The 72,089-nt window shown below is 37.0% G+C and overlaps 3 protein-coding genes across 3 annotated transcripts in view; 1 reads left to right on the forward strand and 2 right to left on the reverse strand.

Annotated features, from left to right (window-relative positions):
• Positions 1-13,911: 13,911 nt before the first annotated feature.
• LOC105389208 (leucine-rich repeat-containing protein 24-like) lies at positions 13,912-38,218 on the reverse strand. Its single transcript, XM_011560289.3, has 2 exons — positions 38,077-38,218; positions 13,912-16,911 (listed from the first exon to the last, which is right to left on the reverse strand). Exon 2 carries the CDS (start codon positions 16,894-16,896, stop codon positions 15,142-15,144), a length of 1,755 nt encoding a protein of 584 aa, XP_011558591.3. The 5' UTR covers positions 16,897-16,911; positions 38,077-38,218; the 3' UTR covers positions 13,912-15,141.
• Positions 38,219-43,344: 5,126 nt separating this feature from the next.
• On the reverse strand, positions 43,345-47,338 carry LOC105389207. Its single transcript, XM_038120623.2, has 4 exons — positions 47,162-47,338; positions 46,271-46,428; positions 43,708-43,833; positions 43,345-43,459 (listed from the first exon to the last, which is right to left on the reverse strand). The coding sequence occupies exons 1-4, from the start codon at positions 47,241-47,243 to the stop codon at positions 43,358-43,360; spliced, it is 468 nt and encodes a 155-aa protein (XP_037976551.2). The 5' UTR covers positions 47,244-47,338; the 3' UTR covers positions 43,345-43,357.
• An 18,689-nt stretch (positions 47,339-66,027) lies between these two features.
• The window catches only part of LOC125489544, a 7,837-nt gene continuing 1,775 nt past the window's right edge, over positions 66,028-72,089 (forward strand). The window contains exon 1 of the mRNA XM_048625578.1: positions 66,028-66,076. Coding sequence (XP_048481535.1) covers positions 66,028-66,076 — 49 coding nt within the window. The remainder of the gene's footprint in view (positions 66,077-72,089) is intronic.

Raw genomic sequence — 72,089 nt, forward strand, 5'->3', positions numbered from 1 at the left:
GGCTGCTCTGGCGGGTCATGGGGCCATAGCGATTGGCCATTCTCCTTTTTAGGTAATTTTTCCACCAATATCATGATGATGATGATGATGATAAACCTGCATTCTCTTCGGTCACTGATAAAATTCTATCCCGTATGTAACTCTGATCCCTGCTCCGGTGTTCCTTGATGGCCTAATTCCGTTTTTTCCCGTGATGAAGATAAAGTTAAATTGTTGTAAACTTTCTTCATTGAAGTTGTTCCCCAAGTCTCGGGCTACGGCCCCGCTGTGCTACGATTTACATCATAGTGGCTCTTACAAACACTAACACATAAATAAATATACGTATATTGTGTATGTAGTTTATAAATATACCTTGCTTATAAATATCCCTTCTTCGTATCTACCTACCTATATTTTTAAGGCCGTCGATTGTGCATTTTTTACCCGTCTACAGCCGAAGTGAAAATGAGGGTTATGTATTTGACCGGTATGTATGTATGTATGTGTTATATACACATACATAATTATGTTCATCTGTTCCCTGAAGCGAAGTAAAACTTTTAAGTTTGAAGAGTTTCTCCACTAGAATGTCGTCATCGCCATTTGTAAAGAATTTATTGGTAAATACCAGACTCTGCCCACGACCTTTCCTTTAATAACCTCAAGAATATCCACGATATTGCCTGTAGTATATAAATAAATATTTTCAAAAGAAAACACATTTTAATATATAAGTTTTATCTTCATTTTCTTTCAAAAGAGTATTTTAATTACACTCGTAACCCAAACAGACTTATTTGCTTCATTCAAAATATTTTAATACGATCTAAATGGAGCATCAGTGCAAAAGAAACTTGTCGACAAATAACACCTCCTTCTTCCTCAAATTTTTAATTCTTTCAGTTAGAAGGTTTGTGACTTTATTTATTGGTACAATGGTTGTCATTAGGTTGAACTTAAATCGGTTTGACAGTAACCAAATGAGAACAGTTTTTAACTTTGTTCTTGTATGTGATACTAAATGTTATATCTAGTCCGTATATCGTTCATCTAAGGCTTCGTCAAAGTAAGAGCGAGTCTTCATAACTAGCTCCGCGTAGGAGATGACAAACCGTAAACATCATTATGTTATATGATATTTGCGATAAAATCGGTAAATATACCTTACATCTTCAATATGTCTCTTTATTACTGCGTCGAAATCCTAACTTTTCTTGACATATCTACCAGTGTCACTGGAGTTTCAACTCTAAACACTGAAGTTTTAGGCTTCAATTTCGTAAAGCAACTGATATTTTGGAGAATGTCGCTGTAACACATGTTACGAGCAAAGTTCGAAAGTGAGCAATACGTAGATGAACCGGGAAAATACATTTTCGACCAGATTACACGGGTATCGGAATTTACATAGGTTGTAATGTAGCTTGACTTAGTGAGTTCTAGGAACTTTTCAAATTGATGTTTATCTACTAACAGTTATTCTCATACATTGTGTTATTGTTATGAGAGCACTTTTTTGTTTGTAATACATATATTTTCCTTAACCGTAAGAGGTTTTTTCTGACAAATTCATTGGTACCTACATGGCAGATTCGAACCCACGGCTTTAGGATTGAGACCTTATCCGTCACGCAAAACCACGACTCCAATCTTAATTGGAATAGCTTTTGTACCTATTTATGTAAATGTATGTGATTCTGTTGTATTTGATGGTAAAGTGACGTCGCCTGCTTAAGTATGTTATGCTTGTTGTAAGCATTCTAAGTAATCATTTTGGAATAAAGAACCACAATTGAAAGTAATTCCCTGGTCCATGTCAGGATTCACACCCATAACATGGAAAACCTCCGTTCGCACTGTTTACAATCACCGTCAAAATTCACAGAACTAATTTCCGAAACAAAGCAACCCTTATTTACCGAACGATTTGCACGCCCGCAACCGACCAATCAGAGAAGAAAACGGATGCCCAATTCTGGCAATACCAATTTTATATCTAATTCGGGCAATTCATATTTTTTTAGGTTTGCTATTGTTTTACGAAAATTCTGTTCAGTGTCGGATTTTGAAATGGCCCCTGAAGGAAGAATAAAAACGTCATTTGTAGTTAGTTTTAACTCACTTGCGTACATAATAAAAAAAAATACATTACCAATTTATAAGTAAGTACGTATCGTTTAAGATTATTATTCAGGATAAAAATTGCCGAAATTGAATCGAGATTTATCTCCGGAGTCGCCAGAATTGAGCCCCGGACTATCGTGAACTCGATTATTGGACACACAAACCGTTCTCAATGAACAATAGGCCAACTTGTGACCGGGTCATTTACGTATCTAGGAAGGATACACACACATACACACATACCTACGCAGTTAGGAAACTCCGAAACATAATGGAAATACTCCAAGGATTCAAGGGTTTTGTCATGTAGGTACATTTTGGCGGTTTCCTATGGGTTTTCGATATAAACAAATATTGAACTTGATAAAACATAAATACTCTAGGCAATTATTACACAGTATCTTCCAAGTCAAAATTTTGTAAGGACATCACGAAATTTAAGACAATCAACAACATAATAATATTGATAGTCGGCCATTATACATTTTTATAAAAATATAGACATGGGTCCGATTCTTGAATAATTATGATACTGGTGTGACCTAAGGAATAATATTTTTTTTTATCATAATTGTTATATTCTATGACATGATAAATGAAAATATGAAAAATGAAACATGTATAATATGTAAGTAATTTTGTAACCAGACATTTCGCGAATGTACCTTGTGGCGCGGTTGCCCCGCAACGCATGCATATTGAATGCGCTATTTCATGTCGCAGGTAAAGACGCCCGTAAATATTCACGATGAAAGTCCTTAATTTCCGAAAAGGAATTCGGGTTTTATAACCAATAACGAAACTGGATGCTGATGGCATTTCGCCTGACGTATATTTATTTATTGTCGTTTAAAAATTTAAACGATGGCATTTTCTTTTGAATATTTTATGAGATTATTTATCATTGTCATATTCGTTATAGGTACTGGATAGAATATAGTGGAATTTTGTAATGCCACCCCATATAATACACATGTCCGCCGTTGTTTCTTTATTTGATCATGTTACAAATAATTAAGGATATGTTGTGGAGGAATTCAGGATATCGGTTGACTATTGATACATCAAAATAAGCAAAGTATTGAGAGCCAAACTTTTTGATCCATTTTTTTATGAATCAATTAACGGCTACAGAATTATAATGTATTGTAACAAAAGTTACAAAAGTATATTCATATTTATAGACTCAACAGTTCCAACAACTCAAAATAAATATACCGGAACCGTGGCGGATATAATCGAAAATCATAAAACACTTTTCAACCATTCGAGTATGATTCAAAGAACAATTGGAAGCAATTTTTTATTTTAAACTTTTAAATCTGCAAAGCGCTCCCCTGCCTGTCGTAACACATACCTCCTTAGAGAAAGAACTTTAGCAGCCTTAGGAGGCATTTTATCATACGACTCATACAAACTTATGAATGGCTCCTTAAGGAACGGTTAAGGCTGATGCATGGGCGGAGTGGCCAGAGAATGTTGGTTGGAAATATAACTTGGTAGGTCTATGCATTTTTGTATTACACACTCAAGCAATGGAATAGTTCCACTTACAAAATGTCAACACTACAATTACTCAAAATTTTTAAAACATTTAATTTAGAATTTGATCATTTTGATCTACGTTTTTAGTTAGTTAGTTGGTAATTTTTTGACGCGCTGTTAAAATCTCAACATTGCAGACGGTGTCATTAAACTGGTTTTTCTGTTTAGGAGAAAATTTAAAGTCACTTGAGTTTTTTAATTGCTCGTGAGTGTAGTTTTTTTGTTAATATTGCTTTTTAGTCCCATACCTTGGAACTCTCGTTTTGATTTTTGCGTAAAGTAATCTAAATATTTTGAACGGGTGAATTTATTTTCATAAGTCCAGGAGGCATTTTGTCTACAGAAACATAAGACAAAGTAATTATCAAACCCGGACTTTTCGTGGAAGGATTTAAATATTTAATACTTATATTTTTTCACATTCTAGATTAACAATTGAAAATCCTTTCACTAGGTTTTTATGTTTCAATGAGAACTATTCTGTTCGCCGTGTTGATTTTTCAGTTCGAATGAAAACTGCAATTTTAAATTGAGAAGTTATTTTCATAGACTGATTTTGAATCCGGTGAATTTTTCGGCCATAGAGAGAGTTTTTAAAGCTAAGCTTCGTTTTTAGTTTTTATGTGTTATGAATGAACAGCGTTTTTTGACATCATCATCATCGCGACCCATCACGACCCCACTGCTGAGGCACGGGTCTCCTTCCAATGAAGGAAGGGCTTTTTGTTGCTGGTCACGTTAATGCATGGCTGTGATAAGTAGTAAGCTCTGCTCATATTATTATAATAATTATTATTAAGCTTATAAGGGAGTCTTGCACAACGAAGTTAAATAAAATTAAATAGTTTCTCTCTTGCTCTGACAGTATAATGTCAGAGCAAGAGGTCATAGATTTAATTTTATTTAACTTTGTTGTGCAAGACGCCCTATGTATTGTATAGTTACCAACTAGTTTTAAGTCTTTTTTTGAAAAGATGGCTCAGGAGTTTCTTGCCTCCGTTCTTCTCCTAAGACAGAAAGAGCCCCCCTTATCCGAACGGAGAGTAGTTTGTAAAAATTGACGTTAATCAGAAAATTTTATATACGATGAATAAAAAATATTTGACTTTGACTTCACAAAATAGTCCTTACCTTATCTTTCGGCTGTCCCATTTTAAAACACAGTAACAGCCATGAGACAAAATGTTCAGGAGAGCCAAAAAACATTTTTGTCCCTTCATTTCAATGCCCTGGTAAAACTATGACAGATATCTGAACAAATGTAAGCTTAAAAGAAGCGGCAGAACCTAGGCTTTACATACAATACTATTTCATTTAAATATAACTAAAATTGTTGCTGTAATGCACAAAAGAAAACACTTACTAGGTTTTATATGGTTTTCTCACCCTAAAACCGCCCTCACTGACCATTTCAAAACCTAGTAAGAGCCATTATTGTGTAATTTAAGACAAGTTAAGTATATTGAAATTGCAATAATTGCGTAATAATTTCATTTTTTATATGTTTGGGATCCTTCACATATTATAAATCCAATTTTGCAGCACTTTTACACAACGGCACTATAAGTAATAGCTGAAATACGGGCATATTTTTATGTTATTTTTTTGTTTTATGTAAATGAATTAAATAGCCATATTAAGAAGGCTCTAACATGAAAATTATTTATGGCTGCCTTCAATTAGACAATATTTCCTAAATTTCTATCTAAAAATCAGTTTTCTCTTATTTATAACTTGTTTTTTTTTGGTTTATGCAAAATAGGGCTAGTAGAAAGGTTCTGACGAGAAAGCGGCTGTCCCATTTCAAAACACAGTAACCGCCAACTTAAAAAAAAAACGGGTCTTTGATTTATACATTATTTTAGGCGATTCCGCACAAAACTGCATTGTCAGAATATCAAAAAACCGCTTAAAAACGAAAATAAAATTTCTAAAAACCTAGTAACTCCACCCTGCGAAATCAAAAATGCCACGAAAACCATTTCAAAACATAGTAAGAGCCACCAACCATTTTAAAACACAGTAAGTGAAAATGACTTACTAGGTTTTAAAATGGTCAATGGCGCTTACTAGGTTTTGAAATGGTCAGCAAAGGACAATTTTCGTCCGTTAATTTTAGTAAGTCACAAATGGCATACATTATTACTAACACTTTTTTCGAACAAAATATCAGACATTTCAGAACCTGTATCTTTGCACCAATGAAACCTAGAGAGTTGAATTAAAAGTAGAACATAAGTAAATTTTGTCTTCTTTATAAAAGCTATAGAGACCTTTCTCGTTAGAACCTTTCTACTAGCCCTATTTTGCATAAACAAAAACAAAAAACAAGTTATAAAACTGATTTTTAGATAGAAATTTAGGAAATATTGTCTAATTGAAGGCAGCCATAAATAATTTTCATGTTAGAGCCTTCTGAATATGGCTATTTAATTCATTTACATAAAACAAAAAAACAAACATAAAAATATGCCCGTATTTCAGCTATTACTTATAGTGCCGTCGTGTAAAAGTGCTGCAAAATTGGATTTATAATATGTGAAGGATCCCAAACATATAAAAAATGAAATTATTACGCAATTATTGCAATTTCAATATACTTAACTTGTCTTAAATGACACAATAATGGCCCTTACTAGGTTATGAAATGGTCAGTGAGGGCGGTTTTAGGGTGAGAAAACCATATAAAACCTAGTAAGTGTTTTCTTTTGTGCATTACAGCAACAATTTTAGTCATATTTAAATGAAATAGTATTGTATAAAGAGCCTAGGTTCTGCCGCTTCTTTTAACCTTACATTTGTTCAGATATCTATATCAGATATCTATCATAGTTTTACCAGGGCATTGAAATGAAGGTACAAAAACGTTTTTTGGCTCTCCTGAACATTTTGTCTCATGGCTGTTACTGTGTTTTAAAATGGGACAGCCGCTTTGTCCCGCTAATTCTGAGCGAATTGTTAAAAGAAATCGCTTACTAACTTCTCAGTTCTTAAGTCTTAATTAAGTTGTTTATCTGACTGCGCAGTTCTGGGAGAGAAAGTTACATTTTTGTTTACTTAAAAAGTTTCTGGGTCGTTTTCCTTTTTTATTAAATAAAATACTTACGAAAATTTTAAGTTGCACCGAATTTAAGTAACTTAACGTATTTAATTGCAGTAAGTATTTAGCCTGAAACGTATACTTAGTGCCCGAAAAGAGACTACCTGGGTGACCTATCAATTACTGTATGTAGTCCTATAAAATGACAGTAGTAATAATAATATTCATTTTGACATGGTACAGTGTAACTATGTTTATACCAATGACTGTACACAGTGTGGAACAAACTTATGTGACCGTATCACCCGGTATGAATATTTATGTGCATTTTGCACAAGTTTGCAGAAACGCAGATACCAACAGTTGGATTGGTCTATTTAAACTGGCTTGGACTGACGGGAGTTTTGTGTACGCGCCCTTAGGGCTACCCAGAAATGCAATTTATCTGTGCATCCATGCATGTGAGTTGTGGTGGTGTAACGGGTAAGGTCACGGGTCATTCATGAGGCCGTGGGTTCGAATCCTGCCATGTACGGTCGCCTGCGCCTAAAAGTATACAGGCGGAGTTTTTAAAATAGCGATCTCAAGCTCACATGCTGCTCAAGCACATTCACATAAACACCACTGCTACACACATCACACACAACACGTCCCCGGACTTATAACAGATATAGCTGGTCCCTTCATCATCAGGGATCGCTATTTTAAAAACTCCGCCTGTATACTTTTAGGCGGGGGCGACCGTACCAATTAATTCTACCACGTACTCTTACGGTGAAGGAAAACATCGTGAGGAAACCTGGATATCTAGATTCTAGATGTGTACTAGAAGTGTATTCTACTCATTCCAAAACGGCGATAAGGCACGCGACTTATCACGTGAGTTTGAGTGTACATCGAATAGTGGGTGGCTCACTTTTGAGTCACCTCTGACTACCCCTTCAGGGATTACCGCCAGGTAAAGATTATGCTATTTAATAGACGCCATTGAGTTTAAAACTCCGGACTATTTATAATTGATGACAATAAAGAAACAAATTGCTAAGGGCTGATTTTTCAAGGGTCAGATAAGTGTTATCTGAAGATTAAAATTGTTGTTGTCTTTGTCAATTGTCAATTGTCAATTGTCAATTGTCATTGTCTAATACAAACACCTAGATGTGACAGCAACAATTTTATTCTTCAGATAACACTTATCTGAAATATTGAAAAATCAGCCCTAAATAAAATTAATTTGATGAAACATAAATTGTTATTAATAAAACCTGTTTCAGATCTACCTACTTATTACACCTTAATTAATTAGAGTTACAATTAAACATCAGAATTTTTCAGAAAAATTATTGAAATCTGCACTCAATGTCTATAAATAATTGAGCAAGTTTGTCGAAAACTGTCCAGCAATACGGCTCCTGCAACGAGTGGCGGCAAGGCCAATCGGATTACTTATCAGCTGATTCGTAAGTTTGTTATTGTGACTCGTAGTACAGGTCAACGCCGTGGGGTGGTGGCGCTAGTTGTGTTAAGACAAAACATATTTTCCATCCTATCCTGTTATAAAGAGAATAATTGGAAGAATTGGATGGATGGAGACTTCAAACTAGAATCTTCGTCACCCAATTCAGTGCTGTTAACATCTGCACGTTGGCAAGCTTTCCCAACGTAAGTTTACTGTGTTTCTTTGCAATCTAATAAGTTAATTAGTTCAATTTTTCCCCACCGCTTCGGTTTCCTTACCAACCTGTTATTGTTACGTTGCTTTTGGATTTAAATAGTCGATGAAGGTTATTTAATTAATCGGAAGTGGATTAGGAGGAAGCCTGTTGGTGTGAAATATGCTACGATCAAGAACTGTCTTTTGCTATCCAATAATCATCTTAAAAGGTGATCGGCAGAAGTAAACTATGATACAGCTTAAAATTCGTCTACTGGCTTAATAGCTAGTCACCCCATAGGTATTTCACGCATAATGGCCCACCTTGGAGGCTAAATGCGGAAAATCAGCTCGCCATAATGATGATGATGATGACAGCTTAAAATTACTTAATTAATGCTCCTTCCTTACTATGGTCTGTTTTTTAATCTCAGATACTAAATTAACACATTCTGAACGCTTCATCAACAGTTGATGCGCGATTAAGTGACGTATCGTTCTATTGGCGGGACAATCGACTATTGATGAATCGTTCAGAATCTGTCAATTTAGTATCTGAGATTAAAAAACAGACTTTGTATGCCTATAATATGAAATTGTATTATAATTAATAAATTATTATTGCAGTTGAAATCTCCCCGCCAACTCTACCAACTAACTTACTTTTTAAATATACTGCAGTGCACTTACCAAACAGCTCAGCTTCCGAATAATTCGTCGTCCTATCCTATCCAAGCGGAAATACACCTTGCTTCTTCCGAAACTAAGTCTCGATTCCCTTGACACATTGAGCTGAAAGTTACAGCTATCCCGAACCTTTCAGTGATAATATATCCCGCAGTGAATTGCTTAATGACCTGTAAATGTTCGACTTCTGCCCGCTAAAGGCTGGAGTTTATATCGATTTTTTGATCAGGTATAAGAAAAACAGATAATCTCTTGGGTTTAGATTGGGATTGCACAAAAGGAGGCTCTTTTGGGTGACGTAGACCATTTTCAAACCCCGAGGACAGAGTGTTGTGGTGCTCCTCGGGAGAGGCCTATATGGCTGTAACAGCATGCGGATTTCATCACGCACGCGGGATGGCATGCCATTTTTCCGTGCATATTCCACGCGTTTCAATTAATAATTGTATGAACGTGTGCGGGACAATCCCGCGAGCGTGATACAATCCACATGCTGTTAAAAACAGCCTGAGTCCTGCAGTGGACGATAACGGGATTCTATTTGAACCCCTGACGGAAAAATAGGCGTGTTATCTTCTAATCGTATCGGGGCCAACAGAAGAACAAGACTATAGTATGCCACCGTGGTGATAGGATACTATACTATTGAGATTGTAATGTCAATGAAATCAATATTCTATCGTCATTCACAAAATAAAACAGCTTTTAAGCCATATTTCAGTCTTTCTATGAATTGCTATGTTATTGTAATAAAATAATATATTATGTAACCTCTAAAAGGTACTTGAGCTTAATGGTAAGTGTTGACACTGGAAACTTGATAATAAAGGAATAATACTAGCCATTTCATAAACGATCTTTGGGCTGAAAATAAATTGGAGGTCGTAAGTTTGAGGTTTAAATCTAATGGAAGTAATGCCTGACTAATATCGACCCTATACATAATCATAAGACTATGGATGTATGTAATAGCATAAGTTGTTTTCTTTGAATAAAGATTTATTCTATTCTATTCTATTCTATTCAAATGTTCGAAGAACTTCTACTATGCAAACTATATAAAGTTTTACAAAATATAAGATAATATCATACTTTACCTAGGTAATAAGTTTAAAATGAAAGCTCTTTTGGTGCATTTCTCACTGGAACTTTTGAATTGCTCGCGAGTATAGAAATGCAGAGATTAGCGGTAAGTAGAGTAGAGTTAGAGTAAGTAACCAACCGTAAAGGTGTATTTTAAAAGCATCACAAAACAGGGTACAAAAATTTTCTCAACCCATTTGTTGCTCCAATCTGAGCGAAAATTCCAAAGTATCTTGATTGGCCCATAAAGATAATTAAAACATGACCTCAGCACATAGCTGCGAAGCAAAACGTCTTCATTTAAATCCTCTCCTTCATTTAGTCCAAAACTCCGTCAATTTTATATCTTATTAAGGAAAGGGTGGAGGAGTATTAAAATGGAAACGTAACTTCTCTCTGGTTTAATAGCCGAGTTTATTGGTTTCAGTAAATCAGGGCGACTCTCAAAAGTTATTTTGTAAGAGTTAATTGAACATTCCTTACCTTTTCGACTTCATCATAATTGAATCAGTTGTTTTCTTTCATCGGAAACATTCTCAATTTCCTGAATAAACAGCAATCTCATTGACAGATAAAATGTATCCATAGCGATAGGTACTATGAGAAGCTTACTAGCATGAAAAGGCCTGAAATCCACAGATTTCCTGCTTCCTACCGATGTCGAAAGTGGCAGACGGCCCTTAGGTACTATAGATACCGCGACCAGGTGCTCAGCTAAGTCACCACTATTTTCAATGTATTTATATGGATGTATCGTCGAATAAATTTTGCAGTCTGCCAAATAAATTCTAAAGAAATACCTACCTATACACAGAAACCAGCAAGCTTGCGATACGCTGTCTCCTCCGCTGCAGCCTATCTCATACGCTTCCCATTTACACCTCGTATGCTATGAAAATCTATCACTAAAATGTCCGTAGCATTTTAAAAATAAACCAACCATGATTAGAGCTATCCTAAAAATTGTATCAAACATTTCGTTCAGCTACAAAGCTTCAGCTTGAAAGGCAGTGCCATTTCCGATTGGCTGTGTCGTTTATTTTTATTTCGGACCGTGTCCGACGTCTGTACGAAGATAACGTCCTGATTTCTACACGATTTGCTGCGAAAATGTACGGTTACTGGGGGTTCACTATAGAAATCAAACGAACGAACGAGAGCTGTCATTCGATCGGTACGCTTAAGGGTCTCAGCACATATAAGCGTAACGAAAAGGGATCACCTTTTCTTTTTCTGTCAACCAGGCGTCCGCTAGCTAGTTGGTTGTGATCTTAGTAAAATGAGGTAGAGTCTCGGTTAGTGCAACACTCCACACCGTTGCATTAACCATAATAATTTCATGACAATTAACTTTCGTTCGTCGGTTTTTCGTTTTAAGTACCCATAGTGACCCCCCTGGAGCTGACCTAAAGCTTTCTAATACTTACTTGTCCTTATAGAGCTTTTATACCTAATACTTACTTCCTAATACTTGGAGTTCCCGAGTGTAGTGTGGAAGGAGATTGTAGTTCTAATAGTGAAGATGTTCATTTCTAACTTTAAAATACGGGTTCAAATCTCGTGTGATTATTATTATTATTATTACATACGAAATTTGAGCTCACCTCTGAACTGGAATGCCGAAATGCACTGTCCAGTTTTTAGTTTTTCATTAGTGACCTATAACTTCTAGTTGAGAATAGGCTGCAGGCTTAACTTTGCTGACCAATGTATTTAGCATTAAATTAGGCAAACAATCCTTACTTCCTTACTAATATTATAAATGCGAAAGTAACTGTATCTGTCTGTCTGTCTGTCTTTCTGTCTGTTACTCTTTCACGCCAAAACTACTGAACGGATTTGAATGAAATTTGGTATACATACGGTCTAGACCCTGGGAAAAAACATAGGCTACTTTTTATCCCGGAATTCCCACGGGAAAACTATTTAGGGCGAAGCGAAGCGCGCGGGAACAGCTAGTCATATATATTTTTAATTTAATAAAGTATCCCTTTTATCCTGCTTTCATAAACATACTTTTTTTCGTAATTTCGGATGTCATTTATACGAGGATAATTTTCATATTGGGATCTAAATTTAATCAACTTTTATTACTGGAGTTTGTTACAACACATCCTAATTATATTATATTAATTAATATTATAAATGCGAAAGTAACTGTGTCTGTCTGTCTGTCTGTCTGTTACTCTTTCACGCCAAAACTACTGAACGGATTTGAATGAAATTTGGTATACATACGGTCTAGACCCTGGGAAAGAACATAAGCTACTTTTTATCCCGGAATTCCCACGGGAAAACTTTTTAAGGCGAAGCGAAGCGCGCGGGGACAGTTAATAAGAGTATAAAGTCAGAAGTCAGGGGTCACTCTCTAAATCAACGAACAAACGAAAATTGTCACGCAATCGACACGCTTAATACAACGAGATAGAGTCGTGATTAGCGCTGCAGTTTTGTTTTTCCGAAGGTTTATAAATAAACATAACATAAACATAAACATAATTTTATTGTGCAATAAAAACTTAACTTAAATGGTGACGCCCTGACTCCTAAACTAGGAGCACCTGTATGTCAGGAAATATGTGGGGACATCTCACACACGGCCATCCGACCTCAAGCTAGGCAGGGCCTGTGTTATGGGTATCGGACAGCTGATATATCTACACAAAACATAGACAGATACATATTAAAAATATCAACACCCAAGACCCGAGTACAAATCTTTAAACAAATATCTGCCCCAGCCGGGAATCGAACCCGGAACCTTCGGCATAGCAGTCAGGGTCACTAAACCACTACACCAGTCGGCTGTCCGAAGGTTCGGAGCGCTGTGCTGAGAGAGTGACCCCCCAGAACCACCGTCATACTTCGCTCCACCATTCTATGATATGTGAGCAATCAACTAGCAATCTGCGCTGGCAGATTTAGATAGCGTTGGTGTTCAAAATTGTGTGCATCCCTCACAAAATACCTGTAAAATACGGTCCCCAGCTATGTCAGAATTTCAGAGAAAAATGACCTTTATGGTATAATAAGGGCTGACGATCGGGCAAACACATTTGTTTGCTTAGAATTGCCAGTTATTATTATTATTATTCCTGCAAGAGTTTAAAAAGGTATTTCGGAGATCAATCGAACAAAAATAACGGCTATGCCTTTTTGACGCTCTGGACAGCAACCTTGTTTGTTTATATTGTATTATTTTCTGTTTTTTCATATATATTTTTTGTAGTATTCTTTTTCTTTTTTTGTTTCTGTTTTTATTGTTCAGTGTGTCAAATAAATGTTTCTTTCTTTCTTTCTTTCTTTCTATTATTAGATTGTGAAAGATCTGTTTTTTATTAGGTACTTATTCGGTGTTTTGTAAACGTACATTGTGGGATTTGAACAGTTACTTAAAATACTTACGTGCAACCCCATAGCAAGCAGCAGTTATACAGGATGAATCTTTCGTAGATGTATATCCGGAAGTATGTTACAGAGCTCTTCATTCTGAACAACTTTTGCTATAATGACCTTGGGATATAACGAAAAAAAAAGAAGCTTCCCCATAAAAAATGGGTTGTTTACGTGACACTGTGTATGGGGAGCAGATATTTTTTTTCAAGAATAACAAAAGTTGTTCAGAATGAAGAGCTCTGTAACATACTTCCGGATATGCACCTACGAAAGACTCACCGCCAAATCCTACGCAATGGATATCAGATAAGGAGAAGTAATTCAAATTTGACTCAGCTAAAGAACTTTAACGATAAAAGGTACTTATGTGATAAAGGGAAATAAAAAAAATTACCAATTATTATATTTTCAGTTCATTTCTTTATTCTCTCTTGAGTTTTAAAGCAAATAGTTTTAAATTCAAAATCTTACAAACTTTACCTACTTACATTATTAAAATGATCAAACATGTCATACAATTAACATTGAAACCGATTCAAGGTAGGTACTCAAATTAACAATATCAAAATAACTCAAAAATTCAGTGCACTGAATAAATGTATTTCTTTCATACTTTCTTTGTTTCTTCTTTCTTAATTTTAGAATCGCTCCCATATCTCAGTTATTAAAATTATTATATATGAAGGTAGTAGTGGCAGATATTCAATGTAAATTGTAAAAAAGGTAAATTAAAATATATACAAAAAAATTACAAACGTTAACTTACTACACAAATATATTTAATTGAAAAAACTATTCCATTGATGGGCATTTATTCATCATAAAATTAATAAAACAGTATCTTTATATTGCATAATATTAGGTACTATATTTTAGGCCAAGTTTAAAACATAGTAGGGGTCCAGTAAAAACATGTAGTATAGTTAAAACTTTTTAACGATTTCACATTTTACACAAACTTCCCTTATTAAGGCGGCATAGTGTGAGAGTTTTATATTATTTACAAAAGTCACCATAATTCGTATACTATCTACGAGTAATTCTTTCAGTCCTATGTTTGAAGTAAAGCAAAAAAGCAAAACATCGTTGTGGTTTGACTAATGGAACTCAGACTGACTACATGACTATTTACACTGAATTGCAAAAATAAAAACTATAAATATTTTTAATTTATTCAGGAAGTCAGTCTGGTAAACTAGGTAATATGGTAAAATATATTTTATCCATTTGAATTCCATAAAGTACTAAACGAATAAAATATTAACAAAGTTTTATTCGCTTAAAAACTATAATCGCATTAACACATAGTGAGAGATTAACAAACAACATCTAATAAATCATTCAAATATTTTAACACAAATATTTTTATTCCATTGATATGTTACATTATACCTAATTGATATTTATCCATGCAACATCGGCCTGTAAATTGTGTGTAAACACATTTGACTTTGATTAATAAAGTACCTACACAAATATGAAATAACGTATCATTAAAATGCTATTGGCAAACCGATTCATAGAGCATTCGAGATTCATTAATAATTAATCCGTTAATAATAACTGTTAGCAAAATCCTTAAACACCTAGAGTTTTTATAAAACTATGATAAAATTTCTTATACTAAGATTCATAGCGCGGTGAATTCCGTTGAGAAAGTGGACAGACATATTGGTACTTGGGGAGGCTTCACTGCGACCTGGTCGTTGGACCCTGGCAGGGACCACACTGAGCTGCCAGCAGCCGTGATCCGAGGACCCATGTTGTCATAGTCAGATTTAAGAAAACAAGTCCTACTCCTCCTAGGCAAGGTCGCTCCACCTCCAAGAAGATCGGGATACTCATCGTTATGACCCTTCACTTGCACTGATATAAAAATATTCCCGTAAGGGGCAGGAAACGAGAATTCTGCCGGCGGCGGAGGAAACCCTCCATGGGGTTCTATCGTGATCTGCATCGGCTCCAAACACCTCTGCGTATCCTCACTCTCTAAAGACATTGAGCGGTCTAGCATCTCAAAGCCGTAAGAAGACCCTAACTCAGCACTAGTCCTATCACAGCTAACGGCTAAAGAAGTATCTAGAAGCTTCTTCTCCTGGTCCGTGAAACTCCTGCTGGGCGGGACTCTCCGGCGTCTGGTCTTCCAACAGAAGCATGCCGCCAAGAACCCCATCCCTGTCATGCCTAATATAGAGCCGGCAACAGCAAAAAATGCGGAATAGTCTGGAGCCACACGCGCCTTGGCGATTCTGGCTTTTGGTAGCACTAGAGTCAGGTAAACTTTGGCTATTCCCACGGAACTTTTCGCTTTACATGCCCATTCACCGGCTAAATCACTAGTCACATTGTTTATCGTCACATTCAACCACTGCGCACTTTTGTTTATAAAATCGTCATTGTACTCGTCGTAATGTTCGATGGTATGTCGATGCACAATAATTTCACTGTTTTTGTATGTCTCGTTCAACACTTCTACACTATGAAAGAACCAGTCTATCTCAGGCTTGGGGTCGCCACGAGCAAAACATCCGAAGGATATGTCCGCTCCCGCCTCAGTCCGTATGACGGTTGGACTGGATATAGCTTCTGGCGGACACACCATCTCATCTCCTCTTACACTTCTCCATGAACTATGAGCGTTAGTCTCCGGCCCACCACACGTAACTTCTTCGTTTCCTACATTACTATTCAGGAACCACTCGTGAAACTCTCTTAGTCTACAATCACAGTACCAGGGGTTCTCTGAAAGCGTTAAAGTCTTCAAAAGAGGCAAATTAAAAGTGTCATGGTGTAGATATGACAACAAATTCTGATGAACATGTATAGTTTCTAATGCTCGTAAGTGTACAAAAGCCCACGGGTGTATTTTCCGGAGCCGACAGCGCGCCAGTTCCAGTCGTTTCAAATGTTGCAAGGGCGGAAACTGTTCCACCACTAATGAGTTCAAAGGGTTATCATTTAGTACTAACAGTCTCAGCCGGTCGTTTCCCCTGAAGGTATCGGGCGATAATTGGAACAGGTCGTTTTGCGAGAGGTCCAATTCAATAAGTATCCGGAGCTCCCTAAAAGCGTCAGGGTGTACGGAGCGTAGACTCGTTGAGCTCAAATTGAGTCGTTGCAGGTTTAATAGCTCAATTTTGGCGAAAGCGTCTTCTTCGAGAGTCTTTAGTGGATTGCCATGCAGATCGAGTACTTGGATGTCTGCGGAGAGCCGAGGCAGTTGTTCAAGGTTTCCGGAGACGCAGGACGCGGTTTTTTTCCCTGACGACCACTTGCAAGTGCACACCGCGATCTGGGCGCAGCTGAGCCAGTCACTGCCGCTGCCGGAGACACACAGGGTCAGGATCAGCCAACACGTCCCGAACCATAGTGCTCGCATTCCCATCTCATCTGAAGACACCTGAAACAAAAGACAACCTTTAAACATTTCAAAACACCTCAAATACCTTGTTGACCGCGACGAGTTAATTTTAAGATTCCTTAATTAATATCGCAGGCGTCTCGCCAAAGAATTTGCTCAGACAATGATCAAAGCTGTTTTGGAGTGAGAGGCTCAGTAATTAACGGGAGGGCGAAGGCGTGCTGTATCTCGGCGACCTATCAGTACAGTCCGTGCGTAAATGAAGATCAGGCATTCGATAGCGAATGTAGTTAATTATGATTGACGGAGTGACTCCAAGCTGACATCAAGTCCAGAGTAGTTTAGGAAACAGGCTAATTTGGTTATCACTCCGCGTTTGATTACACCAATTTGGCCGTTATTGATGTCACGGTTTATCGGGTTTGTTTTTGTTGTACAGTCAGCGCTTTGGGTTTTGCATCGTCCTTAATTGTTCAAATATAAAGGTCAATTTTGAACTGACTTTCTGGGTCGCAAAGGCCATTGTACCTAATAAACAGTGCTTTGGTTAATTTAGGAAATGTTCACTAATGCATCATTAAATTCAATATAAATAATGGTTTCCAATTATGTATACCAAATGAAGTTATTTGAAGGTAGATACACGTAGCTACAGCCGTAGGTAAAATTTACGTTTTCGCTCGGTTAAGCCTACTTCAGAAGATTTTCAAGCGTAAAATCAGCTTATTAAAGGTTTTTGGATTTGTGTGAATAAATGAGAGGGAATAGGAGGAAATTGCTCGCGTTGCTTACCCAATGTTATACATTTTTTTCTATCAGCTTACATTGTATAAGAAATGGGGACATAATTGGGCATCTTTTTACATTATTCTTTTACATAAAGGGTATTTATCTATCCTTATACTCAAATAATTGATTTCCAGAAATTTTGCGTAGGAGACCAGGAAAGTATGTAAAAAATAATATCCTACAAAATAATCAATTGAAATTTAAACTTCAGACGTAAAATAGAATAGAATGTTACAACCTTAAAATGCCTGTCTTTGTGATATCGTAAAGAGTCTGCCAAACTAAGTTACAGATGTTAAATTAGTTTTTGTGTTTTACATAATTATATTCCGAATGTTATTTTAACAAATCTTATGAAATCAATAAACCTTTATGAAAAGTAAAACATTATCTGTACTACTACAAAAAATATAAACACTGTTTAACAAGTGTTTAAAACGAAATTTGACAGATTTTGTAGGCGTTTGACAGCGCTAAACATCTGTTAAATACTGTCTTAGTTTTTGTGGTAAGGCCCTATATATTTTTACTAACATTATAAACCTTCATTGGGTCGACCAAAGTAACCAAGATCACCGCAAGGCTCAAATGAAATTTATGAGTTTATACGGGAATATAGATTAACTGTCCACCGGCCGTAATTAGTTTAGCTCTAGACCCGCGTCCAGAAACTGCATACTACACCTACACAGCCTCAACAGGGGCTCAATTCCGGAGGTTCGGAGATAAATGTCATATCTTCCGAGGTAAAATCTCCATTTAAAATCTTCCCTAAGAGCGTTTGCCATCGCACGCCTGTGGCGAAATGGCGGTACATACATTTTTAACCGACTTCAAAAAAAGGAGGAGGTTTTTATGTATGTTCACCGATAACTCCGCCGTTTATGAACCGATTTTGAAAATTCTTTTTTTGTTGTATTGGGTTGAGCTTCCAGGTGGTCCCATTTTTTTTTCAGAATTTTATCTCACCCCTAAGGGTGGGTAAAGGGGTAAAAACAGGGTATGAATTTCCATTTTGGACACATATTAACCAATTCTAATGAAATTAAGAACGTAAATATAGTTCTTATAACAATAAAATATGATGGTGACCTTGAGCTGATCTGATGATGGAAACGGAAGGCAGTCAAGGGAACTCCTCAACGGTATATAGCAACTACCTCGTGTTTAGGCTTGAATGATTCGTATTGATTAGTAGGACTTTTTGGTATCATTTGCATCTTACTTTTGATTAAAAATTATTGCAAATAAACTAAAAACTATAAAATAAAATAATAATTAAAAAAAATAAAAAACCGACTTCAAAAAACCACTAAAATGTAAGTAATAATTTAAGGTTTACACAAATTATATGTGACAGTACAAATATACCTAAGCAGGAACTGTTCTTTTTTGAAGTTGGTGCCATACTCGTATTTCTTCAGATAACTTTGTCACTGCACCAACATCAAAAAAGAACAGTTCCTGCTTAGGTATATTTGTACTGTCACATATAATTTGTGTAAACCTTAAATTATTACTTACATTTTAGTGGTTTTTTGAAGTCGGTTTTTTATTTTTTTTAATTATTATACTTAGTCGCGTGTCCACCGCACATCCGTCATGGCACCGTCAAGTCATACTAAACTCGGTCGAATTTTAATAATATATTCCTCGTTGACGGCGTACCGATCGAGAAAGATATTATTTCAGGCCGAGTTTAGTATCACTTGACGGCGACATGACGTATGTACGGTGGACACGTTGACGGCGTGCGGTGGACAAACGATCTAACTCAAGGACATTTTGACGTTTGAAGTTTTACGCGAGATCGCCAGAGTAGCATTTTTCCATTTCCACCAGAGATAAACCTCATCTCAGTGAAATTTCGGCATTGGAGATGATATCCGTAACTCGGGAATCGGTGCCCTGGTTGCACCTACACCCTGCCCCCCGCACCCCCGGCGTTGCATCTTCACCCCCCGCACCCCCCGGGTTGCATACACGGCAGTGTTGCATAATTCTCTGCACACATGATAAAGCAAAACCTTAGCGTGAAAATTTCGCAGCCAAAACCGAACAAAAGTTTGGGAGAAGTGTTTTGACCAGCGAATATAAATATACGTAAGGTAAGAACTCGCGATTAATGAATAAGTTCCCCATGTCATTGCCGTTCAATATGTATAACTGATACTTTTTCATTGCTCGTGAGTGTATATGCTTAAAGGATATTTTAGTAAATCAGATTGACACCAGGATCATAATCACTCATTTTAGAAGTCTTATAGGTTTTGTTTAAGTGCTGAGGCCGAATCGCGATATTTAACTATTTAACTTTTGTTGATAGAGGTAATTTGGTAGGCGGTTCACCGGAAATAAATTTATATTTGTCCATTTTATTAATTTCCAACCTAACCGACAGCGGCGTTGTTCAACATGCCATACAAAGTGCATTTAGAAAGGTGAAACCGAAGGTGGGAATGGGAATATACAACTCCAAAATTCACTTCTCTATACTTTTCTGTGCCGAACAAAATAGTTAAATGTACCTGAAATTAATTTCGAGTTAAAGTTGGATAACGCTGGAAATATTAATAGCGTAGTATCACTGAGAATTTTCAGCAACAAATTGCTTGCAATTGTTTGAAGACTATTAATTCCTGTTTTAATAAATTGTTTGCTCTTTTTAATTAATTTTAAAGCTTAATAATTTTGCAATCAAACGTGAGGATATTTTGTTCATTAATTTAAAGTTTTTATACTGGAATCTGATATTATTGAATTTCTTGTTTCATTAAATATCTATGTGTGAACTACCTAGTTATAATGAATAAATATTTAATTACAATATATGTATTATAACTAATGAAAAAGTTAGCTAATAAGATAATGAAAATGTTTTATACACGCATTTACACTCGACCAAGAAAAAGGTATAATGTCTTATGTATACCTACCTACCTATGTAACACCTAGGTTTTTAAATATTAAATACACGTAGATTCAAAATTTGATTCTAATACCACCCAGGGCTATCTTCACACCTGTATATTTTAATTTAGGTGTCCTGGGGAAAATCTAATTTTCTCCGGCTTAGCCGTGGGTGGTCTCTGGTCTAGAATACCTAGACGAAAACACTAAAACTAACATATTCATACATAGTCAATGATATGAGGACACAGATAGCACAACACACACAGGTACCTACCTAAGCCGGTAAGTATATTTTGAGAGCCAAACTTTTGACCAATTTGCTTTAAAAAAAAAAAAAAAACACGCACTCACGCCTTGTACTAATGTACTCCCTTGCGGGGTAGGCAGAGGTGCATTGCTGCACCCACTTTTCGCCAGAGTGTTATGTTAGTCCCATGTAATAGGGGGCGGGCCTATTGCCATTTTACGGGCACATCCCAGACCCGAGAACATATATCTGTGTTTAAACAAATATCTACCCCAGCCGGGAATCGAACCCGGGACCATCGGCTCAGTAGTCAGGGTCACTAACCACTACGCCATTCGGTCGTCGAATTTGCTTTCAATAATTTAAAATGGAAACTCAAGGATAACTTCATCTAAGTAGGAAGACGGTATAGTTTTAAGATGGTATTTGCGACCAGGAAAGGTACACTGACTATCGCGATTCTCTCGCCTGTGGAGACGACGATCCTAACTAATCCTAACTAATATAATAAATGCGAAAGTAACTGTGTCTGTCTGTCTGTCTGTCTGTCGTATGTATGGCGTGAAAGAGTAACCTCTTTCACGCCATAACTACTGAACGGATTTGAATGAAATTTGGTATACATACGGTCTAGACCCTGGGAAAGAACATAGGCTACTTTTTATCCCGGAATTCCCACGGGAAAACTTTTTAAGGCGAAGCGAAGCGCGCGGGAACAGCTAGTTGGATAATAAGGAACTGAGCAAATTTTACACTATGACACAATGACATGATTTAAATGTGCTTTATGCGGCTATACGGCTCGCGACCTATCACGTGAGTATAAAGGTAGGTAGGTAGGTACAGCGAAAAGCGGGTGACTCACTTGCGAGTCACCTCTGACTATCTCTTCAGGGATTACAGTCGTTATCATAATTAGGTAAGTTTATCTGCAAAATAATTATAGCCTTGTAAAAGTCTATTTTAATATACAGCTTTAATGATCAACATTATCAGTTCGCGTGAACCTAAAATATTAATAAGTACTTATAAATAGCCTTGAAAAAACAAACCGGATATTTTGTTATTTAAAGGGTAATTTACCCTTTCAACCAGTAAGCTAAATTTATAAATCCTAGCGTTTTGTCACGCCATCGGCACCTAAAATTAATGAGAACAAATTATATTTTATTTAGGTACGTACGAACTACCATAATAGCATTTTTTTTACGCCTTCAAAACACCTTTTGAGGTTGTTACTGGTATCTATTGACCTAATAATTATGTTTTTTTTTCAATCGGCGGTAACCTTAACAAAAAAAATGCGTCAAAAAATATCACTTACCACCCAACTGCCACACTAACCTACCCACAACCCAGAACTACCACTATACAGTACGTGCCATTAATTAGTAGCCTAATGCCATTAGGTGCTGCCATCTGCCGTCCAAGTCTGACATCCTGTATAATCAAGTGAAACTCCCACGCAAGCCGTTCCCACCCTTACGACTAAGGAATTAGAGGTTGTAGTTACACGAGGATGTGGAAAATCTAGTTTTAATGATGGAAAATAATCTGCTTAGCACTGCACGTGGGAAATGGCGAAATAAAGGGCGGAATTTCGGACCAAAGTTTTGTTTTTGTTGCTTCCCGTCCTAAAGGCTTATTGTTGGCGAATAGTTCGAGGCAGTTAGACCTTCAAAATGTCCGGTCGGATGATCTGGTAATAGGTCATTTGAGTAATGTTTCATCAATGTAATGTTTCATCAATGTGTTTTAAAGTAATGTTTCATCAATGTGTTTTAAACAGTGACAGCATGTCTATCCCACAAGTAGCCATTATACAGACATTGTGAAGTAGTAGGTAGTAGTAGTATAACTTTATTGTACATAAAAAACTTAAAATAACATTTAAGACTTAAAGTCTATACCAACTTAATACAATATGGGCGGACTTATCGCTAAAAGCGATCTCTTCCAGGCAACTGTGAAATGTCTTATTATTACAATTCGAAGAGAACTAACTACCAACGAAGCAATCGCCTGACGAGAGGCTCGCCACTGGCCCCCGCGGCCTTCCTCAGCCAGCTTAGCCAAGCTTAGATTAACAATATACGAAACAAGATGGTGTACGTGTCACATAAAAAAACAAAGCAAAACAACTGTTAGCATTTTGTTTACTGTCATTAAACTGATGCCATTGCCAATGCCAACCTATAATTCTAGTTAGTAAAATTGCAAATTTTCTTACCGAACAGAATACAAAATAAGAGCTCAGTGGAAGAAATATCGTATTATTTGTCGAGACGTTTTTTCCACTGACACTCCGTATATTGTTAATCTAAGCAGCCAAGTCTAAAACAATATTAATGCGAGCCCACGACAACTGGCGAGTGACTTGGCGTGGAGCCAGTCGCACTGCCGTACTACTGATGATTAAATTTCGACCAAGCACGTAAGGAGATCGTAAATTCCCCCAATGGTACGTATTCCATACTCGCTTCAATTGAAAAGTTGAACACTGTGTTTGAATAAAATACATTGTGTTATGGTATAGCTAAGCTTATAACTGCTAGCCTAGCACGGGGGGCAAGACGCGCATGACAAGACAAGACGTGTCAAAAGTTTTGCATCGCGCTCACTCACAGGCTTCGAGACCCAGTGTGGTCACTCACATCGCTAGGCTTCGAGTTCGAGTATGAGGGATAACTTTCGTCACGACTTGACGAGGTTGTCCTGTACTCTGTGCTAGGGCTTCTAGAAGCAGTCCATAGTGAAGTCGTATAGAGAGAAGATTGGAAGCGCCTGGTGTCAGCCTCAGACTCCTCAGAAGAGTAGCGGAAATATGAACAAGAAGAATTCTCGATGCATGTTGCGTGAATGGGTGTCAAACCGAACTTGTAAGTATACATAATTATATCTCCGTTTGTAAAGAAAACAAATAGACAACGCACCTTAGACCTAGGTACAGTTCATGTGTTTATTTCACGGACACTCGAAAAGGTACTCACGTATGTACCTATAGTTGTCTAAATGGAAAATGACAATAAGCGATTTGTTTGGGACTGTTTTAAAGGGGGATAATAGATATCTGAAGTTGGTATGTTAAAGTAAGAAACTTGTAAGGTATCTACGTTCGAAACAGGCTGAATAGCTGCGTACCTAAGTATACGAGTACATGCCCATATCCTTATGTATTGCTGTTCCCCAATAGATACCTATTATATTCTTTGTAACAGAGTAATAATCTAGAAACTTCTACATACATTCTGAATTTAGCAGCATTACGGAGAGTGGTTGAATTGACACGTTCAGCAAATCATTCCGAAAACCAAATGTTCCATTTGCCTACGCCCTTCTATCAATTAGTGGGCATTGGACGAAATTAAGTTACAACCGACCTTAAATATCACGGCTTTAGGTGGAATATCGAACGGTTACTATTGCGATTTGCTTTGGTAATCCAAATACTGATTTAGGAATTGGGTTTCAAGTGACAAGTTGGGTTTGTGCGTTGTACAACCTAGTGTAAGTTATTTGCATGGAAATAGAAAAAAAGGCAAAAGGAATCTCGCTTACTAAAACACTGAAGCACCACAATGGTTATTCGTTATAATATTTGTTGTTTCCATCGATGGATGGTCAATCAGGAAAGCCCCTTCTCGACCGCTCTTCAAGTCTATGGTTCGTGCTCACTACCTCAGCAAGTTGGGACAGATTAATTAGGCAGTTTTTCTTGTACCCCCTGTTTTTATATATTTAATATATATTTGTATATATATATATGTATATTTATATGTATATTTATATATATATTTTGTATAGGTAGTATTTTAGTATTACTAGGTATAGGGTCATATATATTTATTTACTTAGTTTTAGGGTTAGGTATTATTTTTATTTAGGCACTTCACAATCATACTGATCTTTTTTTTCCGTTTTTGCACACCCGTACTTTTTATCTTTGTACCTCCTGCGGGTTGACTGGCAGAAAATGCTCTTAGCATTAAGTCCACCCTTTGTACTTTTATTTGTAATATTTGTGCAATAAAGAGTTAAATAAATAAATAAATAAATGGATGGAAATGGCTTGTCATGTTACTGTCCAACTCTAAGTACCCATTTATACTCCTAGGTCCGTAATCTTGGGTAATGATACCACGCCATATTATCTACTAATAACCTAACCAACGTTAAAAACCCCCGACATTCAACACGTTAGAAGTCGCATAACTTTTGAACAAATAAACCCATTTTTATAAAATACAAGCTGTTCCCGCGAGCTTCACTTCGCCTTAAAAAGTTTTCCCGTGGGAATTCCGGGATAAAAAGTAGCCTATGTTCTTTCTCAAGGTCTAGACCATATGTATACCAAATTTCATTCAAATCCGTTCAGTAGTTTTGGCGTGAAAGAGTAACAGACAGACAGACAGACAGACACAGTTACTTTCGCATTTATAATATTAGTTAGGATAGTCCATAGTTTATGAACACTCGGGGTAATATATATGACCCAAAAAAACAAATCGAAATCTGTTCAGCCGTTTGGAAGCTACGCTTTTACACACACACATACACATACAAGTTAAACTTATTGAAACCCCTTTTTTTCAAAAGACGAAGAAAACATTTTGAAGAATACACAATGGGCTAAGCCCTGTTTGAACCAAGAAATACAGAGAAATCATCTTGAAAACCATTACAATACATTATTTAAATGAAATACGTACACGTGTTATAAGGAATATTTTATTTATTACAATACGCAACGTGAAAATATATTTGTAAATGTTGTTCGGTATATGCTGATGTCATGTCATATCTGTGACGACAGGCTATACACTCTACATAAACTTCGTTATATAATATTGTATCATAATAAATACGTAACTCCCAAAAATATATTATTATACTAGCTATTCCCGCGCGCTTCGCTTCGCCTTAAAAAGTTTTCCCGTGAGAATTACGGGATAAAAAGTATATTATATGTATACTAAATTTCATTCAAATCCGTTCAGTAGTTTTGGCGTGAAAGAGTAACAGACAGACAGACAGACAGACACAGTTACTTTCGCATTTATAATGTCAGTTAGGATTTTCTTGGAAAATGAGTACCTTAAAATATTTAGGTAAGTAATATAGAATCATTATTTATGTCAAGCCATGGTATTTTCTTCTTCTTTCTAACCAACTGTTTCGATATGATTGTTAAAGTGAATTATTTGACATTATACCTTTATTTCAGAGATACACTATGTACGAGTATTGTTACGGACAGCGAGCTATCTATCCTGCTCGCACGCACAGCGCTCCCTCGCACCCACGCACGGCGCGCTCGACCAATGAGCGCGCCTCTCACGAACAAAGGCAATGGAGCTCTATTGTTCTTGGGTATAAATATTGGCCTATTTTACCTGCTACGGCAGTCTTAGCCTCGCTTCGACTCGGAGTTCTGCTCAGCGCAAGCTAGCAGTTCTCACCTCAGCCGACCGCAAGGAAGGCACCCAAAAGGGTCGAACCTCCGCGTTCCCCTTTTTCGCACATGGTTGCGTGACTCCGACCGCAAGGAAGGAACCCCGACGAAGGCGAATCCTGGATTCCCTGAGTCACCCCGCCGAAGTCCGAGCTAGGGAGCAGACTTCGCGCGGGCTGGAGCCAGCAACCGCTGGTCCAGACCCCAACTGGCCCGACGACGCCACGCTCGACGTCCCGGTGCCACGCGTGACGTCACCCCGACGCCACGCACGACGTCGCCCCGACGCCACGCCCACGTCGCCCCGACGCCACGCACGACGTCTCAGCGACACCACGTCAGACGTCCTTACAACACGTCTGACATCCCGAAGCCGAGGTCGACGTAGCCTGTCACCAGGCTACCACCAGCTACGGATCGGGCTGGCAAGCGCCGCTCCTGCATCCACACACTCACGGGTCGAGCCGGCAAGCGCCCTCCCCGTGACACCACCACAGTGAAAAGACACTCAGTGACTATCAGTGAAAGTGACATTATAAGTGTAAGAACAGTGATATGGACACACCTAATAATAATCTTTCTTTGTCTTTTAATGTGCATTTTCGTGTGTGTGATTAAAAGTTTAATAAACATTTGATTGAGTTATCGAAGTCTTTTTACTCAGTCCAACTGTCCTCAACAAGTATCTACATACATATAGCATCGTACTAGGCCAGTTATCCGGTAGAACGGAGACCACTGTCCTCTGTGTAATGTCAAAGACCTTCTGGGCATCATGCCAGGTTGCTGGCTTTAACCTTCCCTCACTTACAGTGATGTAAGATAAATTGGCTGTTTGACAATTTCCTCAGTACCTTACGAAAACAGTTGTACCTACCCTGAACGCGACAGGAAAAAAAGATCTATAAATCTAGATTTTAACATTTGGGACGCTCTGGCAAAGATTCAAAGATATTTTGTACCCTTTTTTTTATAAAAACCCTTTTATTTATTCTGTTTTAGAGTGATTTACAGGGCCCTTTGAGAGTTACAGGCTTTGAGGCAAAATTGTTGCTAATCTATGCTGGATTTTGGTATTGCTTTAGGTACATATGTGAGTACTCACCGTATTTACCAGTTCAATATGCCTATATTATTATTATTATGAGACAAATGTGCGATAACGTTGTAACGTTAAAAACCCCCGACATTCAACACTAAGTGCCAATTTCTCCATAGTCGGTTAGAGCATAACCAGGTATTAGTGGTTGACTTTTGACACATCTGTCAAGAATTTTATATGGAGATGACGTATAATTTATAACCAATCCCTGGTCGGTTAGATAACCGACTATGGAGAAATTGGCACTAAAAGTCGTATAACTTTAAATGGCTGAGCCGATTTGGGTCAGCAGTAAATATCTGCTTTCATTTCTTGTTATTTTAACTTTTGTTAGGTTACAGTTACACACAAAGTAAAATACACGAAAGTTAATAAAAATCTTGAAACTGATAGGAGAATTCAAACTTAACCAGTGAAACAAATAAAAAATCTTCATAAATTTGATGCCCTTTCTGCCGTTATTCTTTATTCGAAGAGCAAACCAATTGAATCGAAATAAGAAATACGATAGCTCGGTACAGAACCGAGCACAATGCTGAAAGGAAAGCCGATAGTTTCTCTGATAAAGCTATTGCTTTCAATCCTTATTGTCATCTGATCTTATATTACCGAGGCTTTATGTAATTCAATACTGAAAATATTTCATTTTAGAGTTGGCACCTTCTAACGCGGCAGTGTGGTCATCTACGCAAGTGATCATAATATTGTTTTTTTTTTGTAAAAAAATATATTATATCGCAAATTTTACAGATATACAATACATAGGTATAGCTCTGCTAGATAAAAAAAATCTTAGTACTTACCTATATCTTTTTTTTAATTTGCACTTATAAATGCGTTTATCGCAGAATACCCTCGATACAATATATAATATTTTAGCTGTTTATAAGTATACCTTTAGAGAAAAACTATCTACAATAACCATATACATAGTTGCGTGTGTAAGCCAGCAAAGGGTTTTATCCGTATAGCTGTAAAAAGCTAACAAATGCATCCGTCCAACCTCTTTATACCTATATATCTAGTTAGTTTATACAATGTGTTTTTTTTCGAACCCGACAAACTTTAAGGGTGTATTTTACGATTGATTTCATCGAGAAAACACCTAACGGAGCTCATGTAAGTTGATTTCATTTACAATCAGAACTCTTTCACTCAATGGATTGTGCTATTTGTGCTACCTGAGCTGCGGCGCTAGGTTAGTTGTGTTTTGAACTTCAATAATTCTTGACTGCCTCAACGTACAGATACGGTTTTGGTATCATTGTTTAGCTTATTTCAAATACTTTTAAATAAATACATAAAAATACCATCAAAGAGGGGCGATTTTCAAAGTTATTCAAGTAAATATAATTTTTTCTGTTTTTTTTTTGTCAAAACTGTTAGATTAGGTGCTTTTAACTTATTTTATGTAACTTTTTAGCAGTTGTGGATATTTTTATTGGATAGAGATGACTTTTTGCGGACAAAAGCATTTTATTTCATGTCCGTAAGGCGTCTAAATCTCGAGATATGATTTTCTATGAATAAGAGGAATTTTTTTAGTATCTTAACTTTAAAATGGCCGCCATTTCTAGAATATTGAGATTCGACCGCACGTATGGGGGTTTTTTCTCGATGAAATTACTCGTAGTATCCCCCCTTAAAGTTTGTCGGGTTCGAAAAAAAACACATTGTATATCTAGTACAATACAATTGTTTACGTTTAAGTTTACGAAGAATGGTACACACACATGGTTAAATAAAAGAAATATGTTACCTGGGTCTGGGTTCTTATCCATTTAATTTACCCTTTTTTGTCAATCCCGAAAATCCCGGGATTTGCAAATTTTAATCCCGAAAATTTCGGGACTGGAAAATGACCGGGATCCCGGGATCCCGGGGACCGGGATCCCGGGCTTGTATTCCCTAGTTGTAACGGCTATCCCGCGGCACGCGGCCAAATCCCGCGCAGTGACGTAGCTTTATACATACATACATACATATATACAGTCCTACATACATACACATACCTACATACATATACCTAAATACATACAGGGTGTTGCGTTAATAGTGGCCCAAGCTTGAGGGAGTGATACATCATACAATAACCTATCAAGTACCCAAAATTGAAATCATTTTACCCATAGGTCTGTCCAAAAATATATTTTTTAAATATTTCCAAAAAAACCTTTATTGTCTCTTAAGTAAGTAAGTACTTGTAATTTTGACAAATGAGTGTCTTTTACGGATCAGTTTTTTGTTTGGAACCTGTAGGTACATTTTGTACTCGTGTGATAGGTCACGATGCGTATCGCCGTTAATGAGTACAATGTACCTTCTTTAGAGGTAGATTACACATCCTAACCAGTTATTCCAACGGTTTACCACAATAATAGAAAAATACGAAATGCAACTTATACGAGTACGTATAGTACGACTTTTATAGTAGAATAAATCAGGATCATAATCTTAATTAAAAAAAAAAAAAAACACGCACTCACGCCTTGTACTAATGTACTCCCTTGCGGGGTAGGCAGAGGTGCATTGCTGCACCCACTTTTCGCCAGAGTGTTATGTTAGTCCCAATGTAATAGGGGGCGGGCCTATTGCCATTTTACGGGCACATCCAAGACCCGAGAACAAATATCTGTGTTTAAACAAATATCTGCCCCAGCCGGGAATCGAACCCGGGACCATCGGCTCAGTAGTCAGGGTCACTAACCACTACGCCATTCGGTCGTCAATAAAATTTAGCTGTTTATTTACAAAGGTATAGAATTATCTTTTAAACGCGCAATTCTTTGAACAAAAACACAACAGCTGTCTCATCTATGCATGGAAGTAATAATACAACAGGAATGCGCACTCACCAAAATGATGCAAACAAAAATAGATCTAACGAATTCACCTTAAGATTTATATTTGAAGTGAAAGAGGCCGCGAGCCGATAGAGAGGGTTACCACAGAGCCCTTCCTCTCTTTCTAACAATTGCCAGGATTTAGTTGTGTAAACTTCGGTAGATTTTGTACGAAGAGAGCTATGCAAAAAAATATTAAATTAACTACGTATATCATATCATTTTCGAAAACAATTTTTTAATAAATCATTATAAACATGTAATTTTAATGAAATATTTGGTATTTGTATGTATAATAATTTCATAAAAAATATTGGTAGTTTTTCTAAATACTTTACGACAAGACCGAAGTTGTCAAGATGACGGATGATGTTTATACTGTTGTGAGAGACGTTATGGTTAGGGTGACCATTCATTCGTACTTTTGAATCACTTTCCATTAATTAGGACCTGTTTTATTCAATTTTTTGTTTTATTTTATACCTAAGTATCATTAGGTATTATTGTGGCTGTTATCTTATAAGGCTGGTAAAGAGTTATAAGCTGTTGATTTTTTTGGTGATAGATATGAGTATTATAAGATAATTTATCAAGCCTAAAACCGGCGGAAGCACTTGGGTTGAGATATTTGAGATTTTTTGAAATCTTATGATTTTCATCAACTAGACTATGTAAACGGAACACCCACAAAGTAAACACGTTTAGGTACATAGTTGAGTTTAATGTTAACCTGTTTTGATACTTTCTTGTCAACACCACACCCAACTTAATTTTATTTACTTAAAATTATATTTTCCCAAATTTCAGCTTTCCTTCCAATGAAGAAACATAGCAAAGGTGGTTCCAAGTAATTCCCACAAATTTTCATCATTTTAAACCCGATGATAAATCCCGATTCATCGCAAATGTTTACTATCGTTACAGTCGAACTATAAAGTCCTGACAATAAAGTCCTGACAATAAAGAGTGCGATTTTGCTAAGACTAGACCATCGACACCTATTCGCGACATGATAGATTAGAAGTGATGTCTCATGAATTACCTAAAATTATGGTCACCAAAAATAGAAAGAGATGGAGGGCTCCGTGCTGACTATCTCTGTCGGCTCGTTTTTTTGGTGCAGTGCGCATTCCTGTTGTATTATTACTTCCATGCATCTATGTATAGCAATGTTACAGATAAGAAAATGTATTCGTTCAAAAATGAGTTTAAAATTCCCATTTTCTGACTTACATTTTCACTATGGCTGAAAAACGGGCAATTTTCGTGTCAGACTACAATAGAAACGTACCGATTAATAACTTATCCAACTTCATTTTGTGGAAAGTAATATTATTTTCCATGATGCACAGCTCAAAGGTATGTTTTACAACACTGTCTAAAAGTTACTGTTATAAGTAAGTCATCTTTCACCGTTCACGTGGTTTACGAAACTGTTATGTTATGTTACCAATAGAGGAAGGTGAATCTAGGTGAAAGAGAAAGACAATTATCGTAGGCTCATCGATGAATCTTTTTTTTTTCAATGAAGTATCACTAAATGCTACAAAATTACAGCGAAGCGCGAGCCCGTTATAGATAGAATACTCTTTATTTATACAACAAAAAGAGTAATAACAAAACATTACCCTCCTCCTTCGGCAGTCGGGTAATTAACAAGTTTGTAACTTAGTTTAGTAAAAGGCGGTCTTATCACTAAAAGCAATCTCTGCCAGAAAATATTTGGATGAATAGACTAAGAGGTTAAAAGTAAAGGATGTCGAAAGGAATACAATTTTCCTACTATATTAAAAACGTGATAGTTATTAATGGATGAACGTTTGTTTACTCTTTCACGGGGAGCAATTTCAATGAGACAATGCACGTAACGTGCAAAGTTGCCGGTCAATGTGAGAACCTCCTAAGTACGTTAGTAACATAACATGGCAGTTTTTCAACCCTCATTCCGTCGTATCCCGGGAAAGCGGGATAGATGGCGCTGTCGGTACTCGCCCGGGGCACTACGTCAGTTGTCGGGATTTGGCACTGCGCTCCGGGATTAACCTCAGAGCGGGGCGATGGATGCATTTGTCAACGTTTTTTAACCCCTGGCTGGAGACGAAAGATGTTTTAAGTTTTACGTTATTGTGTGTGCTGTGCTCCCAATTTGTCACATAAAAATATTTTATTCTTGTAGATGTTATGATGTTGTCATGGTGTACTGTACCATGTTTTTCCATACTTTATAGCTTTCCTTGAAATTTTGTACCTATGTACTGGATAAAAAAGTTAAAATCTATTCGGCTATGCGAGTATGCAGCAATTTTTCAGGTATTTTATTCTTAACAACACGAAAATTGTGGAAACCTTCTCAAATACATTTTACATTTGGGAAATTTTGTGAAATACGCACAAGCTCAACTTACAAAACCCTTCCTTTCACGGTATACAATACGAACCAGTGAAGGTAGTAAAAATGCTAAATGGTGTAGAAAGGTTAAAGCTACCCGTTTACGGAGGGCGTGGGATTCGCCGCTCCGCATTCAAGGGGTTAACCCCGTAAGCCTTCCACTGTCGTTCATTAACTCCTTTTCGTTTCTTTCAGTTAATTTTATTTATATTTTTATTTTCGTGCTCATTTATGTAAATTGAGGGTAGCATAGCTTAATGACGCAAATTTTTTAAAACTTTATTTTTATCAACAACTGTTTCTTCAATTTTTGCGTCATGTGTAGGCTGTCAGTGGTGATCAAATAAAAAAAGTAATAGAATAATAATAATAACACAATCCATTACTTTAGAATTCAGTTGAGAAGCAGAACCAATCATAACCCTGTTCGCTACCCAGTAGTCGGGTGCAACAGCTCACGTTTGAAACAGAAAAAAAATCCTTTAGCACAGTCTTGCGAAAATGCTAGGGGTGAAAATTGTACAGCGTCTCTTCCGTAAAGCCTGCACTATCTCTCGGGATTTGGCGCTCGAGTCTAACATTCATTAGCTTTTTCTGTTGCATTCCTTTTGTTAATTATAGCCCTGCTTTCTCGCATCCCAAGTAGGTACCCGCATTTGGGACTTAGGCATACAATGCGAGCTCCGCAATTTTCTTTTTTTGTTTTTCTACATGTTTTACTCAACATTAAGTACAACTTATTGCAGTTTAATACAATAAAGTTTCGACCGGATGTCGCTTAGTTTGATAATTTGGTGGTCATTCCAAATCAGTAAAGTTCTATGAATAGGCGGCCTTTTGTTTATCTCAATATATGACATCAATCATTGGTGGACATAGGGCTTTCCAATAACTTGAGTTTAGATTCAGTTAGAAACTCGTTAATTGCATTACCTTTATACTTAACTTTTAATTTGTGGAACATGACTGTGTGTTATGGAGAGAGCTATGCTTGGGGTTTCTTTGATGGATCGTATCAGAAATGAGGTTATCCGTCAGAGAACTAAGCTTACCGACATCACTGTCAAAATATGCAAGCTGAAGTGTCAGTGGGCTAGTCATATCTGCCGAAGAACCGATAACCGTTGGGGTATACGAGTTCTCGAGTGGAGACCACGAAAAGGCAAACGCAGCGTGGTACGTCCTCCTGCCCGCTGGACTGACGACCTTAGGCGGGTAGCCGGTAGTGGGTGGATGAGGAAGGCCGAGGACCGAGTGTTGAGGCGCTCCTGATGTGTGTTATGGCAGCTAATAAAATAGGCAATCCCGTATCTTATAGGATTTAACAGTTTCCGTAGCATGGCGCGTATAACTCTGAGATTATACTCACGGGACCGCGAACATCCCTCTTTTGTGTTGCAATCCTTTTGTGAATTATACAGCTCTTTTAAGTTGACCAACTTTTCTTTGTACTGTTTACGAAGAATACTTGGTTTTTGTTGCGCAGTTTTATATAGTTTTATGAAGTAGCGAGAATATTTTATAACAATTTCATTTCTGCTCTTTTTTATTGTTAAATCTATTTAATACATTTGCTAAAATATTTTTGAGGAGTGAGGACCAAAGCAAGTTGATTGATCACAGTAGGTATTATTTAATTACTACATTACATGGCAGCACAAATTTTAACCCTTAAACGCACTCGTACATACATTTCTTTGCGACAATCCCGCTGTCCGTCCCTGGGGGGTTACTCTATACTGACGTAATCGGCACGTGTGATACAACGAGATAGAGTCGTGGCTCACGCAGCAGCGCTCTGAAACTTAGTTTTTCGTCACATGGAGTGACCCCCTGACCGGGCGTTCATTCACTTACCGATGCCTACACCTACTTGACCCGAATCGCGGCGACAGGATCGGTAGATGTGCTATCTGACATATACTAGGTATACCTCTACATATGTATAAGAAGAAAGTATTTTACGGGTGTATAACATAGAGTTACTTAGGTTATTCAGAAATCTGTGACTAAAATATATTATGTTAAGATACCTATATACCTAAAGAAAAACTTAGTAGGTTTGATGAATATGCTTATATATATATGTATATAAGCATATTTTTTCATATATATATATATATATGAAAAAATGAGTCCTACCCTGTGTATAGTATAGCGATACATACAAACATACACTCCCACACTTCTCTCGCACCGATTGTTGAGCTGAACGCAATCCCCCAGATTCCGGGATTTGGCATACTGCCGCGGGATTAACCCGGCCAGGGGGGGGGGTTAACAAAACGGTATCATTTGTTATACGGCCTCTTTATATTTCGGCCTTTTGTTAATGAGTTTTTGGCCGATGTCCGACTTCGTGGTGTCTAAGTGATTGCGGACATTAAATTGTTAATGGGCTTTTTCTTACGCAATTAAGAGCAAGATTGTTCCAAGTTATTATTTAATTAATGCTGAAGTATGGTCTTGTACTTTCAAAGTGGCTGTTATGGGCGAGCGGATGTTTTTGCGAAAAATATGGAGGATAATGAAATTAACAAGACTTGCAGGTTATGAAAATATGACAAACAAATACAAAAACAAAGATGACTACTTACGGTCTTTGGCTATTGTGTGTTTTTTTTTCAGATATATGTATAAGTAGCTAAAACAAACGCTAATAACACTAATATAGGTTTATCTGAAAGATACAAAATCCAAATTATAACAAAATTATTATTTTTGATTAATATAAATGATTGGCTGGTAGACATTGGTGTTGGTCATAAGTCCGCTTTGAAAACTTATTCATGTTCATTCTTTGTGATTAATGTTTGTACTGTTTAAAAATACCTAAGTATATTAAAAGTTTTATGGAGTATCCCTGTTATTCCTTTTAAGTTTTATATAGTATGTTGTGCTGTTCTTTGCCAGAAAGTGACCAAAAAATTAATTTAATATAAAAAAAATAACAAGGTACCTATACATACATATACCTCTCGGGGTCCGAAGGCTATACTATGTTGTGTGTAATTAAGTGTAGATAAACAAATAATAGCAACTCTATTATTATATGTAAACACCTAAAACATTTTAAAGAAAAGCGAATCTCACTTTCCCTCAAACGTCTGCATTAAATATTTTCATGTTTTCGCAAAGAAAACTACATTTATAAAGACGAGACCACAAACAAAAGTAAACTTACTTTATTATTTAAACATACGAGTATATTTGCCAGTCTAGCAGCGTCTGCATTATTAGTTTACTTACTCGACAGAGGTTACTGGAGTGTATAGCTCAATTATAGCAATACAAAGGATCAACAGATTACACATGCACTGAGGATTCTACGGTCTAACGATGATTAAGTACATACCTACTGCCTTTGTCAAATGGTGGTAGACGCATTATCTTGACAATCGACAAATAATTCTACGTGGAATAAATGATGAGTCTGAACTGCAGCAGATATACTTGAAGTCAGAAGTCAAATGGTTTAATCGACGTAAAATTTTACAATTATTTGTCGATATACATATACTAAGCTCACGCTTCACGAGAGTTCACGAGACTATTTTTTAAGCCAGGATAGCAAGCTAGTGTTAGAAAGTTAGCAAGACAAGAGCGGTGGTAGCTCAGTCAGGTAAGCGCCCGCTTCTCACGCCAGAGATGCGAATTCGATCCCTGGCGCTCACATGAGCCAATGAGTTCTTTGGAATTTAAAGTACAATGCATACCATCGCTCTTACGGTGAAGGAATACATGGTGAGGAAACATGTATATGTATCTAGATTTAGCATTGATATTTGAACCCACCAATCCAAGTGGACCAGCGTGGTGAGATTTTGATTGTGAGAATGGGTTTTTGTCGTTAAACTCATTAATTACGCGTCTTATCAATAACAGCGGCGAATTTATGGTGAATCGCGATACAGTGACGTTTATCTACGTTGATAACGAACTCGTGTAGTGGCAGCTGTACGACGAATAAACCCCTTTTCACTTAAATTTGACTTATACAGCTAAATGCGACATGTAGGCACACTTATATCCATTCCTGGAATATTTATGGTTCTTAATAATATAAAAGTGAGACGCCCTACGCGCCGCCGCTACTTCTGACAATAAAACGAAAACGAGTGTTCCGCCAGTGAATGAACAAGTTATTATTATTACCCCCCATAAACATTTGTAGCCTACATTAAACTTTACTGTCGTAGCCTAGAAACGTATTAGCCAATATGTTGCCATAGAATTTCGGTGAAGACATTTTGACTAGTACTTCTTCTTATACCTGGGCCTGTAAGATTGGAGGGCCATAATTTCCACGCTTGGCAGGTGGGTTGGAGATATCAAACTTTTAACACTCAAGACCCGAGAGCCAATATCAGCTCCGACCGAGGATCGATCCATGGTAGAGCTAGTGGGGTTACCACCACCGAACGTTAGCAAGTAATAATTAATCCATACAACTAACATGCGAGTGAAGGCGCTTTTAGCTTCCTGACGGTAGTGGTATAGCCACACTGGTCACTAACCTCGTCGCAAACCCGTCGTTTTTTGGGCAATGCTCTAAAATTTTCAGGCTGAAGTTTCAGTCTGTCTGTCGAAGAACCGATCACCGTTGCACCGCCTCTAAAGTCAAATAGTGTGACCCCCCTGGGGTCACTCTATATAACTAAAAACTAATTTTTGGAGCACTGCTGCGCGAGCAACGGTTCCAATTCGTTGTATTAAACGTGCCGAGTGCACGACAGCTCTCGTTCGTTCATTTTTCGTCAGTGTAGAGTAACCCTCCAGTTACTCCGTAGGAAAAGTGGTAGAGTGATGAGATCATAGTATCGTGGCGGTCCTTGAAAGGCCTATGTCCAGCCGTGTATCACTGGCCTATTTCTAAAGGCAATGAGTACAAACGCTTTGAGGTCTTTTGAGTGTAAATGATACTTTGTAGTGGAAAAAGGTTGCAAATACGGAGACAGTCATTTTATTTACAGTCATATACCTATTCCTCGATTGTGTTGTGATAGATGAGGTGTTCGAAGTTATGATCTACGTATCTATTAGATCAAATAAGTAGTAAGAAAAAATCACCTAAGTATTAAATTTTAAAATAAAGGATGTAGGTACATATTGCATATTTTTGGGATGTATTGGATTCACAATACCTACTATCACGCTTTGAGTACTCGAAAACGCAAAAAATCTAATAAACGTTCCTCGTAAACGTAGACAAACTCAATACACCATGAAACATGATAAAACCGTTTTATACCGTGTGACAGCAACAAGAAGACACTATTAGAATAAACACAATCCACTCCAACTTCACTGGATTTATCTACAAACCGCGATTTTGTGAAACTTTACTCTGAGCACGTGTAACATAAAGTGGCAAAGTTTTCTCAACAAGGAAAACCATTTGGCGGAAAGCTTCGTAAAAACAAAACACTCACTCCTAAATTCACCGAGAAAAAACAAAACAATACTCACTCAAACGAAGGCCAATCCACACTTCACGTCACTCCACAAACGCACCGTATTTCGAATTCGAAATTTGAATTTAATTGTTTTTTTCTGACGTAAACGGCCAGTATTTTTTGACAGAACAGGGCGGGCGTCCGCCTGCCGCCGGGGTCCCGCGCGCTTTGCCCTCCCGCCCTGCGCTATCTATAGATACATCTACGTAGATAAAGTCCTTGCGGTTCATCAACATAAGGACTCAAGATTCATGGAACAGAGGAACCATAGACAGATGATTCATAAAATGTAGGCCAGTTTATGCTAGACGTCAATAATTAGCATAAATTTGTATTTTTTTTCATAATTTACTAAAATTACATAGTTTAACTTTCAGTTTCACATCATCATCAGCCTATAGCAGTCTACTGCTGCACGTAGGCCTCTCCCAAAGCACGCCACTGGATGCGATCTTAAGCTTTTCGCATCCAATCATATCCAGCCACCTTTCGCAAGTCGTCACCGTCACCCCATCTAGCCGGAGGGCGTCCCACACTACTTTTGCATAGTCGCGGCCTGTTTCACATCTGAGAAAGTAAAATGTATAGTATAGAGAGCACTGTGATTGGCTGAATAATTGTAGTAGAATAAAAAAATAAGTTCAGGAATTCAGTTCTTGCTTATGTATACAGTTACTTTGGGCCATAGGGCTCGATGACTCTGGCATAGTTTAATAGCTATACTAGTTGGCGAGTTAAAAAAACTAGCGAGTGAGCGATAAGGGATTTTCAATTGGATAGTTAGAATCTGATTGAAAAAAACCCAATTGCTGCACCTGGCTCTCTCGAATGGAATCTTTATTAAGGTTTCCTCACGATGTTTTTCTTCACCGTAAGAGCGATGGTATACATTGTACTTAAACTCTAAAGAACTCATCGGTACATGTCAGGGCCTGAATTCGAAGCCGCATCTGAAGCGTGAGAAGCGGGGGAGAAGCTTACCCGATTGAGCCATTACCGTTTAGATAGATAAATAGATAGAATACACTTTATTTGTACACCAACAAAGAATAATAAGATTAACAAATTTCAACTTAATTAGGGTACAATGGCGGTCTTATCACTAAAAGCGATCTCTGCCAGACAACCTTTGGATGGAGGGAATAAGAGATTAAGATTGGGTTATTTATACTAACATAACATAAAACTAATTTGAACGTCACTTCGTGAAACGCAAATGCTATCCGCACAAGCATTCACGCCTTTCCACGGATAATAGAATAGCTAAGCTACTTAAAATAGCTGTTTTTTTATGACGCCATTTTTAAGCTAACGTAAACAAAGGAGATAGGTCTGTTGCCGCTTACTTAGCACTTCGATGTCGGTGTAAAATTAAAGGGAGTTTCTTTTCGGGGAAAGAATTTCGTGTAAACGGTTTACTAAAAAAGTATTTATCTTTCTTCGGTGCTTTTTTGGGTATCATTTTTGATATTTGAGGATAGTAATGCTGCATTTTCCTAACCTTTTGGCAGCTAAAGCTTTTGCAGGAAGTGGCTGAAATATTGCCACCATATTTTAACTTTATCCTATTCGTAGACAATGACAGCAACAATTTTATTCCTCAGATGACACTTATCTGACTATTGAAAAATCAGCCCTAAGGCATGCCAGCGTAACTTTACCAGTTTAAACAAAGTCCTTGGTTTAAAGTTATTACAGCCTTTATTTGACGTAAACCACACAAAATTCCCGGTTTTTTTTTCTCTATAATCTCGATGCTTTGAAGGTAGAGTAAATAATTATCAGTGCACTAACAACTCCCTTTAAAGATTGGGAAACTTTTTCAACAAGTTACTCGTACTTCTAACACACTGCACGTACGTACATCAAACGAAATTTCCAGTTAGTGAAAGCACTTTATGCCTCCTTTAATCTATAAACAAATAACTCTGTTTACAAGAGTGTAGCTAAAAAAAGCATTTTGTGTTGAAAGTCATACTACAATTTTCGGGTGTTGAATTTAAGTATCATGAACTTATAAGAAAAGTAGTAAGTAGTTATAGTATGAGATAGTTCATACACTCACGGGCAATGAAAAAGTTCCAGCGACAATAGCACCAAATCACCTACACCTAAACGGAAAATACTCTACCAGATATTAGCAGACTTTGATCAAATCCTAATCCTAACTAATATTATAAATGCGAAAGTAACTGTGTCTGTCTGTCTGTCTGTCTGTCTGTTACTCTTTCACGCCAAAACTACTGAACGGATTTGAATGAAATTTGGTATACATACCGTCTAGACCCTGGGAAAGAACATAGGCTACTTTTTATCCCGGAATTCCCACGGGAAAACTATTTAAGGCGAAGCGAAGCGCGCGGGAACAGCTAGTTCTAAATAAATGTTTTAAAAAATTATGGTCATTTTGGTGTCGATATTTTGTTAGTGGAACTATTTCATAGCTCTTGAGTGTACAAAATGATATCGAGTGGATTTATGCGCGTCCTAACTTGCGCGATGCATTACTTGTTGATACTCATAACAAAACTGACGATATTTTGGTAACTCGGCCAACTTAATCCCATTTAATTATAATTTATAAGTAGGATTAAAGTGAGTAATTATTCTGAGATCGCGTGACGAGGTGTGAGGCGGTATCGCCGGTTGCCCCAATCCGCTAGCGTGGGGCTTCTTTGTGACCTATGAGCGTAAAGGGCTATCTTTATTATTTTAACCTCTGACTGTAGTAGTTAGTTAGTCATATATATATTGTTTAGCAGTTTTATTTACAAAAGCACAATACAATAAAGTTCAATAAACAGACACATAGTTTTGCCAAACCGTGAGGTTCGTTGGCAGAAATCCCCTCGCTTTTTATTATTACTAATTTATTATTTATTTTATCTGGGTATTTTATCCTACTGCATAAATATTAATATAAACGTGCACAAAGAACAACGTGTGAAAAACCTTTTCTAACAGTCAACCCACAGGTTATCAGATACACAAAATTATCTCCGCACTGATGAAATTCTAAGCAAAATTAGTAATTACATAAAAAAAAAATTAGATTTGTTTAACTCTAAAATCACTCAATATGTAGTAGGCTTTCAACTTAAACTTCTTTCGATAGACATCTATTTTGGCTGTGTGCCAAGTCTCATAACTTATTTTATAGGTACTTGCATTTCTTTGGGTTCTGTCTGGTGCCGAAGTAAGCAATCGTTTTATTACGCCACCCTTGTAGACATTATTGAATGGAGTGGCTAAATCGGTCTCAGATAATAACCACATCTTAATGGGATAGTTTTGTATTCTAGAATTGGTTGGCTATTATGTTTCCTGACTAATATTTTGCTGTAAAGATTTCGGTATATTTCCGCTTATCTTTCATAATCAGTTTGTCACCGGTAAACTGAACAAGAGAATATTCTTCAACAGAGACAAGATTATCTATTCTTGGACCAACAGAGCGCCTACCTCAGCTACTGCAACACCCAGGCTTGCTGCTCTAGTTTAGAGGGAGTCGGGAGCTAGGCTGGCTGAGCTGAATTTAAGGTGGCATTTACAAAGGTTCCACTCGAGAGAGCCACGTACAGGAACTTCGCCCCCCTCTCTGAATAGAATAGAATATAATATTCTTCATATAATCAGTACAGCAGTGCCAGTAGGTAGGTATACTGCCCGTTTGTCAAGATTGTCTTTGGTTTCTAACAAATAAGTAATTCATGAAGTTCCTGCAAAGTTTTATCATTATTTTATTTTACGATAAACAAACTTAAGTATTTATTAGGTTGCCGTGTCAAACAAAGTTACAGAAAGTGGAATAAATTATGGAGTGTATTAGCCGCAGCCATAATGTGAAATACAGTACCGTGAGCAAAAGAACTTTTAGATTCGAATTCGATTCTGTTTTCAAAAATGGTTTGAGTATTTTATTTCTAAAAGTGAACGATAGGGGCCAAAACGGGATAAAAGACAATGTTGCAAAGTCACTCTCTGTAATTATGATTTAGGCAGTGAAAGCATGTCTTTTATCCCACAGGTAGCCATTATCCAGACATTATAAAACAGACCCTTAGCATAACATTTACTGCCAGATTGTGTTTAGATAAGCCTACTAAAGAAACAATTATATATAAGTACCAAGTCTCTACCGTTGGCTTGCATTGGCAGAGCAACAACTTGAGCCCAAGTTATGTTCCAAACTTAGGGCACGAGAAATGTGCGTGCTTGTATGGGAATGCCCAGAATCTCTTTATGCGACTAAAGCGGCGTTCACATTATGAGGACCGAGTTACTATTTAACTCCCGTCGGAAAAAGAAGGGTGTTATAAGATTACCCTTTTATTTTTAGTTTGATTGGTAATGTTACTCCGACTCTTCTTAGCTATATTTTATCAAAATCTTGGCCGATAGCATAATAGTTATACGACTTTTAGTGTTGAATGTCAGAGATATAATGTTGGTAAGGTTATTAATGCGAGAGCTCTCGGGCAACGACGACTAGAGAGGAATCCTGTTCTTGTTATATTTTCATACGAGAGGAACTACTACAGCATACTTTTTCAGGATCGGTGACATTATGTTGATTTATCTGTTGTTATTATTTTAGAGTGCTGACTTTTTACATTTTGCTTTCTTTGCGCTCGCTCACTCTACGCAATGTGCAGTGTAACGCGCCCTTAGAAAAATCAACTATCGCACACTATACCAGGCGCAGCCGCAGGAAGCCGCATTGTCATATAAAATAAAACGATCTACAGCGAATTTGCCATTCTAATGTGCACGACCCTTTATGGTGTAAATCCCGCTTTAGGCGGAAGGCCATACCTCCAATGCACAAAGTTAGTTCAGTCACATTGTAATACTTAGTTAAGTAGGTAACATGTTTGCACAACATCTTGATAAATCTGTTCACGTGTAGGGTAGAATAAACGTGGACTTGACCTGTATTAATTAATTACTACTTAGAAGGTACATACTTAGACAAATATTCACGGTAAGAGATTCTTTTGTAAGGTCTTTGTTACAGATTGCTTATAATTGCTATCATCATCATCACAACCCATCACGTCCCCGCTGCTGGTGTACGGGTCTCCTTCCAAGGAAGGGTTTAGGCCTAGTCCACCACGCTGGCCAAGTGCGGGTTGTTGGACCCCAAAACAAGCAAGTTTGTGCTGATTCAATTGTCGGGTAAAGTGGGCAACCCGACTGTCAGAGGTTTCAAAGCTGCCTGAAGGCCTCTGACTGCTGCCGAAACTAAAGATATCTCCGTAAAAACAAACAATAATAGATGGTAAAGGTAATGTTTAATTTACTCTCTTGTTGAAATGTAGTTCGGGTGCGTATTTGAAGATGCAGGCGGTGATCTCGTTCCCCAGCTGGCACGGCGTAGCTTCCTTGTGGTTCACCTGTGGAGGAAATAATAGAGTAGATAAAATCTGTCCTCTTTAGGATATTAATATGAAATGTAGCTAAGAAGTGAGGGCCAAAAAGAAACAAAAATCAAACTGCTAAAAAAAAGGAGCTGCCTAACTGCTGACTGAGCAGGACAGTAATATAATTATTAAATTTCGTTTAAATGTTTGGTGCAAGTCTCTATACTCTCTATAAGATTGTATACGTTTTATGCCAATTATAAAAAATGCCGTATACCTACCTCTTGGTCACAGTTGTCAGCGACTGACTTCATGTGTTCCAGCTTCTTCTTGTTCGCCATCACGAGAGGTGTAATCAAGGTCAGGAATCCAGATTTTGAGTACTTGTCGTTTTTAACAATGCCAATCTTTAAATACAAGACAAAGCAACTGTTAAAACTACACCCTAGATTAAAAGGACAATTAAAAAAAATATAGTTAAGCGACCACCGTTCGGCATCGTACTCAACGGACGAATCGCATTCAGTATTCTATGTATAAAAATTCACACAAGTGCGTTCACATTGTCGATGCTATTTCTCCATACATTTATGACAATCCGATTGGTCCTATACGTTTCCGTACGTATAGGACCAATCGGATTGTCATAAATATATAGGTAAAGCGTCCACCTTAAAAATATTAGCGAGGGCAGGCAATCTCTAAGCTATATTCAAACTACTTACATACATATTTACGATTATATTATTATAGAGTTCTTACAAAGTATTATCAGATTACTGCTTGATATTTGAGTAATTTTACCAACAGTAACATTAAAAATATTACGCAAACGTCTAGCAGTTGTAATATTGTAGCATCGTATTTAAAAGATTCTAAATTTAGCAAAATGTAAATAGAATATAAATTATCAAAAGCAATGTGTTAGTTCTATCAAATTTTGCCAGATTTACCATACATACATACACCGGCCTGTCTCCCAGAGGGGTAGTCAGAGACTAAACTCAAACTCAAACTCAAATTTTTTTATTCATCGTACAAATATAAAATTTTCTGATGAACGTCAATTTTTACAAATTACTCTCCGTTCGGATAAGGGGGGGCTCTTTCTGTCTAAGGAGAAGAACGGAGGCAAGAAACTCCTGAGCCATCTTTTCAAAAAAAGACTTAAAACTAGTTGGTATACAATACATATAAGCTTAATAATTATTATTATAATAATATGAGCAGAGCTAACTACTTATCACAGCCAAGCATTAACGTCCTCTAAGTAATCATCAATTTTATAATAAGCTTTTTTACTGAGTTTCTCTTTAATGTAACACTTAAACTTATTCTCTGGCATTTGAGCAACTTCTGCTGGAAGCTTATTATAAAATCTAATACAGTACCCTAAAAACGATTTATTAACTTTCGCCAGACGCATCGCTGGAAAAGCCAGCTTATGCTTGTTCCTAGTATTAATGTCATGATTACTGCCAATTGTATCAAAAGTTGAAATATTCTTTCGTACATACATTAAATTGGAAAAAATGAACTGACATGGAACTGTAAGGATGTTAATTTCTTTAAATAGTTCTCTCAATGAATCCCTGGAACCAAGTTTGTATATAGAGCGGATGGCTCTTTTCTGTAATACAAATATAGTTTCAATATCAGCTGCTCTACCCCAAAGCAAAATGCCATACGATAATAAGCTGTGGAAATAACTAAAGTAAACTAATCTGGCGGTTTCAACGTCGGTCAGCTGTCTAATTTTCCGTACAGCAAAAGCTGCGGAGCTCAACCTTCCAGACAATTTTTCAATGTGAGGTCCCCACTGTAACTTTGAATCTATAGTCATCCCAAGAAAGACAGTATCATTAACTAGGTCCAATTTATTCCCATCTAGAATAATGTTAGTATCGCATTGTCTAACATTCGGCAGTGTAAATTTAATACATTTCTTTTTCTTAGAATTCAATAGAAGATTATTAACGGTAAACCAATCGTGTATGTCAGATAGAATTGAATTAATTTCATTAAAATTATTTTCTCTTCTTTTAACTTTAAAAAGCAAAGAAGTATCGTCAGCAAATAAAACTATATTAGTCAATTTTTCAACCATAAAAGGCAAGTCATTAATATAAATGAGGAATAAAAATGGTCCTAGAATAGATCCTTGAGGGACGCCTATTTTTACATGAGCCCCCTGTGATTTAGTATTGTTAATATCGACCCTTTGTTGTCTCTTGTCTAAATATGAAGATATCAAATCTAAAGCCTTTCCTCCTATTCCATAGTATCTAAGTTTCGAAATTAAAGTCTGATGGTCTACACAATCAAACGCCTTCGACAGATCACAGAAGACTCCAATAGCATCGTGATGGTCTTCCCAGGCGTCAAATATGTGCTTAATCAACGCAGTACCGGCATCGGATGTTGATTTGCCTTTTGTAAAACTATGGACCTCCATGTGCCACGATTCCTAAGCTTCCTCTACATTCATAGTTCTCCTCAAATAGGCGACATACCCAAGACGAGCATTAGGAGTTTCCGAAACCGACGAGCCTGTATCAGTTTTACTCCTTATTTTATAAGGAACATGACATACCTTGTTCAAGAGACACTTGACGACGCAAGCGGCGGTCTCCGGGAACGGCGGGTCTCCGCGGAGCTGCTCCAGGTCGCGCTCGGCGGCGCCCACCTGCCCTTTACGCACTACTGACTGTTAGATGTGTATCCTAGATGTGTGTCCTAGATGTGTATCCTAGGTGTGTATCCTAGATGTGTATCCTTGATGTGTATCCTAGATGTGTATCCTAGATGTGTATCCTAAATTCTAGAGTAACCTGCTGATGATACCTTGTTCAAGAGACACTTGACGACGCAAGCGGCCTTCTCCGGGAACGGCGGGTCTCCGCGGAGGTGCTCGAGGTCGCTGTCGGCGGCGCCCACCTGCGCCGAGCAGCCGCGCGCCGTCGCCACCAGCCCTTTGCGTACCACTGAGGTTATTGGACTCTCTGGGAAGTCAACATAATCAACGTTAAGACTTAATAAGGAAAGGGAAAAGCAAAGGAAGAAAGAAAAGGGAAAATAGTTCTCACCTTATATTGAACTCTACGTAGGTACGTTAAATTACGGACAAAAAGCAACGAAAAAAATTGTATCGCCATGCCTTATTAAGGCTTAAAAACACCGACATTTACCACAAAAAGTTGCATAACTTTTGAACGGCTAAGCCGATTTAGGCAAAATATAGCTAAGCATACTTTGACTCAAAGAAAACCAATCACAAATCGGTTCCGCGGTTTGGTACCATACGCTACCTTATACATATACTCAGATGCAATGACACGTTAAATTTATGACATCCCTCTTTTACATGTTTAAACAGGGGTAAAGGTTGACTATAGCACTATGATTTGTTTAGGTACACTAATAACAATAGTTCATATATAATAAATTTAGAGTTCCTTTATAATATAAAAATTATTTCCTCATAAATACTACACAACAGCGCAACGAATGGGCTAAAGTTTTCTAGAAACTTTTATAAAGAAAATGCATTTATTGCATACGTCTTGTCAACCTGTTTTATGTTTTATCAGTAAACCACCTGGACCTAGCTAGCAAATAATTTTGAAATCTAATAATTAATCTAAAATTAAAAAAAACATATTTTTTTTGAGTTACCAAGTGATTTTAAAATTAAAAAACGATATAGGTATATAATTATTTAAGATATAGACTTACCATTATGACTTTCACATTTTGCAACAGAAATCAAAATGAAATCCAAAACTGAAATTAAAATGAATCGACTTCCCACAAACATTCCGAAACGAGCTCTTTGTGCAACAGAATAATGGTTACAGAATTACTATGTGAGTTATAATGGAAATAATAACGATATTATCCAAATGATAAACATCCATGAGTAGATTACAATTAGGCAAATGCATGACTGATCGTTGCGAGGGATAGTAACATAACCATAATAATAATCGAGAGTGGATAATTATTTTTATGTTTAATAAATTATACAAATCACAATCGTATAGCCTGAGGCCTTCGGGCAGCTTGAAAACATTAAATTTGACAGTCGCTTTGCCCACTTACTGCCAGTTTCAATAACTCTATCTATCGATAGCTGACAACTACTTTCATATGATTTTGACAGAATGATTCTTTTTATGTGTCAAAATGCGTATGATAGTCAGCCATAGAACAACGCGGACTCGGATGTACCCTCGGGAAGCGTCATAGCGATCTTTCTTGGTACAAAAAAGTCTGCCAATTTTTGCGGGGGGAAATTATACCGTTTACCTTGATTATGTCTCATGGGACATGACATTATGAGTTTTAATTCCTAGCAATAAGGGTTATGTGAAGAGACATTTAATTATAAACACAGTATCGTCATTCTTTCTCGCCATGGATGTAACAATTATCGATAGGCGTTATCGATTAATTCCAGATCATGTGTTGAAAATAATAATTTTAAATTAATGAAATTATCAATGATTAACATATGAAGCATTTATTTATATAACTAATCTATTAAAGTTTTTTCTTAAAATAAAGAATGTGGATGAAATGTTTCCAAAAAAGTTAACCATATGATTTGCTTGTCAAACTAAACATTTTATTGCTATACGAGTAAAATGGTTTGTCTGCTCCATAGAAAGTTGGTTGGATTTTTACATCTTGAATTTCCTGAAAGTGATGACCAAAAACTATTCAGAATGACCCCCTAGTCAACCCTGTCGGCTTACGTTCACCACTTTTGTAATATAACGAATATCAGAGCAATTTTATGAAAAATGAAATAAATTATGTGTAACCTCCTTTAACTGTGACCTTTTTTTCGATAAGCACATATTTACATACCGGTACATCACTATGGCATTTTTCTGACATTGGAAATTGAGACTGCAACTAGTTTTTATAAATCGGTGGGCCTTTCTGGCCCACTACCCCGGCAGAGGGGAACGTCTGCCTATTTCGTCTCCAGACCATTCATACTCAATGCTGTCAGCTATCGATAGATAGAGTATTGAAACTAGCAGTTACCCGACAAATCTCTCAGCACAAGCTTGCTTGTGTTGGGGTCCACCAACCCACACAAGACCCGTGCGGTGGACTAGGCCTAAACACTTCCTTCATTGGAAGGAGACCCGTGCCCCAGCAGTGGGGACGTGATGGGTTGCATGGATGGCACATTGCTGTACTATTCCACGGACAATCGACTGTTTAACATTAGACGAAATGTACATTCTGCAAAAGAGATATATATACCACCTCAGTACAAACACTCAAATTTTACCACAGACGGTTGATACGTGCCGTGATAGCATGAGAAATACTTAACCTTTAGAGATTGTTTGTTTGTACGATAAAATATTATTTGATTCATCTATCTTCCCTCTATGAGTCTTAGAGGATCAGACTGTTTGCGCTGGGGTGGCATCTTTTTGGTGACTGTACCACCTCATTTTGCCATAATCTCTTACTGCCAGTTTCTAAAACTCTATCTATCTATAACTGGTAGTTACTTTCATGCGATTTTGACTGATTGTTACTTTTGATTATGTCAAAATCGTATGAAAGTAACTACCAGTAATGGATAGATAGAGTTATAGAAACCGGCAGTTAGTTTAGCTGGTTACTTGGGCATACGGAATATAATACTATCTGAACATAAATATTCTTCCACCTAAAGGTTGTCTTGAAAAAATCGCTTTTAGTGATAAGACCGCCTTTTTTGTACCTATGTGTTTATATTTAAGCTTTGTATAATCTATTCTTGTGTACAAATAAAGAATATTCTATCTATCTATCTATCTACGAGGTACCTCAGCTATTATACCGTGTATAATAATGTGTGGACATCTCACACACTTCCATCCGACCCCAAGCAAGTCAGAGCCTGTAATATGGATATCGGACAGCTGATATATTTACACAGTTACATACCAGTACATGAAAACTGGTCCGGCCGGGGGTCTAACCGGGGACCTTCATTATAGCAGTTAGACTTGGTTGCTTATTATGACGATACAATCACCCTGGAACGACACTCATAAAATTATATCCTCTATTCAACCCTAGAGGTGAAACTTCATAATTCACAGTTAGATCCACGTATATGAACATGTAAAAGAATCCTATACCGACTGTGCCAGACGTTGATGGATGCACTATCGGATACCCGTAATGTGTCCCATACGTTACCGACGGTCGCTATTTTGTTACACTGAAAGCTATGGACACAGCTCACGCATAGCATGTGAGATAAATCAGTTGTTTTGTTGACTGAGAATCAAGTTATCAATATTATTGTAACATGAATACGCGTAAATATACATTTAGTTTGTTCCATTACGCTATTGAAGCGTCCGTTGTCGAGCTAGCTTCAGTGATCGTAACTGATCATTGAAGTTAAGCAACAACATGCATGCACATTCTGCCTACCCAGTTAGGGATATTGTTGACTATGCCTAAATGTCAGTAGAAAATAAAGGCGTCAATACAAATGGAGGTAATTTTGCTGTCCTAGCCTATTGCCCATTCGTAGATAAGTGTGCTTATTACCATTTTTGTCGCATAAAGCCATAAACAAACGGCATTATGGGAACTATCGTATAACGGACGTGCTATACTGGCCGGAACTTCGGAGGATTATTGTAGAGACATCACTTCGACTTCATTGTTTATATTGTATCTACATACCAACGTAGGTATCAAGAAAATTAGTGGAAAATAAAATCTACTTTACATAGTAAGAAAAGATTCTTTACATAATATGTGTATCAACTCTCATTAATAGGTGTCGGGCCTAATACCCATATTACAGGCTCTGCCTTGCTTTTGGTTGGATGGCCGTGTGTGAGATGTCCCCTCATAATAATTATTTATATTTATCTTTCATTGCTCGTGAGTGTATAAAGCGTAGTGCCATCGTTTCTGTATTCATGCTGTTTACAGGGTGAACAATAATATCCGCGCACTATTTTATCACTGCCTTTCATTTCCGCCTCTCCTTCACTCGAACACAACGGTGCAATGGACTGTGGCTGTTTTAAATATTGACCTGCACATTATTAGCTTATTTATTTCTTTATTTATTAACACACTTTATTGTGCTTATTGGAAATATACAAAGGGTTTGTACAGGGTTGAAGGCGTGTTAAATTACAATATGTATTGATCGCTCTGTAATAAAATTGTTTGTCGCGTGTATTGTACCTATTTTGGTTTATTATTAATATTATACATTATTTATTGCAAATAGAACAAATAAGTACAAAGGGGAATTTAATGCCAGTAGCATTCTGTACCAGTTAACCTTTGGTGATGTCGTGATAGGTAGTGCGATAGGCAGAGAGGAGCGAAGTCAGTGATGTCATAATGTATTATTAAGTATACTTACTAAATTACTAGAACATTGCTTTATAATCGGTATTTCGGTAAATATGACCAGCCCACTGCCACTTCAGCTTGTAGATTTTAAGGGGCATTTAAAATACAATAACTACATTATATTATTACCTGCTATTCTCGTTCATATCATGTAGCATTATTATTTTGTACTCTTCAATATCATACACATGCCAAAAAAAGTATGCTGCAAAGAAACCTTGAATTTTGTAAGGAAGTCATAAAAGCGAAACGTGCCCGTAAGAAACTCATGGGGCGAACAGACAAATCACTTGTTTACACGAAAAGTACCGGGTTCGATGCTCGACGGTGCTCAGTCAGCGAAAAAACTCAATAACCGTGATAATGCTCGGGTGACTAGGTTAAAGTGAAAATTAAGATATCGCTTACGTATATTTTTGCGCTGAATGGTATGAAAAAAATGGAATGGAAGATTTTTTGGATTGGGTTTATATGATGATATGGTGATAAAGCACCAAATTACTCTTTAACTTCTGTAATATTGAAGTTTATTTAGCAGTGAGTCAGAAGATTACTGAGTAAGTAAATATTTTGTTAAAAATTTAAATATTTATTATTTCGTCTATACATTTTTTTCAAGAAATATCTTATGACCAAAAGTTAAGTAGGCTTAAACCCTTCCCTGGAAGAAGACCCGTGCCCCAGCAGTGGGGATATGATGATAAGTACACCGTGACACAAGTGAGGATAGTGGGTTAGCCAAGAAAGCGCCCGTGATTCCCCATCTCTTATACTTACTATTGCAACACCATCTACCCCTATATGTTTACGAGTGTATCTCCTTCCACAAACTACAGAATCAGTTTCTCAACACACATACGTAAATAAACCTTTGTACCCTCAACATTCCACATGCCGTCTCACAACACGGGACTAGGTTACTCAACTCCATTGTCCTTTTGTAAGCGACTTGCCTCTGGAGTACGTTTTGTCTCAACGAGGACAATTCTGGTCTTCAACTTTTGTCTTCTTTGTGACAATCTGGCGTTGTGTCGAAGTTCGTAGTTTCTTTCACTGTTGACTCGACGCAGTGTTGCTAAGAAAAAGTGTGGACTGTGACATTGTTGTTTTAAAGTGATTTTGTTTTGTTCTTGCGTCCGTGTTTTGTTTTTGCTTTGATGAGGGTCTGTTTTACGATTTGCAGTTTTCATGAAGTGCTGGATAAAGTTTTTCATTGCCAAATTCACGGAGAGTCAAATAATAAATGAAATCTGATGGAGTTTAGGAATCGGCTAAGGCTTCTCAAATAATTGTCTTTCGCACTTAACTCAAAGGGTTAAAGTTCAAAACAAGCCGGGATCCATAATTATATCGTATGGCCTATTGAGGATACAGGAGCACATTGTATACCCGACTTACGACTCCAAGAAGTCTGAAATTTGTAAAAAAAAAACAGCAACAACATACTAAAATTAAATATCTACTCAACGAATACCATCTATAAACTTCTGGAAGTTTTACGGTAAGGTTTCACCTTGTTTAGCGTCTTAATTCGTGTGCAGCAATTTACCTTTGCCTACCCTCTACTGTTACCGATAGAAGTTATTGGTTATAAAATATTATGCTCAACTGTTTAAATAAATTATGTACAGATTTTCACAAAATGGTCGCCGAGACCTCAAAACGCAGCGACCACAAAGGAAATCAGTAAATGGTGTGGTTATTTTATGCTTCAGGCCCTTCTGGGAATTCATTTACAGTAAAATCATTATTCAGACTCGTTAATTTATATTTAGGGAATAAAACAACAATGCACAGGAAAATACTGTAAGTACTCATCCTAAAACGGCGATACAGCAGCTCTCTATCACGTGATTACAAAAACATTTTCCCACGGATAAAGAGCGAAAAAAATACATACAGTCACCTAGGTGCAAAATCCTCATTTTCCTTAGGGTTGTGTACATAATAATATTACTAAGTGCCAAGCTAAGTCAAATTTTACTCCACATTTCTTTAAGCCCCTAGGGCGTTCCAAGTGGGTAAGTAATTTTTATTAAACGCAATATATTTGAGCATTAGCTTCCATATCTCTGTCGCATTCAGCTTGAGTTAGCATATTTCTTTAATCTCGTAAGTCTACTAAGCATAAACCCTGCTTACGAACTCCAATAAACGCACAGGCTAGTAACTGAACTAAGAAATTATTTCTCAGCGTTTCTTTTAAAGACTGCAGGTTTTTTTTTATGCTCTGCTTCTTTTGAATGTGGTTTTTGTAATTAAGTCTATGTGGCTACACATAAACTGAATTATACTATTTTTTTAAATAGTTTATTAATACAGACAATTATAAATATATAATCTTTAAGCTGGAATATGTACAAACATATACATAACATAGTGTAGCAAGTAGCAACACTGCTAGTAGCTAACCCCAAATTGAATATTAAACTATGTATAAAACCACTTCATATAGGGGCAACCAAACCACATGTCAACATTGCTCTGATTTGCACCGACTAATACGTCATAGAATTGATGTATGTACTTGCATATGCCTATGTATTCATAATAATTTAATAATATTATGTTGTGGCTGCAATTTTTATCTTATATATTACATTTAACAGCGCATCAGAATATAACCAACTAAATACGTAAATATTTTGATCAAATTCTAAATTAACACACAACACACGCACTCACGCCTTGTACTAATGTACTCCCTTACGGGGTAGGCAGAGGTGCATTGCTGCACCCACTTTTTGCCAGAGTGTTATGTTAGTCCCAATGTCACTAACCACTACGCCATTCGGTCGTCAAAATCCTAATCCTACCTAATATCCTAATCCTAATATCCTAATAATATTATAAATGCGAAAGTAACTGTGTCTGTCTGTCTGTCTGTTACTCTTTCACGCCAAAACTACTGAACGGATTTGAATGAAATTTGGTATACATATGGTCTAGACCCTGAGAAAGAACATAGGCTACTTTTTATCCCGGAATTCCCACGGGAAAATCTTTTTAAGGCGAAGCGAAGCTCGCGGGCACAGCTACTTAAATTATATAAAAATATTTGGTGTCGATATTTTGTGAGTGGAACTTTTTCATTGCTCGTGAGTGTTGTATTATATACTTACTGTTGTTGTTGTATTATATACTGCAGTCCACAATAATTCAGCAGCTCAAAGATGCAGTAACTAGTTGTTCATCTGGAGGAACCTTTGTTATGCAGAACTAACTATGCCATTTTGTTTCCTATGTGAATGGTGTTTACTTTGAGTCAAGTGTATTGGCCGATTCTACCATGCGTATGTAACGCCATAGATAGAGTGTCAGTGCAAAAGAAATGTCTTGACTAATAACACCCCACTTCTATCACTGAGTTCTTATTTTGAATTAGCTGTTCCCGCGAGCTTCGCTTCGCCTTAAAAAAATTTCCCGTGGGAATTCCGGGATAAAAAGTAGCCTATGTTCTTTCTCAGGGTCTAGACCATATGTATACCAAATTTAATTCAAATCCGTTCAGTAGTTTTGGCGTGAAAGAGTATCAGACAGACAGACAGATAGACAGACAGACAGACAGACACAGTTACTTTCGCATTTATAATATTAGTTAGGATTAGTTAGGATTAGCTAGGTTAGGAGATTTGTGACTTTATTCATTGTTACAATGGCTCTCATTAGGTTGAACTTAAACGGTTAAATGTGGACACTTACGGTGGGACTGGTTCACAAACTGAAGGTCACTCAGCGAGCTATGGAAAGAGCTATGCTTGGAGTCTCTCTGAAAGATCGCATCCGGAACGAAGTAATCCGACAGAGAACTAAAGTCACCGAAATAGCTCACCGAGTTAGTAAGCTTAAGTGGCAGTGGGCTGGTCACATCTGTCGAAGAGCCGATAAACCGATGGAGTAAACGTGTTCTGGAGTGGAGGCCGTGACTAGGCAAACGTAGTGTGGGACGCCCTTCGGCTAGATGGGGTGACGTCTTGCCAAAGGTGGCTGCCTGGTTATGATTGGAAGCGGATAGCTAAAGATCGCATCCAGTGGCGTGCTTTGGGAGAGGTCTAGGTCCAGCAGTGGACTGCTATAGGCTAATGATGAGGTTGAACTGAAAACGGTTTGACAGTTAACAAAATGCGGACTGTTTCTAGCTTTTTGTTTTTGTATGTGATACTATGTTTCGTTCATATACCTATCGTAGTTAATCTAAGAGACTTACAAACTTTCACTTTTACCATACGAGTATTAAACGTCCTCGAATAATACGTGAGGCCAATGCAGCGTTCCCCTACTATGGCAATTGACATAAAATGGCGAATGAGGCTATGTAAAGTGGACGCATGTGGGCAATCCGGCGCGGTCGTAATGGTCTAGTAATCTGGCATCAGTTCGGATAAAAAAACATTTTGTTTCTCGTGTGGATGCATTTGCCCATGATCCCCTTTTTGAGTGACGCTTTGAGGATTATAGCTGTTACAAAATATGTAACAGCAAGCTTAAATGGTTTGCAACAATCAATGTAAGCCCGTTCAATCAATAGGTGCAGAAACGAAAGGGTTACTCTACCTTTACGAAAATAGAACGTGGGCTGTCGACTAATCGTTATTTTTATTGCAAAGATAATTAATGTCTAGTTAAGGTTAACGCATTGACTTATTTTTATTTATTTAAACGCAGTATAATAATTTTGAAAAATTGGAACATTTTTAACTGCATTTTTCTACCATTTCGCACCCGGCAATAAAAATGAAAGTAACATTTTTAATTACACGTAACTATTTATATTTATTTTCCGCCGGGGCGCACTAAAACACGATGAGAATAGTTTTATTTTGTAAAGAACCGTTTTCTTCTCATTTAATTAAAAGCACTGGCGATTTAATGCGGGGACGAGAGGGCGGCGTGAAAAAAAATACATACAACTTTTCCTTACTTCCTAGTTCTTCAGTTATCTTTAATCCTGAATGCTACAAAAATGTAAATAGTGGAGGAAAACCGGTCGCAGCGCCATTTATTGCTCCTTTTGTAATGAAAAACGCGGGTAAGATTAAAAACTTGGTACTCGGTGGCTGTTGGGAAGATTTTCATATTTCTTACTCGGCGCGACTCCTGCAACTGAGACTGTGGACTCAAAAGGCCAATAACTGTTCAAAGGTGCCATTGCATCCGAAGATGTTACCTAATTAAAACAACATTACATGTGTAATGTAGTTACAAAAGACTATTTTTTAAGCCCCGACGGAAAAAGAGGAGTGTTATTTATAAATTTAGACGACCGAATGGCGTAGTGGTTAGTGACCTGACTACTGAGCCGATGGTCCCGGGTTCGATTCCCGGCCGGGGCAGATATTTGTTTAAAACACATATATTTGTTCTCGGGTCTTGGATGTGCCCGTAAAATGGCAATAGGCCCGCCCCCTATTACATTGGGACTAACATAACACACACCTCTGCCTACCCCGCAAGCGAGTACATTAGTACAAGGCGTGAGTGCGTGTTTTTTTAGGGTTCCGTAGCCAAAATGGCAAAAACGGAACCCTTATAGTTTCGTCATGTCCGTCTGTCCGTCTGTCCGTCTGTCCGTCTGTCACAGCCGATTTACTCAGAAACTATAAGTACTACAGTGATGAAATTTGATGGGAATATGTGTTGTATGAACCGCTACAAAAATATGACACTAAATAGTAAAAAAAAGAATTGGGGGTGGGGCCCCCCATACATGTAACTGAGGGATGAAATTTTTTTTTTCGATGTACATACCCGTGTGGGGTATCAATGGAAAGGTCTTTTAAAATGATATAAAGTTTTCTAAAAAACATTTTTCTTAAAGTGAACGGTTTTTGAGATATCAGCTCTCAAAGTCGTAAAAAGTATGTCCCCCCCCCCTCTATTTTTATAACTACGGGGTATAAAATTCTAAAAAAAATAGAGGTGATGCATGCTAATTAATTCTTTCAACGATTTTTGGTTTGATCAAAGTATCTCTTATAGTTTTTGAGATAGATTGATTTAACTGTAATATTATATTTGCTGCTACGGAACCCTTTGTGCGCGAGCCCGACTCGCACTTGGCCGGTTTTATTTTTTTACTTTTTATTTATAAATTTAATGAAAGAGCTGCTTCCCACTTCGTTTGTCGTCATGTGAGTTTCCTGTCAGATTACCGTCATAATAAGTAGCCTGTGTGACTCAGGAGTCTCAGGACTGCAATATCCAATATCAAGGTCATACAAAGTGCTTGTATCTTATTTATTTAAAAAAAACTGTTTTACTCGTACACTCTACCATAGACAAAATGTATTATTAATAATTTTATTTTTCATTTTAAATTTTATCTGGTCGCAATATAAACAAATAATGCTTAATGTAGGCATTATAATAATTGCGGTATATTTACTCCATGCAAATATCTTACCACGTGAGAGCAAATTGAAGCGATAACGTAAACAAATAAATTGATTCATTACATTCAGCTTTTGCCCTTTGATCAGACCACAGGCAAATCAAATATTTTTCTTTTCCGCAATACAAACTTACAAATTAAACTTCACCGGACGCGGAGCTAAATCAACATTGTATTAATTCGATAAAAAGCCAGATTTCAGCCGTTTCAATGTTTTGATTTCGTACGTTTTGAAGCCCTCAATTAAATGGAAAAAAATACTTTAACAAAGTATTTGGGATTTTCTGAATTAGAGTTCTATCTAACAAGGTATTTTACATTCACAAGTCTTATGTACCTATAATTCTTGATGTCTATCTTTTTGATACTATAGTTTAGATGAAAGTTAGTAAATGTAAAATGTAAACATAAAAATGTGGAATCTTGTCTATATTTTCAGGCGGTTTCGGAAAGTTTCCACACGTAGGTACTTGCTTCAATCTGTAAGAACAGCAAGTATGCTAGATGGACCACTGTCTTCAAGATATCTCTTTTACGTTATGTCGAAACGCTTACCCGCAAGAAAAGTTAAGCGGATATTTAGAACGGTAGTTACATTTTGAAGGAGGAGAACCCGGGAACTTCAGCATAGCAGTCAGGGTCACTTTAATATAACCACTACACCATTCGTCGTCAGCATTAAACCTCCATTTAGTGACTCAAAATGGTCGCAACAGGGGAACCTGAGACCACTGTGCGCAGAAGCAGAGCTTCCACTACGAAACCACAGAAGCTTTTTTTTATGATTTATTTATTAATACTTTAATCACGAAATTTACAAAAGGTACCTAGATGATCAATGTGGACTTAATGCTAAAAGCAATTTCTACCATTGAACCATGTAACCTACAGCATGTGTCTCGCATCCGACGCCATATTTTCGTCACACATCACGTATCCGGGGTCGAACTTGCCCCCAAATTGGCGCCCATTGTTGCCAACTAATGTTAGTTATGAACTGAACTCGAAGTTCACAGTCTGCGTGGTCGCCGCCATTGTCTTAAGGGCAATTAAAGACGTGAGCAGCTTGGCTAAATTGCCTGTTTCGTTTTTAAAGCGACGTATTTGCTCGATTAGGTTTGCGTTTTTGAACAGTTGGACTGGTTTTTTTGAAGACTTCCGATGTTTTATACCTATATACAGAGTGTGGGGTTTTACCAGTAAGTATACGTATTATAGTATAGTTACGATTTTATAGATAAGTAAGTAAGAAAAAGAGGTAATGGTAGGGAATACAAAAAATAACAGAGACAATGATAATCAGAGATTTTCGAATCACATTTGCGAACAGTCAAAATTAGTCAATACGTTTTCTATTATTATTATTGAATTCTTTATTGCACAAATATATAATAAATTCACAAAAGGTGGGCTTAATGCTAAGAGCATTTTCTACCAGCCAACCTAAGGGAGGTACAATATTCTATACTCGCACAATAAAATTTATACTGCACGAATCTGTCATTTTAGACTATTTATAGAAGAGTAGAAATACTCTTTTGTAAGTACTATGTTTTTTGTCTATTAAAACTTAGGTATAAACTATTATAATCTCATACGTTATATTTTTGCTAAAAATCGATGGCTTATTGTAGTCTTCCACCATTATACTACTCGTAATAAAAATATAGTAGTGCGAAGTTAAAGGAAACGTCATCCCGCGCGACCAAACGATGACAGATATTGTATTAACTCCATCAATATTGTGTCAAGGAAGTGGTTTGTTCCAATATGGGGACGGTGTTGACTTTCATTTGAGGTGTGACATATGGGTCAAATAAGATTCATAGTAAAGATATGAAATACTGTGAAATACTTACTTCTTACTTTTATATTTTTGGCTCTGGCTATGGCTGGCTGATAGGTTCACATGAGTACAAATGTACAGCGAAAAGAGGACTCTCAAGCGCCACCTATGACTATACCCCTTCGGAGATAGCGATCGTGAGGATATTTATGCAGTACGTTACATACATACATTCATATTCACTCACGACTGTAATCCTCGAAGGGGTAGTCAGAGGTGACTCACAAGCGAGTCACCCACTTTTCGCAGCACATTTGTACTCACGTGATAGGTTGCGAACCACATCGCCGTTTTGGGATAAGTACAATGCACTTAGGATACACATCTAGAATATAGATGTGCAGGTTTCCTCACGATGTTTTCCATCACCGTAAGAGCACATGGTATTATTGTGTGCCAGGATTTGACCCCACAGCCTCTCGATTGAGAGGACGAGGCCTTATACATTACGCCACCACCTTTCTTTTATGCAGTACGTATTTATCCTAATCCTAACTAATATTATAAATGCGAAAGTAACTGTGTCTGTCTGTCTGTCTGTCTGTCTGTTACTCTTTCACGCCAAAACTACTGAACCGATTTGAATGAAATTTGGTGTACATACGGTCTAGACCCTGGGAAAGAACATAGACTACTTTTTATCCCGGAATTCCCACGGGAAAACTTATTAAGGCGAAGCGAAGCGCGTGGGAACAGCTAGTGTAAAAATAATAACCGGAATCCAGCTGAAACCCCAACTATTTTTGATTGCCATGTGGAAAGGCTTTGCCCCCGCCGCGACCGACCGATAGCAATTATTTTTGCGGTGCGTCCGCTCAGCCGGGAACACCAGCCACGCCGGTGTTCACTTGTTCAAGTAGCTTGAATGCAACGACGCAATTATATCCGTGACATTCCAGTTACCTAGCACATGATGGGCCCTCTAGAGGTGCAAAACAAGACGTGACAAAAATCTTGTTATGGGGAAGATAATGAATTTTTAGTATGGAAGAAACTCTGAAATCGATATAAAATCCAGCCTGTACTGTATAGTGCATGGTGCAGGCAGTTTGTGTTTGTTATACGATTTATACCACATGCTCATACAGTAATGGAAAACATCGTGATGTTACGTACGCATTTACATAAAATAGGTGATTCCGCCTATCCGTACCAGCGTGGTGGGACAAATCACAAAGGCTGCCAGTAACAACATCGCAGATTTTAAAATAGCTTTATACGTTCACTTGAAAGAAATAGAACTTGAACACAAAACAGTGTAAACAAGGCATCAGATAATACGTAAAAAACACATTCCAGCACCATAACAGCATCCCTTACTATAATGGCAGTATTAATTCTTAAGAAAACGCTGTAAAACGATTTTATCGAGGCCGGCCCAGTTTTATGGTTTGTTTCGTTGTCTTTTTATATTTATATTCGCATTTTTTACATCTGACGACCTACTTGTCGGTACTAACATTGAGTGTCAATAATAAATTACCTACTTTTTGCCATAACAGTTCCTACTTCCTTGTTTTACTTAAATTTTGCTTTCCGAATCAATTGACTATAACCTACATTTAATACGTATAATAAAAAAAAATAGGATAAATATTAATTTTCGAAAACCTGTTTCCAGTCGAAGAACGCGTAAAATTAAGCCACAAAAGAATCAATGGTCAAAACCCAAAGCCATTTCAGCACCATTAAATACCGACCACAGAGGACCCCCTAGCTTAGGAAAAGCGAAGTTTCAGCGCTCTACAACACAAAGTACAACTTTATCTCGGTGTATTAAGCATACCTATTGCATAACAGCTTAAGTTCGTCATTTTTTGTGAAGCTAAAGTAACCCTTTCTGGGTAGGACACCCTTATTTGTAATCTTTACGGATGCACGTCGGTAATGGGGGGTTGTTTTAGACCGCACAAATGACATCATTCGCGGAATCCCACTGAGTAATCGCTATCCTTTATGTTTTCTGTTTTCAGCCCGTTGGGAAAAGGTATTGTAAGATTGGTGTGTGTATTAATTTGTCTTGTTGTGGCCTCCTAGCGATGGGTTTTCTGTGTTCCAAAATGTATAATAATTGAACAATAAAATTGTTTTACGATTTTGAGATGGTGGTCTTGTAATGATTAGAGTTAAATAATGAAAGATTTTTAGAATAATTATCAAGTCGCAATAATGAATCAAGAACCTAAGTAAGAAAAATGGCTTTTACATTAGGAGAATAGCTACCTTATATTCCATTACGAAAATAGTTCATACCTTTCCTTTTTGTTCGTACCAAGCTTAATGAATATTATTAATTTGAAGGCATTTAAGCTTTTTGCTAATGTGAAATTATATTCTTCACTCAAGGGCCTTCAACTCACAAGTGAATCCTTGAATTTCTCGTCAAAATCTAACATAATTGAGATAATTACATAAGTAATGAAATAAGGTATACTTATAATGTAGAGTATAATTAACCTCTCTAGAACCGTGGTGGTATAACGGATAAGGTATCTTTCACTCTGTCAAGGGGCCTTGAGTTCAAATCCTGGCGAGAACTAGGTATATAAATATTAGAACACCTACGCAGATAATAGAATAAGTAAGAAATTTCTAAAAACATTTTATTTAAAATTTTTACGCCATATACGTTTATATTTGGCATATTATTGGCAATATTCATATACGCTGTTATAATGTACTTCCTTCCATATTGCAGATGGCGTCATTAAGCTAGCATTTTCCCTTTTTTACGAGTAATTTTGTGCTATGTCTCTTGAAATTGTGCAATGTCCATTGCTCGGGAGTATACAAAACACTATAGATATTTTCGCAAATATGTACCTACTTACTGAAATATCTTTAATGATATTATTAAAGGGTAAGACAAACAAGTAAATAGGTCGACAGCAAATCTGACCTAAATCTTGCCATAACTAGACTTTCTTCCTATATTATTATTATGTGGAATATATAGAAAGATTGCCTACAAATGTCGTATCAAAAACAAATAAAATATTGAAATTCCTTAGCAGATTTTTAAATTCTATACCTATAAGTACCTACAATATGCTTAAAGGTTTTCGAATAACGAAATATTGGAGTGATATACGTTATATTCCTATGTTAAATTTTGACAAAAATAAATTAATCTGTTATTTTTTTTTACAGTGACTCCATGTATTTTATCTCACAGGTAGCCACTAACCAGACATCGTGAAATAGGGCCTTAATGTTGTGGGGTTTAATTAAGGATTCATTTGGCAGCCAGTGACATGTCGTTTTATGACAAATCCATAGAAACTAGTATTGAATGCGACAAGTCATCTGAGTCCGCCGCAAAATGGCACCTTTTACCAAGGTATATTCATTCATTCATTCAGTCATTTTGTCCCCTATTTGAGTGTCGCAGTGCCATATATTTTCATACTCTACAGTCGTAAGCCGCGCACGGCGTACAGTGCTCCAAAATTGATAATGCGCATAGAAATCTTTGACAGATCGGTTGTTTTCGATTATGTGACACATGATATTGACTCCTATTTCTTTCGAACAAGGTGCAAAATGCAAGTGTTTTTTTAAGGCTCTTACGATTTAATGATTCGGGTTTGAAGATCTGCATGTGCATTATTAATTTTGGACAAGTGTACGACTGTCGCGATGCACGGAATGGTACCTTTATAGTAACTTTCATTCTAATTCATTCGTAAACTGCAGACATAAATACGTAGACGACGCCTGCGCTTCGGCCACATATCAAGATACATTCTGAAACTAACTTTAAAACGTCACAACTCCCCGACAAGCGCCTGTGTCAATGTAAAGTGATACTTAGGGTTGACACAAAATTTCATTACTTTAAATATAAAATTAAAACAAAACCTTAATAAATTTGGCGTCGGTTCTATCGCTTTAATTAATGAATGCTTAAGATTTTACCTTATTTACTTACATACACAGTGATTTACCGAATCACTCATAAACTGATTTTATAACAACTGGAAAACATAGTGAACAGTGATGATCTATTTTCATACACGTATCAATACAAGCAATAATTAAATACAATTTCAAACAGTTCTGCCTGTAGTGGCAACCCTCATTAGTTTCAAACTTCACCTGGCAAGTTGAATTCTCCTGTCGGTGAACAACAAATAAAGGCTTCCGATTTGCAGTCACGGCTTGTTTAGAGGCTGTAAACACATGAATCAATCGAGTGATTACCTGATTTAAGACCAGGAGGCCTAACAGTACCCAAAACGATAAAACTTAAAAAATTAGTTCGCGATCAGGGCTTGGTCGATCGAAAAAAAAATACGCGGTTTTGAACGGGACCTCAAAGAATTGTCATGTCCATTGTATGGAGAAAAAGCGTTGGCAATCCCGATGAAGTGGACGCACTTGTGTAAATTATAATATATAAAGCTGGATTACCACTGATCTACTGACTGACATAGTAGTTCTCCCAGAAGGAGTCATTTTTTATATTAAAATGTTGCACGCACTTGTGTGAATTTCTATACCAAGAATACTGCATGCGATGCGCCCTTTATGTACGATACTGTAAGGACTGATTCACACACTGTTTGCAGACGTAGGTACATTGCTAAAAGCTTGTTGTATATTATTTGCAAAACCTTGAATCTGCCATACATACTCAGCAATGTACGTCTACTCAACACTCGCACTAAACAGTGTTTAAATCAGCCTAAAGGTGGACGCATGTTTACCTATACTGAACTCGGCTGTTAATCCGGCTTCTACTCTACCATCGATCGCCAATAACACTCCCCAGATCCCTACCTATCTCAAGCGAAATATGACGGAGCCTCTCAAAATGAAAAGGTGGTATAAAATATTTCTAGCTGATTAATTTTAATCGCGCCAGGCTGCTGCTCGCGACTAATTGCCTTGGCACCTGAGCGCGCCGGTGAGCTATATATCTAATGCCACTGTTCTGCTAACTGTATTGATTATCCGGGCCATGGAAATGAGAGGTGTTGACAGTGAAAGTTATTACAAAATATATGTTAACAATAATGCTTCTAAATAAACACACAAAGGCACATTTGATACGTTGCCCAAATAGACTTATTTCGTTCAATTTTGAGTAAAATAATAGAAAAAAAAAACTTATAACACCTCTCTTTTTCATTGGGGGTTAGAAATAACATTTAACACCCGAGTCTTACAGACAAATATGTGCTCCGTCCGAGGATTGAACCTGGGACCGTTGGCATAGTAGAAAGAGTCGTCCCAAAGATAGTTTCATCAGCCTATTGCAGTTTATCCATATCCATAGCAAAAAGTCCCTGCAGGAAAGCAATTTCTCTCTATAAGGGTACATTATTGTAAAGTGACAAAAGTATTTTATGTTATGTAAATAGAAATATTATATATTCGCACTGTCAGCACAGGTAATTTACTTAACATACTTAGTAGAATCGGCCCCTGAGGCATCTTGAAGCCCCGTAGGATCTAAGGATTAATTTTAGAGCGTGCTAATAACCTTCGATGTTTACAGAACAGACCCTATTGGGGATAAATGCCCCATATTTGGGACTAAATGCCCCTTCTGAGACTAAGTGCCCCAAAACGGGAACGCTGCTGTAACATTGTGATAAGACTTTGTTATTTATTTGTCTTCCAGGTATCTATCTACACAGTAAAGTAATTTACTGATTGCTTTCCTTACTAAGAACAGGTAATATAATTACTCAACAAAGACAGTTGCTTATAACACAGGATGGCCCATTCAGATGAAAATAGAATAGAAAAGGTCTTTTTTACATGCACAAACTTAGGATATCACAAAGAGATCCCACAGAACCAAATGTCACTATAGTTTGTTAGTAGATTGGTTAGTATCCTGTGTTTGCAAACCGTAACAATATAGATTTTAGTTGGACAATAAAAAACTCATTCATAGATTTTAAGTATACACTACGCAGTCAGGGTGCTAAAACAGTGTTACTGACATAAATGACCTAAAAAATGCTTAAGTATAAACATATAGATACCATACATGTTGCCTAGTGTAGATGACAGTGATAATGTTGAAATACTGTTTAATTCTCCACCACAATGCTACATTACTATCATTTAATTGTACGTAATGTTATTTATCTGTCGTCCATAAATGCTTTTTCATTTTCGTAAACAAAAGTAAAAAAAATATGCAATATCTTATCACACCTCACTGAAGATTTCGAGAACTTGATCCCTGAAACTCCGAGATTGGAATCAGAACTTTACGATGTGAAGGGTCCTCGCAATCTTTTGTTGTTGTTCATAAAACCGCGACTATCGGGAGCCGACAAATTTTATACCACACCCTGTAGAGAGCGGCGTTGTTAGCGGCAAATACGGTTTTATGATTTTGTCTGGTCATTGCCGGTGTTGTGACGTTGTTTTGTTATGCATTTTTCTATTGGTATTCATATTTGATTGTAAAATCGAGACTTGATAATGCACTTGCGAGCAATGAAAAAGTTCCCAACCACCCAATTAAACACCGGTGTAGCGCTGTCAAACGTCTGATAAATGTATCAAATAATAGTGCCAATTTCTCAATAGTCGGATAGAGCATAACCAGGTATTAGTGGTTGACTTTGGACACATCTGTCAAGAATTTTATATGGGGATGACGTATAATTGATAAACAATCCCTGGTCGGTTAGTTAACCGACAATGGAGAAATTGGGGCAGAAATTAGTTTTAAACACTTTGTTTAACAAAGTTTAAAGATTTTTTTGTGGTAGTTGTAAATAAAAAAAATAATACAACGTAGCGAACGTTTTAAGTTAGGTAATATTTTGAATTTTTCATGCGCTGTTAAATGTTCTTCAACATTGCAGACGGCATCATTACACCCTGTCCCACTTTTCTCGCCTCCCACCCCATCCGTCCATCCCATCTTTTGTATATTCATTCGTAAATTCAAAGGAAACATCTGTCCCTATCTAATTTACTACAAAAACAATGAGGCATTGGAGCGAGGGACAAGCGGACACAGTAAACATATTCAACAGTACTAAATAAATTGGCAGTACGCCAGAGTATATTGATTTTTGCAATGAACCTCCTTGGGCCGAATGTACCGGGGATTGTGAAGGAAATGATTTGTTTTTAAATTAATGTTAGATTTCTGTCATTGCTGGTTCTGATTGTGTTATCGTATAGTGCGACAAACTTATCTGTTCCGGTGAGACCGAACTATATTGATCCATATCTCATAACTTACCTATGAATTATATGTTCATATAGAGTAGATACGTTTATTAATACCGCAAGAGCAAATTACTACTATGGGCAAGCTTAAAAACTTATAGAATGAAGAAATATTAGACATTTACGTGAGCTCTCACCGGAACAGATAAGTTTGTTGCACTGTACATCGATGTTTAAAGTCTGTTTTTTAATCTCAGATAAGTACTAAATTGACAAATTCCATTGACAGTCGATGCGTGTTTAAGTGACGTATCGTTTTGTTGGCGGGACAATCGACTGTCGATGAACCTGTTAATTTAGTATCTGTAACAAAAAAAGGTTACGGTTCCGAAAGGTGGACGCTTACCTCAATGAAGGTTTTTTAAAATAAATATATCGAAGCCTTTGAAAGTCCCATGAATGTATAAAATAAAAGCCGCTTTTATAGTTTTCATTAAAATATTATTGCAATACCAGTACAGTATACTGCACTATAATAAATATTGTGCATTTTAGCAAAATTTATATTTTATAACTATAAAACTAGGAGTCAATCCGGCTTTCATTTCCCGGAAGCGATGCGTTCTCAGAATAATAACAACCCCGTTGTTGCGTACAGGGTTATATTAATCTAAAAACCTACATACAGCCGAATTCAGAACCTCATTCTTTAAGAATCCATATGCATCGAATTTAAAATAAACAAACATTCACACCTTGTACTAATGGGGTAGGCAGAGGTGCATTGCTGCACCCACTTTTCGCCAGTGTTATGTATCGAATGCATCAAAATTAGTTTTTACACTATTTTAATTATTGTGGATGTTCAGCTAAATAAATAATAAAAATGACTTCTTTTTAGAGTAAGTCAAGTCATAGCGCCGCAAACTTATAGAACCGTCCACTACCTATCTTGTAGGTCATATTTAGATAGATTTTGGTGTATAAATATCAAGTTTTTGTGTATGATTATTTATAAATCGAATTTTCACAAACTTTTGTTTGAGTTTTTCAATTCAATAACTTATGAAAGTAGAGTTTGGTCCTAACAGACGCAATTTCTACTTAGTGCCAATTTCTCCATTGTCGGTTATCTAATCGACCAAGGATTGGTCCATCAACATACGTCATCTACATATAAAATTCTTGACAGATGTGTCAAAAGTCAACCACAAATACCTGGTTATGTTCTAACTGACTATGGAGAAATTGGCACTTACCTTGACAAAGTAACAGAAGTATGTTGATTAGCTTAAAAAGGCACAAAAGTAGAATTGTAATAATTATCAAAATTAAATATAATGTATTTTATTATTACAAATCTCACTACTTTATTATAGATATCGATATCTAGTTAATTGTTTGATTCGGGATAATACTTCCAATTGGCTTTTAGTTGGAAATGCTAAATTGCGTTATCAATTAATTACATAATGTCAGTAGCCAGTATTCATCATCCGATGGAATAATATTCATAACTTTGTTATTTTGCCTTCAACTTTGAAACAAATGGCAAATTTTTATAAGTATTTTTTATACAGGGTGTTGCAAAAAGGGTATTTTAAAGCTAAAGCACTAAGCCGAAAGGGGGTGGCTCAGGGGGTCATTCTGAACAACTTTTGTTCTACGAGTTTTGGAAATTTGTATGGAACCGACAAAGTTTGTATGGAAATTTTTTTTTTTCGTGAATTTTCAAAACTGTTATAACAAAAGTTTATAATTGTTGCAAATGACCGAACGATGTATTTAGTCGTCTGTTAAACGTCTGTCGGTTAGTACAAAGTGTATTTAAAATACTTTGGCGTTTGGTAGCGGCGATCCTAAGTTATTCATATTTATTATTTTTTACTTTTGTGATAAACATGATTGTACTTACCTACAATTTCCACAGCCAAAAAATGTTTAATAATTTATCAACGCCTCCCGAGGCCACGGCACACGGAAATTTCCCCATAGGTGGAAATCAGGTTGACCTATGTTGCGGTGAAGGCGCCAGAATTGACTAATGGCTGCTCTGCCCAGGTGATGCCAAATTGATGACCTGCAACGTCGAATAGAAAAATGGAGTCACTCCATCATATATTATAGACAAAGGCTGTGTGTGTCATTTGAGAGGCGGGAGAGAATGAATTTTACTACAATGGGGGATATATTAAAGCGGAAAATATGAAAATATGGTCGTTTAATACACGTGTGACGTAGTTTTTGTTCAATTGAAAAGCTTCCAGTTTATGGTGTATTTTTACGGAGAATTTACTACTACAAATTGAATGAAATTGTTTTGTAACGAAAAAAAAAACTTTATTTCGGAATATGAGAACGCCATAAAATTTAGTGAACGGGCGATAGATACAAAAATGTATAAAAAATACACGCTTAGGTTTTTATTTATAAAACTTAGAACGTCCCACTATTTAAATTGTTTGCATGCGTAAACGCCACATACGTTTACTAAATATCTAAGATGGATTCAACTTTTAACTTTTCAAATAATTAAAATATGATGGACACGCTAAATGAAACACTACGTGTAATTATTCACTTTGTTACCTTTCTTAATTAGTGCAGAGGGCGTCCCACGCCGTACCGTCTGCTGTGTATGTTGAATTTTCTAAAGTTATTCAGTTTAAATGCAGCTGCAAGGCGCAATGACCTTTTCTGCAACTTAACAAAGACACGGGCGAAAGGGTTCTGAATAAAATATGAATTTCTCTGACGCAGTGTTAGGAAGTACAATTGGTAGCCCCAAGCTGCATACTTTTCAGGGAGTTTTAGCGAGAGTTCACTCATTGTAGATGCTAAAATTGTTAGCCAGTTTGCGCAAAAATGCAGCTTTTTGTTTAAAATATTTCTTTTTTGAACTTCGCTGCGGCGAATGTTTTTTCGTCCCTAGACTGTTTGAAACTTAGCCTGGGATCCTGATGGTAAAGATAATAATAATTGAATTCATTTAGTGTCAAGTAACAAGACAAGGTATAGGTTGAGGATGGCTGAGGATCGAGGGTTGTAGCGCTCCGTCCTTCAAAGAAGCATTGTGTAATTTTGGCCGATGATGATTAAAAAAAAATCATTTGTGACACTCGCCCAAGTATATATTATACTGATTGAAGCCGTCCCAGCGTTTTCAGTGAACGTCGAACTGGGCTCGCATATAGAAACCACTGGGAAAGTGAAGGCGCGTTTCTTTGTCGTGCAGTGGGCAGAGCGTCTTAGGTTGTGTAATAAACATAATCATTAATAATTGACTTTCACAATTGGCTGTTTCTCCTCATTTCTGGCATTAGAAGTGGCATACAGGCAACAGCAACTTTCAACAGCCCGTCAGAAACAGTCACATTGCCAGCGCGTGCGGGTGACGGGAGCTGCATAAATCGCTCTGCCACTGCGATGTGTGACGGCGACTGATGGGCCGTGCTGCGACTGCTGTTGCGATTAGGCGGATTTATATCTGAAACATAACTTCGACTCTTGTGTTTTTTGGCCCAGGCGGAAAAAGTAGGGTGTTAGGTATAAGTTTAACATGCCTGTGTATCTGTCTATGGTAGTGTAGCTCCCAAACGACGAAACCGATTTTCTTTTTGTTTTTTTAGGATCTTAGGTAATGTTACCTAAGTGTTTGTAAATATTTACATACATAGGCGAACTTAATGCTAATTGCATTTTCTTCCAGTTTACCTTTGGTGTTTTGGAGAGAATGGTAGGTTCCTAGTGCTACAGAGAAACTGAGGAAAGAAGCTCATATAAGTATAAGTAAATACATTTTCCACAGTTAGCTATACCTAAGCCGAACAGAGATTTACTTAAGTACTAAACTTAATCTAGATTTTAGATAATATTATTAAATAGGTACACAAAACTCCAATAACTAATATAATAAACAATGTGCCCCGGCACTTTAGATCGGATAAGTTACGCGCTACTGAAAGTGGGTCAAATTGTTAACTGTGTTAATAGCTAATTAGGCAGTTATTTAATTTATGCGAATCAGTTTATTGGTTCTTACTGATACGATGATTATGGATTTATGAACCAAAACGAACAATCAAATTCGAAATCAACCGTGAAGTGGAGGTTGCATGAATTTCATGTTGCAGAATTCATTATTATTTAAACATAGGTACATAATGTAAAGTGTAATTCCCGAAGGGGTAGTCAGAGGTGACATGGAGAGAGAAGGTATCATGAATTCAGTTTGATACTATAAGTGAGGAAGTGATGAAATTTCTACAAGAACATGTTTTGGCAACGATTTTCGTAATGATTTACATTACTTCGTAAATGTTATTTTGTTTTGAATTCACGATAGGTCTCTAGTATCCTATGATAATTTTGAATTACGAATAACTGAAACCATAGACTCATACTAAAGCTGTCAAAAGCCGTTAACGCACCTAATAAATAGGGCAGAATCCGTTTTAAAACCTTGTTAGACTTGGTTTCATTCACAGATTCATCGTCTCGGAATACCCCACAGAGTGAAATCGTGTATTGGGTCGTGTCAAGCCGCCAATTTCCGGAGGCAGTCTTGCTCACGTGTCTATAATGTGCTATAGATAAAACATTAGCACTTATAAAGTAACAGAGGCAGGTAGGTACTTAGGGATAATAACAAACAGTACAGTAATGACCTAACCTACCTACCTACACAAACAAATGCAAGCTGTTGGTGTCGAAAACCTGTCTGCATAATACCTTCGTAAGATTTGGGTGGTTTTAATACAGCGAATGATTCATCGGGTTGAGTATTCGATAGGCCTTCCCCTGGCCGGAATACCCCACCGAGTGAACTCGTGTATTGGGTCGCGTCACTCCGCCAATTTCCGGAATCAGTCTTGCTCACGTGTCTATATGTGCTATAGATAAAACATTAGCACTTATAAACTAAAAAACTGAGGTACTCAAACTCAAAACTCAAACTCAAATTTTTTTATTCATCGTACAAATATAAAATTTTCTAATGAACGTCAATTTTTACAAATTACTCTCCGTTCGGATAAGGGGGGGCTCTTTCTGTCTAAGGAGAAGAACGGAGGCAAGAAACTCCTGAGCCATCTTTTCAAAAAAAGACTTAAAACTAGTTGGTATACAATACATATAAGCTTAATAATAATTATTTTAATAATATGAGCAGAGCTAACTACTTATCACAGCCATGCATTAACGTCCTCTAAGTAATCATCAATTTTATAATAAGCTTTTTTACTGAGTTTCTCTTTAATGTAACACTTAAACTTATTCTCTGGCATTTGAGCAACTTCTGCTGGGAGCTTATTATAAAATCTAATACAGTACCCTAAAAACGATTTATTAACTTTCGCCAGACGCATCGCTGGAAAAGCCAGCTTATGCTTGTTCCTAGTATTAATGTCATGATTACTGCCAATTGTATCAAAAGTTGAAATATTCTTTCGTACATACATTAAATTGGAAAAAATGAACTGACATGGAACTGTAAGGATGTTAATTTCTTTAAATAGTTCTCTCAATGAATCCCTGGAACCAAGTTTGTATATAGAGCGGATGGCTCTTTTCTGTAATACAAATATAGTTTCAATATCAGCTGCTCTACCCCAAAGCAAAATGCCATACGATAATAAGCTGTGGAAATAACTAAAGTAAACTAATCTGGCGGTTTCAACGTCGGTCAGCTGTCTAATTTTCCGTACAGCAAAAGCTGCGGAGCTCAACCTTCCAGACAATTTTTCAATGTGAGGTCCCCACTGTAACTTTGAATCTATAGTCATCCCAAGAAAGACAGTATCATTAACTAGGTCCAATTTATTCCCATCTAGAATAATGTTAGTATCGCATTGTCTAACATTCGGCAGTGTAAA

The sequence above is a fragment of the Plutella xylostella genome, chromosome 14 (genome assembly GCF_932276165.1).
Source record: "Plutella xylostella chromosome 14, ilPluXylo3.1, whole genome shotgun sequence".
NCBI lineage: Eukaryota > Metazoa > Arthropoda > Insecta > Lepidoptera > Plutellidae > Plutella > Plutella xylostella.

What these genes read in the sequence shown, in the direction of transcription:
- LOC105389208 (XM_011560289.3), bottom strand. Translation starts at nt 16,896, where the DNA reads ATGGGAATGCGAGCACTATGGTTCGGGACGTGTTGGCTGATCCTGACC.
- LOC105389207 (XM_038120623.2), bottom strand. Translation starts at nt 47,243, where the DNA reads ATGTTTGTGGGAAGTCGATTCATTTTAATTTCAGTTTTGGATTTCATT. An exon ending in AAAATGTGAAAGTCATAATG is followed by an intron (nt 46,429 to 47,161) that starts GTAAGTCTATAT and finishes TTGACTTCCCAG; the next exon opens with AGAGTCCAATAACCTCAGTG. An exon ending in TCAAGTGTCTCTTGAACAAG is followed by an intron (nt 43,834 to 46,270) that starts GTATCATCAGCA and finishes TTGTATTTAAAG; the next exon opens with ATTGGCATTGTTAAAAACGA.